The sequence below is a fragment of the Prionailurus viverrinus genome, chromosome B4 (assembly GCF_022837055.1).
Source record: "Prionailurus viverrinus isolate Anna chromosome B4, UM_Priviv_1.0, whole genome shotgun sequence".
Lineage (NCBI taxonomy): Eukaryota > Metazoa > Chordata > Mammalia > Carnivora > Felidae > Prionailurus > Prionailurus viverrinus.
Genome location: NC_062567.1, coordinates 118454296 through 118512880, shown reverse-complemented (window position 1 = coordinate 118512880; position 58585 = coordinate 118454296). Strand labels below are relative to the sequence as shown.

Sequence of the window (58585 nt, the reverse complement as noted above, 5' to 3'; positions counted from 1 at the left end):
GTGTCTTCTCTTCAAAGGCTTCCCAGCCATCCCAAGCATGGTTGACCAGTCCCTTCTTTATGTTTTATAAGCATTTGTGTATTTAAGTGTTTCTTAGACTGTTTATCTTCCCAAATCAACATGATTTCCATGATGATAGTGTCAATTGATAGTAATACAGGAAGCTCCAGTTTATTAGATGCTTATGATGTAGCAGATACTCCCCTAGCACTTTATAATCTTCATCTCTACTCTTTACAACTGCCTCGCATAGCATATACTATGATCCCCATTTGACAGATGCAAAACAAAGCCTTACTGGTCTTTATAGAACTACAATTAGTACATTTCTGGGCAGAGGCATTCAATAACTGTTGAATTCAAAATATAAGTTAATGACTTCATAATCCTCAATTATTTATCTCTGGAAAAATATTACACTTAAATATGCATAACCCCAACACAGACAGAACCTCAGGTTTATACAGAAATGTCCTATAGCTATAATCTATCTGTGAATTTATTTTCATTGTGTCCTAATTGGTTCTATCTAAACATATTTCATATATTTTTCAGCTTTATCTTTTTTACAGTCTTTGATTTTTTTAATGTTTATTTATATTTGAGAGAGAGAAAGAGAGAGAGACAGTGTACGAGTGGGGGAGGGACAAAGAGAGCTGGAGACAGAATCGGAAGCAGGCTCCAGGCTCTGAGCTGGCAGCACAGAGCCCAACACGGGGCTTGAACTCACAAGCCAAGGGATCATGACCTGAGCTGAAGTCCAACGCTCAACTGACCTCAGTGGATGCTCAGCCACCCAGGCACTCCTGATTTTAAAAACAAATCAAAGAAATTAGGAGCACCTGAGTGGCTCAGTCAGTTAAGCATCTGACTTTGGCTCAGGTCATGATCTCAGGTTCGTGAGTTCCAGCCTAGCATCAAACTCTCTGCTGTCAACGCAGAGCCAGCAGCGGATCCTCTGTCTCCCTCTTTCTCTGACCCTCCCGCAGGCATACGTGCACGCGTGCGCCTGTGCACTTGCTCTCTCTCTTCTCTCAAAAATAAACATTAAAAAAACTTTTTGAAAATCAAAGAAATTGATTTCCAGTCACAATAGTGAAGAGCACATGGAATCTTCCCTTTCCAGCTCAGATACATGAAAATGATAGCTTATATATTTTTACATTTAAACATAGAGTTACAATGAAAAATAAAGTCTCTATGGAACAAGAAAAGGGTCATCTATAGTGGGCAAGACCTGAGGCTACAAGCTTAGCAACTGTTTAGGTGATCCAAACCCATGAAATATAGCCAACAAACCAAACAAGTAAGAAAATGTATACTCAAAAACAAAAAAAAATAGAAATACAGCAATCCTCGAGGGACTTTTAATTATGTCTAAAATCTTGAAAGCGATAAAGGATGGGGGTTATAATCAAGAGCAAAGAATTATGAAAAACTACTAATAAAAAATTCTAAAAAATAAAAAAAGTAGTCATTGACATAAGAAAGTAAAAAAGTTGACTGGATTTAGTTTAAAAAAATCAGTGATTAAAAATGAATACATCATCCAAAATGCAGCACAGAGAGACGAAGTGACAGAAAATGTAAAAGTGAAATAAAGAGGTCTGAAAGAGAAACTGTAAAACTTTGACATAAGTCTGCAGAATAAAAAGATATTTCAAAGGTATGTAAAAATGTGTATCATGGCATATCAAGTAGGATAACCTGTAAAACATTTTTCTACTCTTAAATATCTTGTAAGAGCATAACTGCAGAATATCAAAAAAGAGAAAATTCTTAAAAGCCACTGGAGAAAAACTACAAAGAATGACAATCAGACTAATGCAAAATTTCTAATCAGCAGACATATGCAAGAATAAATGCACCTATGTCTTGAAAGTGCCAAGAAAAACAGTACTGAATCCAGAATTCTATACCCAACTAAAACAACATTTAGCTTGCATTTTGTATCATGGGAAAGCATTCTTTATTCTCAAAGGTAAGTGTAATAAAATTTTTTAAAAGAGAAATGAAATATTTTCAGGCAAAGACTAAACTAGTTTATTTTCCAAAGATCTTCCCTGACAAAACTACTAAAAACAAAAACAAAAACAAAAAAAATAACAAATAAAAACAAGAGAAAAATAAATCCACAAGGCAGATGAGGGATACAATTATTGACTATAAAATAGAAATAGTTATTGGCAGCAAAAATAAAAATAATAATTATCTTTTCTTATTTAGACACGAGATGAACCTAAACTTCTATATAATAACATGAAAAATAATGATGGGTGGGGCTAAGAGAGAAAATAAACACAGCAAATCCCTTGATTTCTTTGAGAGTTGTATATTTGTATGTGCATTCAAATGTTTAATGTAACCATTAAAAGAATGGAACCCAAATGTTCACAGACTGGTAGAAAGCAGAAGGGGGAAAGAGAACAGAAGACAGGAAAGAAGAAAAAAGAAATAGAAGAGAAAGTATGAAATAGAAACTCAGAGTAAAATAGCAGAGATAGTCCAAATACATCAGCAATCCACAATAAATGTAGCTGGATTAAATTCACATAATAAAGAAACTCCTAGATTGACTGGAACAAGCAAAATAAAATATTTGCATATGACACATTTGAGTGAAATCTTTTCATTTCCTCTGAGCTGAGTGTGTTTGTGTGTGTGTGTGTGTGTGTGTGCACACACGCGTGTGCTGTGCACGTGTTCTGTGGGGGGGAGGGGGATGCTAGTTCAGTCTATATTCCCTTTGTAAAAGATTTTGGTGGCACTTAAGTTTTGTGGGCCCAGTAGCACAATTTTAACTTTTGCGTATATTCTTTTACAAGGTGTAATTCAGTTAATTACACCTTTTCACTGAAAGTTCATCTGAAAAGTGCAGATTACTGAATGTGAAGCAGATCATAGTGAGTATTCAAAAAGGTATTATCTATGAGAATGATTAAGAGACACCTCCATGCATCAGCTAGTTTATTCACTGTATGAGAAATAGTTCAACATTACATGTTATTCTAAATACAGCCATTAAAATCCCAAAGAGGGAAAAAAATCACATATTACTGTTATTCATTGGATAATTTTAGCTAGAAGATCATTCTTTCCTGGAGCCTGTATAAATCAATTGTAACAAACTGCAATTATCACTCTTGCAACTGACTGCTTTGTGGCAGATTTAAATTCCATTTTGCAAGAGAGCCAAAAACTCTCCTTTGCCTCCTAAGCTCAAAAGCCAGAAAGCAGCTGAAAGATGGTCACTGCTTTGTTCTTGAATGGAGCTAATTACAGAGACGTCTGCAGCAAGATGGGCGCTCTGCAGTCAGTGTGTAAATAGGGACAATTAAAGCTCATTTCAAGCAGACATCGCTTCTAAAAAAAGAAACAGAATTTCAGATTTTAATTACTCTCATAGGAATTGTTACATTAAACAGAACCTGACCGTTTTTCTTCCTCACAATTTAGTTCAACTAACATGACAATTCTCTGTCATAAGAATGCTCTAATTTTAACATTTCTACAGATGGGTTGGTAAGAATGTGAAGTTTATTCCTCCCTCTTTTCCTCACTAGATTTATTTTAATCCTACATCACAGTCAGTTTAAAATAATTTGCATAGTATTGAAATATGTATTTTGTTCCTATACCATTTTAGAATCATTATTTTTTAATTTTTAAAATTCAGCTATTCAGGGGCACCTTGTTGGCTCAGTTAAGCATTTGACCCTTGCTTTTGACCCAGATCATGATCTTACAGTTCCTGGAATTGTTCCCTGCATCGGGCTCCCTACTGACAGCACAGAGCCTGCTCTCTCTCCTTTTCTCTCTGACCCCCCCCCCCCACCAAAATAAATAAATAAACTTTTAAAAATTCAGCTACTCTACCATTTATTAAATCCTATGTATATTTTCCAAGCATTGCACTCAAAGCTTTGGAAACATTTTCTGGTTTAATCCTCCTATCTACCTGATGAGTGCTAGTCTCATTTTATAGTTGAGGAATTGAGGTGTGGTTACTTGAACAAGGTCACATAGCTGGTAAGTGGTTGAGCTGTGATTTAAATCCAGCTTCCAGGGCCCTTTCCTGACAGTAGAATTTAGAAAGCAGTACCAGTGTCTGCCCCCAGGGAACATGGCTAGGGAGGCATGAGACAGTCCCGGGTAGTTTAGGAACCACCAAGAAATTTTGGTGTCGTGTACAGAGTGTGTGTGTGTGTGTGTGTGTGTGTGTGTGTGTGTCTATCTGTTTGCGTGTCTGTCCTTCTGGAGTATGAAAGGTTATGGGGCCAGGGCTGGAAGGGGGTGGAAGTGACAGATGAGGCAGCCTGTGCTCTTGGCAGTTCTTAGGTTATGGTTCCAATATCTGTTAGGCTTATTGAGAGAGGACTGCTTTGAGATGCTCATTCTTTTTTCTCATTTACTTTTATTCTATGCCCGTGTTCTAAATATGACCTTGCAGTATTATCTCACTGATTTTCTCCTTTCTATTCTAAGAGTATTTGTTATTCACATTACACAAGTTAGTGAATTTTTTTTAGTGATCCATATATATTGTTTTAGACTCTTTTATTTTTTTTCCCAGAGTGACACAACTCTGCTCAGATGGAATCACCTGTCTTCCTTGAATGATTCATTTGGTGGAAACAACAAAACCATGTGCCAGAATCTTTTCTAACCCACAAAATCTCTCTATGAAAAGGAAAAATTTTATCATCTTACTATTGTTCATTGAAAATGAATCAGTGTTTCTTTTTCCTTTTTTATAGCCAGATCCTGTTTAGTCATACCTCAAATTCTGTATAGCATATAGATTTGAGATTTTAAAATAAAATGGGATATAAGGAGGGGTGGGCAGGTGCTAAAGAAAAAAATAGAGGCAGGGGAGTTATATTTGTAATTTAATTGTCCCAGTCTCTCTCTGTCTCTATCTCTGTCTCTCTTTTTCTGGATGGACAGTATTGCAGGTCAAGTTACCCAGGGAAATGCACTCTGAGGTGGAGATTTGCATGCATCATGTTTACTGGGGAGTACTTTCAGGTCAATACCTGTAAGGGAAGGGAAGGAAGCATGATTGGGCAGAAGTAGTAGCTGGGCTGTGATGATATCACAACTGACATCTCAGCCGATCCCACAGGGAGCTCTGGAGCTGGATGGCCCTTCAGAAAGGTCCCAAATTAGGGAAAGAAGGATGAGCCTCTACACCCATGTGTCAATCAGTCATCGACTGCAGGCTGTCCCCATAGATGAAGTGGGTTTATTCAAAGGAAGGCAATTAAGAATTGGTGAACTTCAAAACCCAACTAGGAGTAAGATGGTGAACCTGCCAGCACTCTAGGCAGCTGGAGGAGTGAGTGCCTCAGTCCCGAAACACAGGGGTGAATCTGGGTGACACACCACAGCATCCACAATAGAAGATTTTTTGGTTTTCATAATTATGAAATACTTCAGATATACGAATAGAGAATAATATAATAAACACCCACAAATCCATAGGCCAGTTTAAAGAAATCGAACCTTACAAATTGAGCTGAATTATATCCAGTGTAACTTTACCCAATCCCATTTCCTCGCCTCCATCAAGAGGTAATCACCATTCTAAACTTGACATTTCTCTTTTTCAAGTAAGTGACCAATTGTCTTGGTTTGCCTGGAACTGGGGGGGGGGGGGGGGGGGAGGGGTTCCCAAAATATAAAGCTTTCAGTAATAAAACAGTGAAAGTTCCAGGCAAACCAGGGCAATGGGTCACCCTATCAGACTTTATGCTTTTTTACATATATATCAATTCACAAATAACATATTGCATTAGATTCCATGTTTAAAGTTGATGTAAATGAGATCATGCAACATTATCATTCTACAACTTGCTTTCTTAAAAGCGAGATGTAATATTTGTAAGATTGAGTCATGTGGATAATTAGAACTCAAGTTCATTCATTTTCACAGTTCCAGAAGATTTCACTGTTTGGATGCACCACAATTTATTTACTCATTCTGCTGTTGATAGGACATTTTGGTTGTTTCTAGCTGTTCATTTCAAACAATAATGTTGCAATTGGCATGCATTACTGTATGTATGTTCCATGCAGATATCTGAGAGTTTTTCTACGTAGATGTAGAACTGCTAGAATGTCTTGCATACACATCCTCACCTTTACTAGATAACCAGAAAATTGCTCTCCGAAGTGATTGCACTGATCTTCCTCCCCACTACCATATTTGAGGGTGGCTGTTGCCACACATCTTCACTAAAGTTTGCTATTATCAGATTTTGAAAACGTTGACATCTAAGGGATATAAAATTCTTATTTTCTTTTTAACAAAAAAATCTGGATTGCTCCCTACGTTTTTATGTATGTTAAAATATAAGTATTCATCAGATTTTGATTCTCTAGGATAATGATTTCATTCTCAGTGTGAACTCCTTGAAGGTGTACTCCAGTTCTAATCATTTTTTGAATACCCCAAAACTATCACAATGCTTGTCACATGGCAATCATTCGGTGCATGCTTGTTGACTTAACGAATGACCAAATTCACCAAGTGTTCTATTTCTTGATAATGTTATATTTCTTAAATATCTATAGGGAACCTAATTGTCATTAATTCAACAACTGTTTATCTACCAGTTTCCAACTATGGGAATATAGCAGTGAACAATAAAGGACAAACTCCCTGTCCCTGTGAAACCCGTATTCTGATGAGTGTTATGTATTTAACTCCAAGCTGTAGTAGATAAAGGAAGATCCAGCAGATCTGGTAGGCACAATGTGCTCAGAGTGCATGAAGGTGATGAAGCTTAAGCTAGCCTCGGAGGATGGTGCACTTAAGATAAATCAAGGGAAACTGCAAGGGCACTGAGGTGGAAGGGAGTGGGATTTTGTCTAATATGGAAAGAAGACTGGCAGGTGAGTGGAGGGATTCAAAGTATGGACCATAGAGTAGATCCAACAAAGGGCCATGGAAGGAAATTTTAAAATTCATATTTGAGGAGTAAAAAACACTGACTCAAAGTTTTGGAACAAGGAAGCAACATGGCAAAAGATCTGTTCGAGGAAGATAGGTCTTGTTGTCTCCTGGAACAACAGAATGTGTTTACTGTGAAAAGTCTGGAGACTGAGGATTGAATGGGGTCTGCTACAAAAAGTCAGAAACCTGGGAGCCTTCTAGACTCTCCCTACCATCCTCCTCCCCCCAAAACACACACACCTGTAATCCAGGGAGCAGCCAAGTTTCTTTAATCCTGTCTCTTTAGCAGCTTCTGGAGTCACAATGCTGGAGGATGGTTTCCCTGAAAGGCAAACCCAATCATGTCAATGCTCTGTTTCACATCCATCAACTGCCTCCATACACCTCACTATAAAATCCAGGCTCTAAAACATCGTCCACAAAGCCCAACATGACCTAGTTTTGTGCACCTGTTCCCATGCCCTCAGAGCTCTTGTGTTACAAACTCTTAATGATGATTCACATTTCCATAACACAGCATCCTGCCACTCCTTCTACTCAAAACATGTTTCCCCAAATATTTGGAAACTCTTGCTCTTCCTTTGAGTTCCAGCTACTGTATTAGTTACTTAGAGGAGCCTTCTCAGGACACTCATTCTCAATGAACACCTTCATACACTCATCACATTGTGTTTGCAGTTATAAATTTGTCTTCTTTGCTAAAGAGTGAAATTGTGACAGCACAATCTGTGCCAAAACATGGACCCAGATTACTTTCATTATATGCAACCTCCATGAGGAGTCAACCCATATCTATTTTGTTCACCATTATCCAAAGATGAATACATATAGACAATTAATCGCTTTGTTAAATTCATGGCAGATGGAAAGTACTTAATAAACATTGAATGAATGAGTTGTGTTATGTCATGGGAGGGGAGTTGGACTAAATGTTCCAAACACCTATGGACTCATACTTTTTTACTTACTGCCTGTTGATTAAACATTGTAAAGATAAGGGCATCTGGGTGGCTCAGTCAGTTGAGCAACCGACTTCAGCTCAGGTCATGATCTCACAATTCGCGAGTTTAGGGCCCACATTGGGCTTGCTGCTGTCAGCACAGAACCCACTTTGGATCCTCTGTCCTCCTCTGCCCCTCCCCCACTTGCACTCTCTTTCTTTCAAAAAATAAGCATTAAAAGAAGGAAAAATTTATAAAGCTAGCCATGTTTATAGGCTAGAAACCTAGTTTATACAATAGGATGTCCCTTCTGTGACATGTCTCATGTTGTATGACTCACAACCAGGCATTTATTTGGTGCATATGAGTTGTTGATGTTGGTGATGATAAACTTATCTTCAGTTTGTGCCTAAAGAAATGGAAGTGTCAAGGGACTTTTTAACGTTTTTATTTATTTTTGAGGCATAGAGAGACAGAGCATGAGCCGGGGAGGGGCAGGGAGAGGGAGACACAGAATCCAAAGCAGGTTCCAGGCTCTGAGCTGTCAGCACAGAGCCCAACACGGGGCTCGAACTCCCAGACTGTGAGATCATGACCTGAGCTGAAGTCGGTTGCTTAACTGACTGAGCCACCCAGGTGCCCCTGTAAAGAGGCTTAATAACTAACTCAATTTCTTCCCACCAAAATGCAAAATCTCCCTCTTGCCTTTTTAGTCCACATTTTTTTTTATTCATAGTCCGTCCATATCAGTAGCAAATAAGCTCAAGCCATTTAACTTCAAATAAAGGCAGCCAGAGCCTATGACCATGAGATTTAAATCCACAAGTGAGTACAAAGTGTACCACCATGTTTATGTACTTTGTGGACACCACAGATCTCTTTTCAGACCAAACATCATTACATGGAGTGCGTTCCTACATCTTCAGAAATATTCGAATAGCCTAAAAAACGACTTTGGTTGGCTTCCTTGAAAACCCCAGCACAAGGCCCAGCTCATAGCAGATCCTCACTTGAATGAATGAATGAATGAATGAAGCAATGCTCATTCCTAATTCCTGTTATAAGTAACAAAGATGGCAATCATACAAAATTAGGAAAAAAGCAACTCTACTGTATTTTTAATCTTTATTCTTGGGGATTGTTTCACTTTGTATCTTGATTTTGTTTGAAAAGAGTCCAAGCATGTCCTTCTTGTTTCTGACATTTTTATTGCTATAAACAAATTACATTAACTCTTTCTTTTCCTTTAGTAACTTCCCTTTTTCTTCCCAAATGAAGGCCAAATTCTTGAGCCAGGTCTTAAGGATTTATAGTAGGGACCCTATTCTCCACCGCTCCTCTGAAAGCACCTTACATTGAAGCCCAAGAGAACTCTCTATTTCCATACATGCTCCAGAATTTCCACCTGTGCCTTTGCTCACACAGATGCTCCAGCTGGAATGCCCCTTCATGCTGGCTGTGTCATAGGTAGCAGGATTCATAACTTCAGCTACAGTTCAAGACAGGCTCCACCATTTACCTTTGTATGGCTTTGAGTTACTTGTGCTGATGGTCTGCCTGTGTGTTCTCAGACACACCCCTCTCTCTTCCCCTGCTCCCCTCTGATCCCTACAGGCTGTGTTTCCCAGACCCCAGGGTCAGCCAAAGGAAGGCACCAGTGGGCCACCAGAGGACAGGAAAAGGGAAAAGCTGGAGTGTTTCTTCTCTCTAGCTTCCTTGGGCAGCTTCTCTGGCAGTAGCTGCATTGCCTCCTTGGCTCCAGCTACTGCCAGACAGGCCTGCTGTGATTTTAGCTTCCTGGATGGAAAGAGAGGGAAGGAATCCCAAAGATCTCACTTGAGCCCTGCATTCAGCTGTGACTGAGCAGTAGGATGTACCCTCTGCAATTCTCATTTATGTGAGCCAATACATTCCCTTTTAACACTTAAGCCATTTTGGCTTGGGTTTTTCCACTGTAAGCAGCAAATAGTCTTTTTTAATTTAATCCCTCAAGTAAGAAGTAACTTCTCACTTATCAAGTACTTAAGAGAAAAACTATTCTTAAATCACTGTGACACAGGATAGAAAATACTACTTGGTGTAGGAAAGATGTGGGAGTTCAGAAGAGGGAGAGCGACCTCCATCCTGACTGTGGAGGGTAGAGCCAAGGCATCAGGTTGAAATGGAAAGCCAAGGCAGGTTTTTTAAGAGTGGTATGTCATGATTTAAGCTGAGCTGTAGGCAGATTACTATTGGCGCAGTGTGGCCCTGCAGAGCCACTGCGCTGCACAACTCCAGTGGGTACCATTCTCCTAGAATGGGACGCGCTAGAGTTGTATCACATGTGGCCTTGAGCCACGGAGAGAAGCTGAAGGTATGGTCAAAGAGCTTCTGTCCTCCATGAGAGAGGTGCCAGGAACTTGGGCAGTAGTAGAAGGCAGGGGATGGATTTAAGACACGTTCTAGGGGCGCCTGGGTGGCGCAGTCGGTTAAGCTCCGATTTCAGCCAGGTCACAATCTCGTGCTCTGTGAGTTCGAGCCCCGCGTCAGGCTCTGGGCTGATGGCTCGGAGCCTGGAGCCTGTTTCCAGTTCTGTGTCTCCCTCTCTCTCTGCCCCTCCCCCGTTCATGCTCTGTCTCTCTCTGTCCCAAAATAAATAAAAAACGTTGAAAAAAAATTAAAAAAAAAAAGACACGTTCTAAAATCATTTGAAAATTTCGATGTGGGGAAAGGAAGGGGTATCAACAGAAATAGGGTAGCTGAGAGGAAGAGTAGATTTGGTAGAGATAGAAAGTTCCTTTTTAGACAAGAGATTTTTAAGGTTGTAATGGGAGGAGGCTGATGGCTGCTGACAATAGACCTGGGGCTCAGGGAAATAGGGTCGAACATACAGATCTGGAAATCATTTGCATGGAGATGGTACTGGAAAGCACAGTTTGGAAGAAATTGCCAAGAGAGAAAGTATGTGTTAGAAGAGGGCCAAGGAATGTTTCTTAGGGACTGGCTACATGGAAAGAGCAGCGAAGGAGCATGAGTCAGAAAACTGGACTAGGGAGTGAGGAATCAGGGAATCATGAGAAAACTCAGAACCATTTCAGGAGGACCAAGGAGGAGTTTCAGAAAGGAGGGGCTGGCCATTCCCACACTCCCTCCGTAGTAATTGCTGAAGTTTTTGTCAAGATGAAGCTTCCAGCAGCCTGGGTCCCTGAGCAACCATGAGCAGCAGAGCTCCAGATGACCCAGATGGACATGTAGCATGAGTGAGAAGTAACTTTTGTTGCTAAAAGCCAAGAAGAGTGTTTTTTTTGTTTGTTTGTTTGTTTCTGCAGCAAAGCCCAGCCCATTCTGACCCAAACATGGTGGCCACTGGGGATGAGAGAATGGGGAGAAAAGCATAATCAGAGACCTTAGCATATTTGTAGGATTAGGAGAAAAACTGGTAAAAGAAACTGAAGATGTAAGAGAGGGTATAGTTGGATGGTCTTGGCTCTAAGGGAGGGTCAAGGGCTGTGTTACTTCTGTGCATACCAGCATACCACAGACCAGCCATGCTGGATATGTGGCCAACACACCAGGTCTTCCCAGGATGCCTATGGGTCCCTTGGAGCTATAGGCCAGCCAGGAAGATGCTGCAAAGGCCCTGAATGTGTCATTCTGTGATTCACAGCAATGTATTTTACAGAACAAGTTTCCTTTGTTGTCTGCTAGGGCAAGGCACTGAGATGTCCAATCACAGGAAGAATCTCCTCAAAACTGTGCTCCTTGAACATGACTGAAGTGGCTGGTGGGAGGCCAGCCTTCTCACATGCAGCTACTTTGAGAGCTCGTCTCTGTTCTGTGGCACACTTAAGACTGAGGTGGAGCTTAGTGGAGGCAATAGGAAGGAATCAATTCCTAGTACCACAGAAAATACTCTACAGAGTAATAGAAACTTCTTTGTGTGAGAGATGTGTGTTTCTTGATTTTAAGTAATGGCTTACCCAGAAAAAGCTCAGGTTCCTTTCTGTTTCCAACCCTGTGTTTAGGACTTGACTCTTACTGCTCTATTATCTGAGTAACAGTTGACGGTAAATGTCCCTTGTTCTTGAGGCTCAGATACAAATACCAGTGCTCTGGGGCACCTGGGTGGCTCAGTCAGTTAAACATCTGACTTCGGGTCAGGTCATGATCTCACAGCTTGTGGGTTCGAGCCCCATGTCGGGCTCTGTGCTAACAGCTCGGAGCCTGGAGCCTGCTTCGGATTCTGTCTCCCTCTCTCTCTGTTCCTCCCCCACTTGCACTCTGTCTCTCTCTCTCTCTAAAATAAAGATTAAAAAAAATACAAATACCCATTTTCCATTTTCTTTTATAGGCTCCTGATCTGAAGCAATATGAGAAGACAAGCTGTTCTTATCAAGGTATTTTATCCCATGGGTAAAATAAATCACAAGGAAAAAATTGAGCGGGCTATGGTCAGAAAGAACATCATATTTAAAAAAAAAAAAACACTTGAACAAAGATTGTCATCTCCTGGAGAGCAGTGAGTGGTCTTGTCACTGTGTCCCTAGCATACAGGTTAGTACCTGGCACAGAGTAGACACTCAGAAAAATTGTCTGCCAGAGGAGTAAATGAATGAACTGGTGTTTTACTGAATTGTGGTTGTATAGATTGCTTTAGAACCAATACGATTACAAGTAATACAAGGAATCTGCTGGGTTGGATCCAATGCATTTAGGACCCATTGAAGGGGCCATTGAACTGGCATAATTCATAGACCCAAGGGACACCCAGCTAACATTTTGACTTCACTCTGCTGCTCAGTGGTTGGCTTTAATTCTGCAGCTAATAGGCTCTACCAATAAACTCTCTGACCTGAGTTTTCTCATCTGTTCAATGTGAGAAGTGAATTAGTTCGCAGCAAGATCTTTATTAATCTATGTGACACTCTGGAGTATTCTCTCATATCCCTGAAAATACATATTTTTAAAGAAAAACCTAGATAGTAAGTTGGGAAGTTTCTAACACTTTTCTTCTGTGAAACTGCAGCTCTGTTATTAATGTAAGTAAGAAATCCATAACTTCAAGGCCTCTCTTACTACTGCCCTCTTCCCCCCTCCTCTCCACAAATAAGCAGGTCATGTCTGCAGACTTCTTCACACCCTACTCTGATGTATTCTCTGGAAAAAATCTACTTCACAGTAGGTAGGTCAACAACATTAAGCTAGAGGTTCCCTTACACATACTGATGCTTATTGCCTTCAGTTAAGGGGGATTTCCTTCCCTCCCTCTTTCCTTCCATAAACATTAAATACAGGCACCGAATGCAGGAGATGCAACTATGAACAAGTGAGACATGGAGTTCTCATCCTAGGTTTGGTCAGGGATTTAGACAAATGGAAAATTCATGTTTGGTGCAATGTATTGACAGGAAAGATAGAAGCTGGGAAGAAAGTACACTGGAGGAATCCAACCCAGGCTTGGAGGGTCTGAGTTTCTGGGTGAGTGATGTTTACACTGTGACATGAAGGTTAACTGTGAGCCATGTGAAGGATGGGGGTGAGGGAAGGAATGGGTAGTCAAAAGAATAGTGGCTCCAATCTCCTGCTGAACTAGCCTCTGGAGACACGGAACTATGCTCCCTTCTTAACTTGCCCTCTGAGCTTCTCTGATTTCAAAGGCTATAATTTTCAACAGTGTGGACTTTTTTTTTTTTTTTTAACTTCGAAGGAGACCTGAGACTTCATGAACTTCAAAAATGTTCTTGCTGATGCTTGAGGCAAACGGAAACTACTGCAAATTGCTGTTTAAGGGCACTTACCTTCCAAGGATGTGGAGAAATAGGAACACTCGTGCCCTGTTGGTGGGAATGCAAACTGGTGAAGCCACTGTGGAAAACAGTATGAAGGTTCCTCAAAAAGTTAAAAATAGAACTACCCTATGATCCAGTAATCACACTAGTGGGTATTTGCCCAAAGAATATGAAAGAAAACATGCATTCAAAGGGACACGTGCACTCCTATGTTTACTGCAGCATTATTTACAATATCCAAATTATGAAGTAGCCCAAGTGTCTATCGATAGATGAATGGATAAATAAGATGTGGTGTATATATACAATGGAGTATTATCCAGCCATAAAAAAGAATGAAATCTTGCCATTTGCAAAGACATGGATGGACCTAGAGGGTATTATGCTAAGTGAAATAAGCCAGTCAGAGAAAGACAAATGCCATATTATTTCCCTCATATGTGGAATTTAAGGAACAAGAGAAACAAGCAAAGGAGAAAGAGAGACAAACCAAGAAGCAGACTCTTAACTATGGAGAACAAACTGATGGTTACTAGAGGGGAGGTGAGTAGGGGGATGGGTGTAATATGTGAAGGAGATTAAGAGCACATTCATCATGATGAACACTAAGTAATGTGTAGAATTGGTGAATCACTATATTGTACATTTGAAATGAAGATAAAATTGTATGTTAATTACACTGAAATAAAAATAAAAATAAATAAATAAGGCACTTGCCTTCATCTTACCTCAGTGCTTGGGATTAAAATTTAAAATGTCACATTCCACTCCTCTTTTCAATAAACACCACAGGTTGGCCTGTTCTTTCACAGCTATTTATTGCATTCCAGAGCACCCAGTACAGTGCAATGAATCACTGAAGAGATCTACATACACAACTTTGTATCACATTTTCAGGGCTGTGTAAGAGAGATCTATTTATTCCTTTTGGAAGAAGCGTATGAACCCTGCTCATTCAGAGGACAATCACTTATTCTTAAATGTTGTTGGGTTTTCTTTTGATTTCTTAATGAAGTTGCTAAAGCCATCTACAATGTAGTATCTTCTACCAATATCTACTTGCATTGCACTGCCAGGAAACTGATTTTAATTGCTAATTTTAGTATTTTGTGCTAGATTTAACTTATTTTTCTTTTATTCATTCATTCAGCAACATTACAGAGCACCTCAACTTCATCACATTGTCCTACATCCAGTGCTTTGAACATAGTTAAGAACTTTATAAATATTAAACTAAAAACATACTAATCTTTAAACCTATTCAAGCTTAGAATACTTGAAGAGTAATTCAAAAAGCACTAAACCAAGACTTTTCTCAGAAGAAATAAAAAAGCAGGACGTGGATCTTTAAAAAGATGCCATTTAAGTCCTACTTTCTTTATCACATTAACATAAAGAACAAATCAAATTTGGGGAAAAGTGTAAATAGGCAAAAATAAATTTATCCTTCAAATAATATTCAGTTAATCAATCCTAGTAGGTATTTTTATATTTACTGTCAATTTTCTTGAGGCTTAGCATCCTCCACTACAAAAAGAGGATTCATTAATTAATTTATTAACAAATATGTCTCTGACCTCAGCCGTAGCAATCTCTTACTCGACACATCCCCAAAGGCAAGGGAATTAAAAGCAAAAGTGAATTACTGGGACCTTATGAAGATAAAAAGCTTCTGCACAGCAAAGGAAACAACCAACAAAACTAAAAGGCAACCAACGGAATGGGAAAAGATATTCGCAAATGACATATCGGACAAAGGGCTAGTATCCAAAATCTATAAAGAGCTCACCAAACTCCACACCCGAGAAACAAATAACCCAGTGAAGAAATGGGCAGAAAACATGAATAGACACTTCTCTAACGAAGACATCCGGATGGCCAACAGGCACATGAAAAGATGTTCAGCGTCGCTCCTTATCAGGGAAATACAAATCAAAACCACACTCAGGTATCACCTCACGCCAGTCAGAGTGGCCAAAATGAACAAATCAGGAGACTATAGATGCTGGAGAGGATGTGGAGAAACGGGAACCCTCTTGCACTGTTGGTGGGAATGCAAATTGGTGCAGCCGCTCTGGAAAGCAGTGTGGAGGTTCCTCAGAAAATTAAAAATAGACCTACCCTATGACCCAGCAATAGCACTGCTAGGAATTTATCCAAGGGATACAGGAGTACTGATGCATAGGGCCACTTGTACCCCAATGTTCATAGCAGCACTCTCAACAATAGCCAAATTGTGGAAAGAGCCTAAATGTCCATCAACTGATGAATGGATAAAGAAATTGTGGTTTATATACACAATGGAATATTACGTGGCAGTGAGAAAAAATGAAATATGGCCTTTTGTAGCAACGTGGATGGAACTGGAGAGTGTGATGCTAAGTGAAATAAGCCATACAGAGAAAGACAGATACCATATGGTTTCACTCTTATGTGGATCCTGAGAAACTTAACAGGAACCCATGGGGGAGGGGAAGGAAAAAAAAAAAAAAGAGGTTAGAATGGGAGAGAGCCAAAGCATAAGAGACTGTTAAAAACTGAGAACAAACTGAGGGTTGATGGTGGGTGGGAGGGAGGAGAGGGTGGGTGATGGGTATTGAGGAGGGCACCTTTTGGGATGAGCACTGGGTGTTGTATGGAAACCAATTTGTCAATAAATTTCATTAAAAACAAAAACAAAAACAAAAACAAATATGTACTGAATGCCTATTATATGCCAGGTGCTGGTTTAGGTTTTGGGAATATAGTGGTAAACAAAACGTGCAATTCCTGTGTTTATGGTGCTAATATTCTCATGCAGATAATAATACTAATCTCATAGGATTATTCAAAAGATTGGCCATTAATGTAATTAACTGTTTTGTGACTTGCAAAGTGCTTTGTAAATCCAAGACTCTTGAATGTGATAACTGCCTTATTCCTTCTTTCTAGCTCCACAACTCAATAGGTGTTTGAGTGGATACAAGTGTAGCAACACTATCACATTTGACCACTAGAGGTCCTCCACAGACATATCCAACATTAATCCATTCTATTTATTATATTCACTCATTCCAGTATGATAATTTACCAAAAGTCATTTAAGAAAGTTGGCCATATTAAACAAAATTTATTATATGAAACACGAAGAGACTATCCACAAGAGGTTAATGATATTAACCCAGGTATCACACCATGCAGTAAGAACTGTGCTGTCCCTGGCTGAATGCTGCAAATTAAGAAAAACTATATATTGTTTTATCACAGCAGTCTTGCAAAAAACAAGCCAGTTCATCACCATATATACTTCTTCTAAGACAAAGCAATGTCAACCTCATTTTTAATGACTATATGGTATTCTATTTTATGGCTATACCAATATTAGCATGTGCTATAGTTAACAACCTTATTGCTAAATCCATGCATGTATTATTTCTTCAAGATCAAGTATTGTGTTTTTTTGCCAGAACAAAACAGTGTATTTATAGGAAAACAACTATAAAATATCAGTTTACAATCTCAGATTTACTGGTAATTGTTTTTTAATGTTTTCCTAATATTCCCCCAAATTTCATAATCTCATGACTTTAAAATTGTACACACAGGTTTTCCTTACAAATAGTTAGGGAGATATAAGAATTTTGCCTAAGTGGATTTTTTTTTTTTGTTTTCTTTTTAGGAACATCACAAGAAATACGTATTGAACACATATTGAACTACTTTTTATAATTGTTCTGATCATGAATATACAAAAACATGAGTATTTCAAGGCTATTCTCACTGTGTCTGAGTGTGTAATTAAAACAGAATTCCAGGAACTGGAAATTCCTCCTATCAGTAGCCTTCCATTAACACAATACTTGTGTAATCTACAGAACTGTGCTTTAATAAACAATAAATTATTTCTATTATCTCAGTTATCATTAAATATGAGTTTAGACTTTACTGAGTCAAACTTCTAGGAGATACAGCAACTTAGGGAACAAAAATACTGCTATTTAACAGCAGAATCTTATAATCTCATGGGAGTACTGAAATGAATTTCATATGTGTAAAAAGGACAGTTTAAGTAGCAATAAAATCAAAACTATTCTCAAATTATGAGTGCTTAATATATGTGATTATGAGTGCTTAATATATGTGATTTCTCACATGAACCAAGTGATCAGAATGTATTCACAACACACAAAAAAGCAAATGGAGAACTCGTTTACGTTTAAATTTTAATACTTGAGAAAATAGAAGTTAAAATCTGATACAAACACTGCTGCACAAGAAAATGTGCACAAATTTGGATTCAAATGGAGTCATATGCGAATCTGGATGTACAAATGTATAATAACCACTTATCATTTAGGGCTTTAAGACTAATAGATTTTAAAATCAGGTAGAGATAAATAGATTACAGAAGGAAGAGCAATTTTTTCTCAAAAATTTCCCTTATCCATTAAGAATTGTAAACTCAATATGGAAAGGAAAGTTAGAGGTCACTTAATTTATCAAGGTATTTTGAAGACATAAATCTTAAACAACTGCTGTAAGCCCAAACAATCTAAAAATGATCAGCATTTCATTTTCCTCTGAAGATCAGTTTGATGTATCAGTCATGTTAACAAATTATAGCAAAGAAAAACAAAAACTCATTCCATCCTTTTTTGAAAACACATGCTATTTCTTCTGCCAGGTGCTTTAACAATTTAAGCTTAATACTCATTTTATTAAATACGAAATATGAAAAATCTTTTAAAACCTTGTATTATGAGTAAGAAGAAATGAAAACTTTCCACCTTCGGTATTGTATTTTAAAAACTGTGAAAATGATTAGAAACACCAGTTCTTTAAAAGCATTTCAAAATATATTTGAAGAAAGTATCTTTCAGCTGTTGCTTATTTTGAAAAATCTTTATGTTGGAAGGGTAAGCTATATATAAATAAAAATTCATTCAACATGAACATAACTGGAAAAATTACCTACTGATGACAAACAGGGCCATTTATAAATTAACTTCCAATTTAACAACAACAACAAAATTCTTGGAATTTGTGCCAAATGCCTGTGGGATGCTTTTATTCCTGATTACTCTCAACACAAAAGTTACTGTTTACATACTGTAAAATTTACTTGGATTCACAGTGTGGTTGTAATATATTTTTTTTAAGTTCTAGAAGTTACTGATAGAGAAGAATTCTTTGATCTTATGAGGAAATAAACTCCTTCTTGAAGGTAAAATTCTTCCTCGTTGACAGATACATTAAATATTTCTGATCACTAAAAATGTAAAGCTTCCAGCACTTCTTGAACGTGATTTCACGTTCCAAAGACGTAAATATTCCCTCTCAAGGCCCAGAGCAACAGAACGAAACCAAATATTTGGTGACTGTCTCTTGTAAGAAGAGAAACATCAATTATTCCTAAAACGAGCCGGCATATATCTCTGATTGTAACTATATTCCTCAGACAAAAGGTCACTTCATTTTATACAATTTATACATTTTCTTGCTTTATAATCTGTAGAATGTTAGTAGTCAACTTAAGATGCTTATCTTATAATTGCACCTTTGTATAAACCATTATTTTTCTTTAGACAACACATTCTAGCTTAAAATAGGGAAATACAAACCACAATTTTGAAAACAATAACCTATGATAACTGATAACACTATAAAGTTCATAAGCACACCCCCCAAACTTCTGAAAGTACATTAATACTTTTTTAAATAGTCACAATCCCTTGAAAAATTATTTACATTTATCTTAGATCAATGGAACCTATGCGGTCATTACATGATGTGGATATGTTCCTTGGAGAATCTGCTTACAGAGCCCAAAATGCCGCATATGTACTGTCCACTTGCCATTGAAAAACTGAAAGCAGCATGACATTATTAAAAAAAATAATAATAATGTAATTGAAAGGATCTACTTAAAATTGGCATTGTGCTATCTAAAGAAAAATAACAATCACATGAGAGAATTTTTATATAGCACCACCATAAGATTCTTTAATAACACCTTAATTTTAAGGCTGTTAAAACATAATTCTGATGTTAAAACATTATGTTAAAGTAAAAATTCGTATCTGCACTCATAGGAAACTATAATAAAAATATTTTTAATATGCTAAAAGTTACTAAATCAGTTTCCCCTTTCACATTGCACAACACCCATCTAAAAGAGGTGTACATTTTATAATGTCTTGGTTTTTTTTACCAAATTTCAGTTTATATTTCAATATTTTGTGTTTTTTTACCAAAAATATTACAAATTTTTTACCAAAAATATAATAAAATATTACCAATATTAAAATAAGCCAGTCAAAAATCAGTTCCTTCTGATTTGGAAAGCTTGAAAAATTTTAAGTAATAGGATTCTACCAACCCTAGAGTAACGTCCAGCTAATCAACAGCAGCAGCCACTGGTACTTAGTATTGTTCAATCAGGCAATCCTGATCAAACAATTAAATTAGGTGCCTTTTGTAAGAAAAATGCCAAACCGTTGCTAATTTTAAGATGCAATAATTAATATTTAGAGCACCACTGTTGCCATTAGCCAGTATGTAACCTCCATATTTAATACACATTAAAAAATATAGCAACTATAATTATAACTCTAGTAGTGTTATTTAACTCTACATTTCCCTTAAAGGGCAGACATTAACAAAGATGCTATGAATTGAAAATCATATAAATGTCTATTATTAATAAGAACCTTATAGCAATTTTACAACTGTCCGCCTCAAAAGGGTACCTTCTGGTGAATTCAGAAATGTGAATTCTGATGCACCTTCCACCTCCATCCCCAACCTCCAACCCCCATCTTACTGTGCCTAATGTCTGAACCTATTTGGACAAACAGGAGAAATTTTTAAGATGTGATGCTAATACATTCACTCTTTGACTTTCCTGTTTTCTTAAAATGATACATTTGTGTTTACTTTCTAGGTTTCTTACTTCCAGTCATAACAAAATAATGGTCATCATCTTCCTTTTTCTTTGCAGTATGTTTTTTATCGCCGCCAACTGCTTCCTTGCCAGATGAGGGTGGTTTCCTGGTTGAGGCTGGGGCTTTGGCACTTTTTGGAAGCCCTTTAGCTAAATACTGGCTCTTAGTGGCAGTCTGTGCTGACTTTGGCACAGTCTGTGTCTTGACTGAGGACTGGGGAAGACTCACGATGGACAGCGGGGTACGGCCAGGGGACTTCGAGGAGCTGGGTCCTATCTTCTGGGATGTACTTTTATTTTGAGGCTGCTTTTTGGCAACTGAAACCATATTCTTATCTTTCGATTCCTGTGCAGCTTTTGCAGGCACAACTGAGGATACCGAGAGTGGCTGCTTTAAATTCAAGGCTGACTTAAGTTTCTGTGTTGGCATTGCTCTTGCTTGTGGGGCTCCATCAGATGGCTGACACCCTGTTCCTAGACCTGCGGTTGTAGTTTTGGAACTAGATTTTGTAACTTTTGTAGGGGAATGGAATGAAGGGGAAGGTTTAGGCCTTACATGGATATTTGCTTTAGGGAGCTTTGGACCCTTTGATGATGAATCTGAATGTGCAGCTGAGTGAGATACTGCATTATCCTTGGAAGATACGTGAGTGTGTTTCAAATGCTTTGGTTCAGTTTTTCCAGAAGATTTATTTGGCAAAAGTGCAGACTCAGGCACATCTCTGGGCTTCTGGGCCATAGTAAGCTTGACCTTAGGAGTACTGGGTGATGAGATGCATTTAGGTGCAGTTCTGGATAAAGCTGGTGAAGAAGTACTTTTACCTACTGGATTTAAAGAAGGAAGTGAAGACGATGCATTGTTTGAAGGCACTGGTGGTTTCTTTACTATGCCTTTTGAAGATTTGAGCTTAAGATGAGAAGACACTGCTGGAGAATTTGGCAATTTAGGACGGACTGACACGGAGCCCAGATTCCCTCCTTTTGGGGAAGATGCTGGCAGCAGCTCAGCCGGTGGACATGTCTGCTTTTCTTTGCTCCTTGAAATACCAACTGGTGTGCCAGGTTTTGATTTTTGTTTCTGAAACATGCTAACTGCTGACAAAGGATTCATTTCAGGAAGCTGAGGTGTTCTGGCAGATGAATCAGGTATACTTTCATTAGCAACTCCTTTTTGAAATGCTAGAATTTTTTGTTCTAGTGTAGCAAACTGCAATATGCGACAGGGATCATATTTAAGCAAAAATCCTTGAAGAGTATCCCAGCCTCCACCAACACGGACCATGACGTGTTTTCCATGAAGCATCTTTCCCCCAAAAGAAAGTAAAAAGTAAAGCTGTAAAACTGAAACGTTCAGTTACAATTCATTAGCAGTCACAATTTGTGACATCTGTGATCTATGAAATTCAGAGTACTTGCCAACAGCTTCACTATAAATTGACAGTCTATTCCTTACAATATTAAAATAATCAATTTAATTCATACTGAATCATGCAACAATATATGTCTTCTAATTTGTAAGAAAAATATTTGCACATAACTTGCATCCAAAAATCCAAATTACAAATATACACAAGTGCAAGGGCAATATTATTCAATAAAGAATGAAATATTGAAGGAAGAAAAGAGAGAAGAAAGATGGAGGGATTGGAAGAGAAGTGAGGACTTACAGAAAGTAAGCATCATAAGAAAGAAAAAATAATTATGGGAGAAAGATAAACATGACTAAAACTTGTACTTCAATTTTTTAATGTTTATTTTTGAGAGAGAGAGAGAGAGAGAGAAGGGGAGAGGGGGAGGGAGAGAGAGGGAAAGGGAGAGAGGGAGAGAGGGAGAGAGGGAGAGGGAGAGGGAGGGAGGGAGGGAGGGAGGGAGGGAGGGAGGGAGAGAGAGAGAGAGAGAGAGAGAATGAGCAGGGGAGGGACAGAGAGAGAGAGACACAGAATCCAAAGCAGGCTCCAGGCTCTGAGCTGTCAGCACAGAGCCCGACACAGGAATCGAACTCACAAACCGTGAGATCATGACCTGAGCCAAAGTTGGATGCCTAACCAAATGAGCCACCCAGGTGCCCCATGTAGTTTACAATTTAAATAAATTACTTTCATGTACATTTTAGCAATTTAATATTTCAAAAACTTTGATATAATTTATCATTTATAAATATATTTATATTGTATATTATATTACATAATATATATTATATATTATATCATTTATAAATATATTTATCATTTCTTCTTTGTATACAAGAAAATTTTGGCTCTGAGAGATTGAGAAAATAGTCTCAAATCACACAGCCTGGCCTGGTCTCAAACATACCAGGCTGCCCAACCCAAATGGTGTTTTTGTGTGGACAAGATGCATCCTGGGTCTGCCAGCACAGCCCCAGCTGATTTTCAGGCCCCTATCCATTCAGCAGGCAAATATTCTCAATTATTTGAGATTTCCCTGCAAATTTTAACTTAAATACCATGCTCTGTGCACCATCACTGTATCAGACTGCCTTAAAAAAAATAAAGCTAATTAAAAAGTAGAAAATTCTTGGATGTGTTTCTATGTGAGTTGGGTGGGTTGTGGGTAATGATAACATATGAAATAACAGAAAATATGGATGGTGAAATTATCTTTTAAAAACTTTTATATTATACTCCTAAATTGGGAATAAAAGAGGTCTAGTATCAGAAGTAGACAGAATGCTCAACAGGTGAAACTTCTCTTTACCAATAAAGGGGATGGCCAATCACCTGTGGGTTGCAGATGGGGCGAAGGAAGGGAATGAAGATGCATATCAGGATGGTGGTATATGCACTGATGCAGTGTCAATGCAAAAAGGTTTTACACTTAAGACCCAATCTATACAGTATTATAAGCTTCAGTGTTCCTACTTCCTTTTCTTATGACTGATATTGAAACTTACTAGATGTATTGTTTTGCTTTTTCTTCTCATGATGGAAAATTATGCCTTTTTAGAAAATATCAAAAATGGAATAAATTACCTAAAGTATACAAATATTTTCCCCCCAAAATTATATTCAATGTCTGAGTAGTCTTAGCTATCTTGTAGTTAGGAGTTTGTTGTGTTCAAGGTATCTACCCAAACTCATTATACGCTCATGAAAGCAAGGATTCCGTATTTTTCCTGTAGAGTAAAATTCTTCCATTAATAACACCCTCTATTCCAATTTTTTAAAAATTAAAAGAGAAGCAAAAGGAATTTGGTAAAGCAATAAATCCAATTTCAAAACAAGATCTGTATGTAAATAGAGTGTAAATGGTGGACTTACTCTTATAAAGAGTATCTTATCCCCAAGTCGGTACCGTCCTTCAGATAGGTACTCAATAGAAAATCGGTGGGAACAACTACAAGGAGGGTCTTCAGCAATATGTTTAACCTAAGATTAAAAATAAACAAAATTTAGTGCTTGTGACAAAAAATATTTTATTTAAGATTAAAATGCAAGGTTATTTGATAAGAAAATCAAACTCAAAGATAAGAATTTAAAGACAGTTGAGCCATTTATCTCTCCTTTACCTGTTGACATATATTGGGATATGTTTGTTTGTTTGTTTTTTAAGTAGCCTCTATACCCAACCTGAGGCTTGAACTCATGATACCAAGATCAAGAGTCACATGGTCTACCAACTGGGCCAGCCAGGCACCCTGACAACTGTTGAGATTAGACATTAACTAATCTAATAAAAGCTGGCAGTGACAGTCTTTTTTTTTTTAAAGTAGACTCCACACCCAACGTGGGGCTCGAACTTAGGACCCTGAAATCAAGAGTCACATATTCTACTGACTGAGCCACCCCAAGCTGCCCCAGTGATGAAGTCCTGAGTCTCTCTCTTCCCCTCCCACCCTACTTCTTTCCCTCCCCCTCACTCTCTCTCTGCCCAAGTGCAGTCAGGATCCTAGTGCTTTCACTGACCACTGGAGAAGTTCTAAAAATGTGTACAACAGTGAAGTCAATTCAAAACACATTACAACACATTAGGAAATACATGAACTCATTTTTAAGCTTGAATTGTTTTATGCCCTTGATTAATATATCTTTGTCAAATCAAAGACAGGCCACTCAGATAAAGCTTGAGTAGGAATTCTCCCTTGTTCCTTAACACCATGCTAACAGTGGAGGGAAATATCTAGATTCTTCCAAAGTTACTGTTTGAAATAAGTAGAGGCATATTTATATCTATTCACCCAAACAGGGTGAAATTCTAAAGAATTCAATTCAAGAGGCATTTTTTCTAAAAGTGCTCACTTTGTTTCAATAGTCTGCTAAGGAGATGAGAGTTGGAAAGAAATCCCTACCTCTATCCCTCAAGGAGCTTACAGATTTTTACCTGCAGTAAACATCTAAAAAATTACAAAAACTGGAATATAAAAAGAAATTCAGGAATTTTATATTTAAAACGTGGACATTGTAATAAATTGATTAAAAATTAAAATATTTGTTAAGATATGTTTGATTGAAAAAAAGTTGCATATCAGCCACCATGGAAAATACTTTGTTTTCCTAAAATTACATTTTTGAAAAAGCAAGGCCATGAATATTTTTCTCAATTACTTGTCACACACAGCATATCTAAACAAACTCATTTAATTGAACTTAGGCATGACGTTAAACCAAAATCTCTTCAGATATGCCCAATTTAGCTGAGCACTAATAGAAATGTATGATTGTCTTCATTATCCACCCAACGTGAATAGCCACAGGTGGATTCACCAGGGCCTGATCAGAAGGGTCCAGAATTTATCTCCCTACATAATTCATTTAACAAAATAATATGATCATAAATAGAACTTATTTTCATAAGCCATTCAATTAAGTTTATCTTGTTCATAGCCTGGTATATGTGCACATGTGCACACACATAGTACATGCATAAGATGGCTAAAAATAAAGTAAGTATGGGTAAAGAATTTACCATTATTAGAACCATTACACATTAGTTAACCAAAGTAATCTAAAAGGAGGTATTTTTTTAGTCACTACTTTCTATCCATAAATGTTTCATAGGCATACAGAATTATAGTTGAATACAGCACTCTAAATAATGAATCAGATGATAATTGTTCCTTATTTTAAACCTGACCCCAAGATTTCTATAGACCCCATATGTATAGGTGGACACTGAATGTATTCACGTAGCACATATATATTTGGAGAAATGTGTTCCTTTTTAGTTTTCACAAGAATGTGAACATGAAAAGTCACTACTTTCTTGAAAATATCCAAATACCACTTACATTCAGCAGTAAAGATTAGCGTTGATCCACAATCTAAATAAAGGGGTAAGCTTAAAAGAAATGAGCTATGGGTAAGAAGTGTTCTCTTCTGATTTCATCTATTGCATAATTAACATTAAAACGCTAAAGGACGGGGCGCCTGGGTGGCTCCATCGGTTAATGTCCAACTTCGGCTCAGGTCATGCTCTCACGGTTTATGAGTTCGAGCCCCGCGTTGGGCTCTGTGCTAAGAGCTCAGAGCCTGGAGCCTGCTTCAGATTCTATGTCTCCCCCTTCTCTGCCTCTCCCTCGCTCGTGCTCTGTCTCTGTCTCTCAACAATAAACAAACGTTAAAAAAAATTTTTTAAGTAAAATAAAAAAATAAACCACTAAAGGAAACAGCTAATGAAATCAAAATAATTTAAAAAGGTACTACTCTACTATCGATTATGTACTTTTCACAAATATTTTTCTTATTGCTATATAGTCTTCCAAAGGATCACATACAATGATTATTCTGTTAAGATAATGATTCTAATTCACCTACCCATTGACCTATTTGAGAATATTTACATTGCTTCCAATTTCTCACCATTATAAATAAACACAATAAATACTTTCATGCATTCTACTTTTTTATTCCCCTTCAATTACAACAAAAAGGAAAGAGAAGCACTTTTGTGGTTCTTGATATCCATTTGTCAACTTGTTTTTCAAAAGTTTACATCATTTTCCATCACAAGTAGCAATCCCTAAGTATAGTTTTACCAGAATTTACCAGCACCAGATTTCATAATTTTAAAAAATTTTACTAATGAGGCAAATTGTGTGTCTTAATTCCTTGATTATCAGCAAGTTTCAACACTGTATTTTTCTCTTGTGTGAACAACAATCTTTGCCCATTTACCTTCTGGAAATGTTTTTCTTATCAAACTGTGCATGATCTTTATATAATAGGGAAATTAACACAATGTACTTCCTATTTAGTAAAAAAATATTTTGGGGCACCTGGGTGGCTCAGTTGGTTAAGCATCCAATTCTTGGTTTCGGCTCAGGTCATAATCTCACAATTTGTGAGATCAAGCCCTGCATTTGGCTCAGTGCTAACAGCACCAGAGCCTGCTTGGGATTCTGTCTGTCTGTCTCTCTTTCTCATTCTCTCTCTCAAAATAAATAAACATTTTTTAAAACTTTACCAATGTTTTCTTCTTTATCATTATTTTAAATTATATGAAATGGAAAATGTTTTACTTTTTACCTACTATATTATCACTGTGTAACATACTGACATTGGCAGTCATCAGATAAATCAATAATATCATGTAGGTAAATATATTTTGGCCTGGTAAAGAGTATTCAGGTTGACATTTTCTTAATCTGTCTTGCAAGGATATCCAAATGTCTTACTATAGACTTTTATTACATTAAACAAAACAATCAAAGCAACACTTTCTAAATGTTTATTAGTAATGACTTATTCATTATTTCTTTTTAAAAAAAATTTTTTAATGTTTATGTATTTTTGAGAGAGACAGAGTGTGAACGGGGGTGGGGCAGAGAGAGGCGGAGACACAGAATCCAAAGCAGGCTCCAGGCTCTGAGCTGCCAGCACAGACCCAGATATGGGGCTCAAACTCACAAACTGTGAGATCATGACCTGAGCTGAAGTCAGATGCTTAACCGACTGAGCCACCCAGGCGCCCCTTATGCGTTATTTCTTAAATAATTGTGTACATTAAGCACTTTCATAAATACTACAGTCTGAAAAAGACCATAATTCTAAGCAACAGTGGAAGCAGAAAGAAATGTTTGCTACTCAGTTCACCTCCATCATTTACTAGACTACAGTCATTGCAGAAGACCCAGCCTGAGCAACTGCAACTCTAACTTCTACATGATGACGAACAGGTCAAGTTAAAAGGCTTTCCAGTTGAGACCCCTTATCTAAAAGTCTGTATATATTCTGTCAGGACAACGTTCACAAAAACCCCATCAATTTGCTCCCACAGCTTTTCCTCCTATATTCTTCAAGTATCAGTATACCATTTACATAGAAACCTTGGAAATCACCCTAGATTTTCTCCCTCATCAGAATTAGGATTCCTTCAATTCTACCTCTAAATATGTCCTATAATTGTTCATTCTGCTTCACCTTCACTACTGCTGCTTGAGTTTAGGTTCTCATCATCTTACATCTGGATTATTACAATAAAACCAATATAATCTCTACATGACCATGAGAGTAATCCTCATAATTTGCAAATCATATTATAATAGTAACATGTTTTAAACAAGAATTAATACATTCTTTGCCCTATAGCACCCTTCATGGTGGATTCCAGCCTATTTGCCTCTCCACTTCTCAACTACACATCCATCCCTTATCTTAAACAAGAAACAACAAATTACCTTTAACAGATAGTGCCCTAAACTCACCAGGGAATGGAAATTAGTACTGGTGTATGTTCTGAATAAGAAACATTTTCTTTTAAATGGAACATCACCTGTGGCAAACTATGAGACTTTGACATATCATAGTTGAGAGAGAAAATAGAGTGATTACTTACAGCTTCATGCAGTTCTTCATGCTGACAGCATGATTTCGGAATGCTCATGGAATCTTCAGGCCCAGAAGTATTAAGTAAGGTCTCTTCCAGTTCAATTTCTTTCTCAAGTTTTACTAATACTGGCGGCTCAATCCCGTATCTGGAAACCAATTAGGAGATCTCATTATTCAAGAAAAGTCTGACCCAAACACTTCCCTGCATATCATGATAGGTTATGTTTTATTTTTAAAGTGAAGTCCTTATGATTCTCTTCTACCAGTTGTTTCACTGGAACATCTGGAAATGCTTTTTAATGTCACATGGACTGCCAAAAATTTAAGATATAATCACATCATACTATATATTTGTACTACTGGATGCTCCCAAATTTCAACTGGGATCCCAAAAGTCAGTCACCTTTAAAGTCAGCTCGAGAGTTAGGGTGACTGGGTGGCTCAGTCGGTTAAAGTCAGCTTGAGAGTAAAGATGGGGCTGAGCCAGGTATGGAGGACACCAAGCCTCCACCTTCTTATCAGACCCTCTTTGTGTCCAGAGGATTTGCCTTGCCTTGAAGTGCTAAGAGTTTTACATGCTCTTACCCTATTCTTAGTCTAAAAACTTTAAGTAACTACTTTTACAGTTTAATATTAAATGAAGGTAAAGTATATGGGTGAGCAGATGTTGACACATGACACAGCTCACACAAATAGAACAAAGTTAATATAAAAAAAAAGGAAGAAGAAGAATAAATAAGAGATTAAGTTATTTCAATCAAAAATTCTTTTCTTTTAGGGATGTCTGGTGGTTCAGTCAGTTAAGCATCCAACTCTTGATTTGGGCTCGGGTCATGATCTCACAGCTCAGGAGTTCGAGCCCCACATTGAGCTATGTGCTGACAGCATGGAGCCTTCTTGGGATTCTCTCTTTCCTTCGCTCTCTGCTCTTTCCCCACTCTTTCTCTCTCTTTCAAGATAAATAAATAAACATTTTTTTAAAAAAGTATTTTCTTTTATTTATAGAAAATAGTGTTCTATCTAAAATAAAGTAGTTTTTAAAAAGTTTGTAACATTGAAGTTCTGAAATAATGTGAATGCATACCTTGACACAATTCGACCAATTTCTAGAAGACAAAGATACACCTGTCTTGGGTCTTTGTGCAAAACTGTGAGAAAATAAGACCACATATTTTAAAGGGCAAAATTAAATAGGGAAATGTATTTCTGGCATGGAAGAAGTAAAAGAAAAGAATAATGAAGACACTAGGTTTACTTGTATGGAGACTTAGAAAAGACATTTTTATTGTCTCTACATATTATCATCTTCCATAAATTTTTAAAAAAGTGGCTAACAAGAAGATGAAAACTTACCATGTACCCAAATTTGTAGCATTTTAGGTCTAAACACCTAAGATCTTAGTAACATTAAATTATTATATTTCAGATCTCTCAATAAGAGATATTAAGAGATATATCACTTCAATTTTATTCTAAACTCTCTTTAGCTTAGGACTATGTGTTAATGACCTTCTCAAACTTTTTCAAAAACAGAAAAGAAGGAGCACTTCCTAACTCATTCTATGAGGTCAATATTACCCTGATACCAAAGTCAAATATATCACAAGAAAACTAAAGACCAGTATCTTTTACGAATATAGATACAAAAATCTTCAATGCAATCCTGACAAACTAAATCCTGGAGCAAGTAGGATTTATCCCAAGAATGCAAAGTTGGTTGAACATATGAAAATCAACCAATATAATGCACCATATTAATAAAATAAAAGAAACACACAATTATCTCAGTAGTCACAGAAAAAGAATTTGACAAAACCCAATACCCTTTACTTGAGAAGAATTAGAAGAAGGAGGAGGAGGAGAAGAAAAGACTCAACAAACTAGGAATAGAAGGAAACTTTATAAATCTGAAAATGTACATCTTTGAAAAATCCATAGTTAACATCATTCTTAATGGTAAAAGACTTAGAATCTTCCTCCTAAGAATAGGGAGAAGATGAGGATGTCCACACTCTCCTCTTCTATTTGGAATTGTACTGGAGGTTCTAGGCAGGGCATGTAGGCAAGAAAAACAAATAAAAGGCATCCATATGGGAAAGGAAGAAGAAAAACTATCTCTATTCACAGATGACATTGTCCTTTGCATCTAAAATCCCTAAGGAATTTATTAAAAAAAAAAAAAAAGGCAAACAAGCAAGTTCAGCAAAGTTGCAGGATACAAGATGAGTATACAAAAATCATTTCACTTTATATACTAGAAATAAACAATCTGAAAATGTAATTTAAAAATAATTCAGTTTGCAATGCTTCAAGAAGAATAAAGTACTTAGGAATAAACTTAATCAAAGAATTGTATGACTTGTTTACTGAAAAGTACAAAACATTGTTGAAAGAAGATACAAATAAATGGAAAGACATCCTGTGTTCATGGATTGGAAGACATAATACTGTTAAGATGACAATACTCTCCAAAACTGACCTACAGATTCAATGCAATCCCTATCAAAATTCCAATAGCCTTTTTTAAAGAAATGGATAAACTGATAAAATTCACATAGAATTGTAAGACAGAATAGCCAAAATAAAAACAAAGTTGGAAGACTCACATTTCCCAATTTCAAAACTTACTACAAAGCTACAGTTAAGCAAGACAATGTGTTACTGGCATAAGGATAGACATATAGACCAGTGGAATGGAACTGAGTGTCCAGAAATAAATCCAGACATTTATGTTCAATTGATTTTCAAAAACAGTGGCAAGACAACACAATAAGGAAAAGAACAGTTTTTTCAACAAATGGTGCTAGCACAACTGGATGTCTACATGCAAAAGAATGAATTTAGACCCTTACTTCACAACATATACAAAAGATAACTCAAAATGGATCAAAGACCTAAAGATAAAGGCTAAAACTATAAAACTCTTAGAAGGAATAAGAGGTGAAAATCTGTGTGGCCCTGGATTAGGCCATAGTATTTTAAATATGACACCAAAAGCACAAGTAATCAAAGAAAAGATAAACTGAACTTAATCAAAATAAAAACTTTCATGAATCAAAGGACACTATCAAGACAGTGAAAGGCAACCCAAAGACTGGGTGAAAATATTTGCAAATCATGTATTTGATAAGGGCCTATTATTCAGAATAAATAAAGAACTCTTACAAGGCAACCAAAAAAGATAAAAGACCCCCCCCAAAAATGAGCAAAAGATTTGAATAAATATTTCTCCAAAGAAGACAAATAAAAGGTCAATAAGCCATGAAAAGATGGCCAATATCATTGGTCATTAAGGAAATGCGAATCAGAACCATAATAAGCCGCCGCTTCACATCTCCACTAGGATAGTCATAAAAAACAAATAAATAACAAGATATGAAGGTGTGTTTCACCAGTGGGAATGTAAAATGGTGCAGTCACTGTGAAAAGTTTGGTAATTCCTCAAAAAGATAAACATAGAATTACTACGTGATTCAACAATTCCACTTTTGGTATATCCCTGAGAGAATTAAAAACATACATTCACTCAAAAACTTGCATACAAATGTACATAGCAGCATTATTCATAATGACCAAAAAGAAAAAACAATCAAAATGTCTATCAGATGATAATGTATTTTAAACAATGCAGTATATCCACACATAGAATATCATTCAGCCACAAAAAGGAATGAAGTACTGTTGAATGCTACAACATAAATGAAACATGTTAAATGAAAAAAAGCCAGACACAAAAAGCCACATATGTATGGTTCTATTTATACAAAATGTCCACAATATGCAAATCGATAGAGAAAGAAAGTAGATCAGTGGTTGCCAGAAGATGAAGGTAGGCAGTAATTGGGACTACTTGTTAATAGCTATGAGTTTTCTTTTGTGAATGATGGAAATGTTCTGGAATTAATTAGTGGTGAGTGTTGCATCACACAGTGAATGTACTAAAAACCAGTTAAGTGTACATTTTGAAATGAAGAACTTTATGTTACATGAAGTACATATCAATTTTTTTAAATGCTATCAATAAAACCTATTATGCTTAAAATGGTTAAGATGCTAAGTTTTGTTCTGTATACTTTAGCACATTAGAAAATTTTGTTTGATTTTTTTTTTAAAGGAACCCAAATGTTAACCTAATGGTTCAAAGATCCTTAATGAAAAACAAAGTCAGAGAAACAAAAACCCTGACCATTAGAACTCAGCTAAATGCACCAATACGGTAGTTGTGGATCATCTACCTTTCTTTTCTTGTCCTTAGAGTTAAAAACATTAGGAAACTTCTGAACCCTAACAGAATAATGGTATATGTGATGAATAATATGCATACTGACTTCCCCAATGGAAATGGCAATTGTTCTTGGATTTATGAATATTATCTATTATATAACCAAAGCACAAAGTATACTCTTCCAAAGCAATAGCAAGGCCTTATTTTAATTTAAAATTCATACCAAAAGGAATTTGTCCTGCAATTTTTATTAAACTTGTTTCTCTAAACACTTAAAAGTACCTTAAAATAGCATGTTTGCTTTTTTAATTGTTTTCCCTAGCAAAATGTAAAAAATTAAGAGTCTTATCTCTGAAACTTTTAAAAAGTAAAAACATTAGGTCATCAGTTCAATGCCTAGAAATGAATTAATGTTACTGGCAGTGCTTTATTTAGTCTTATACTGACCTTCAGGACAGTCAGAAGATGCCATCTACTTAGAATGAGAAACATACAATTTTATATCCTTTCAGAAACAAAAATTAGAAAGTAGAGACTTCAAAGCATGTCCTCTTCCCCTTGATCTCTACAAGCTGTATAGGACATTAAATCAACCTCATTGTCAATAACAATCAGCACACCTGGATTAAAGCAGGGTGAAAATGGGGGTAAAATAGTAACCCATTACATTTTTAATTGTACAGTGAATAGGAATATCCAGAGACATATCAAATGGGTAGCAGTGGGAGCAGCCTACCCTATGTGCAGGCAACAAGGGCGTGCACAGTGAGAGAATTTATTTTGTTCTTTTTTTAGTTTATTTTCTCAGTTTATGTTTGATATGAAACTATGAACAGATGGTTACCTAATAGCCTGAGTCTTTGCTTAAGGTAGTGGAACTAGTTACTCCTTTTTTTTTAAGTTCAGAGAATTTTAAAACAATAATAAAACCGTCTAAAAATTGGTTTGTTTTTTATTATCACCATGAACCAGCAATTCTAAACAATGTCAGCGATAAAATACTTGTCTCTACCAGGGCACATTACTACTCCCATGACCCCTGCCAACCCGTGGTACACTACTGTTCCTATCAAAACATTATCAATTCTATATGTGTATGTATATACATATACAAATGCTTTGAGGAAATATATACATATAGTAATCTAAAACTTAGGTATCTAAGATACCTAACACTTTAGTCCACACAAATGCTTCTACTAACTTAAAGTACATGAGACAATATGTCAGTAATTCTTCAGTAGAACATGACTTTTTAAAATGAATTGTCAAAAACATGAATCCACTTAATCAATTTGTCAGCTACTGTGTATAAGGTAAATCTAAATACCACCATGAGCATAAACTATTTGGCCTTCTGTTATTTCTATAATTATTCAGTTAAAAAGAAATTACTAATAATTTAGACTTTGTAGAATAATTCTGAATGAAAAGATTCATTAGTAAAGGATTAGTCCAAAACCTTCCCTTGACCAACTCATTTAGGAAGTAAAATATTTCTACAGCATTCTAAATATATGAGATCTTTAACTATAAATGAAAAGCCTAATATATATGGTTTAGAATCTGATTCTCCAATTGTTTTACATATATTTAAAGTATAAATTTTTCTAAGAAAACGAGATATGGAATTTGAGTCCTTATTTGGGGAAAAAAAAATTAGATGTGAGGCATATAAAATTACCCTAATAAACATTAAACACAATGATAACAACAACACTTACCTAAACCTTCAGATTCAAAGAGGTAAGTCTCATCAACCCCAATGTGCCTACACCAGTGAAGGAAGTTTGCAGTATTGTCTCTAGCAAAGAATGAACCTGAGACAGCATCTTTCTTACAGGGCACTTTTCTCATTGGAAAATTCTGGAAAAGGTGAAAGAATAATTTCAAAAATGCAGATCAAAAGTATTTTTATTAGATATCCATTATGATATTACTAAGTAAATGTTTGATGTATTGAATGTCACTTAAAAGTACACATTAGGAAGAAAAGATATTTTCAAAAATTATTTTATTTTACTTTAAATATATTTCAGAAGATGATTCCTAGAAAATCAATCTAGTCAAAACTAGCAGCAGGATTAAGCATCTCTAACCTCTTTCTTCTTAAAATGACACAACAGTCTTAATTAAAATAAAAAAATGACAGTCTAATAATTCCAAAGCACATCTAAATGTCTCTCCATATGCAGGTAAATACAAACACAAAATTATTGCTATGTTAAAGGTTAATGTTATGTTAACTCAGTTTTGCTCATTTCCTTATTTGCGGAGTCATAAATATGGTTCTGAGTTTCTTGGAGAAACTGTCAAATAAGGAAGTAGTAACCCATTCTTAATTCAAGTTCTTTGAAAACTGATGGTCTAAGTTTTATAGAATCCTAATTCTTTGACTATCTGGACCAAGAATAGTTAGATAATCTTGCTAAGGCGGAGTGGTTTTAGTTCTGTTTTAAATTTTTACTTGAAAAAGCAATTTATGCATAAGATTTTTTAAAATGCAATAGGCACAATAGGGTATAAGTCTTTCTCCCACTTCTATCATTCAGTTCCTCTCTTTATCTAGAGATAACCACTATTACCAGTTCCTTATATACCCTTCCTGTTGCTGTATTTTCCAGAATTAAAACAGTCTTGTGAGTTTTTGTAATTGTCAACTGAAGTCTTCTCACTCACATGTTAACAAGCATCGCTACGCACAGAGTATACATATCTACACCGACAGAATGCTACATAAACATGCTAGGCTGCAATATGATTTGTGTATGTGCACATACACACTTAACAGTAGGCTGTAGGCATCTTTTGGGGTGAAAAATAACAGATTAAAATAGTCATTTCTAAAGAATGGATAATACATTCCACTCTGTTTAGGTACCATAATTAATTTTTAACAATTTATTGATAAGCATTTAAGCTGCTCTTAACTTTTTTGCACACTCATTTGTGTGAATTTGTGGTTATTTTCCTAGAATAAATTCCTGGGAGAATTACGTTATGTATCAAAAGATGTGCTTTATTTTCAGTGTGCTGTCTATCACCCACTGTCTCCCAGCAAGATGATACCAATTTATATTTCTGCCAACACTGTGTGAGGGTCCGGACCCCACATTCACAGACCTCAGATCTCATCAGTGACCAATGTCTGATGAAAAGAAGAAACCTCCTCTACTTCAAATCATGAATTTAGGGTCAATGGAAGAAAAATGTCTAAAAAAATTATTATTCATTCAACCAAATTATAGAATTTACCATCAAGACGATATATATGGAGAATATGATGATGCTGATGATAATGATGATGATGGTAATAGTAATGGTAATAATAATAATAATAATAATAGCCCCAAACTGTGTGCCAGGGACCAACACAAGCTTTTTTCTCACTTAACTCTCACAAGTGAGAATATTGTTCTCAGGAACAGCTAACTAGTTACTGGATATTAACTTACACTAAATGCTAGTGTAATACTAGATATTACTGGATATTAACTTACACTAAATGCTAAGCTAAATACCATCCATACGTTACCTCATTTAATTTCACCAAACCTTCACAAATAAATCTAACAAGGTAAATGTCAATGCCTCCATTTTGCAAGTGAGAATATTTTTTTTCAGATGCTCAAAAAGATTAGGTAAATTATCTAACGTCTTGTAGATACTTGGGTGGAAGTTCACAACCTTTCAGACATGATAAGAAATGTACATAAACAAACTAATATGTACACAGGTATAAAGTCACTACTGTCAAACATGTTCTTACCCCAGGATCTTCAGAGTTGCATGTTTTCACCATGTTTTGAAGAACATCAATCAGTTGGCATAGTAGTACTCCATTATCAAGTTCTTCCAATAATCGTTCTGCCTTAACTTCAATACCTAAAAACATATTTTAAAGTTAAGATCTACTAGAAACAGTAAATTCAAACAATATGGTTAAAATTTAATTAAATGTAATTAGATTATAGCTGAAACACAAAACAAATTTAGATCAGACCAAATATTCACTCTTAGAAATTACAGTTAAAATAGGTAATGCCAAACTACATGAAAGACAACTGAAACAAAAATATCTGTGATATAGAAGGAAAAATAAAATGACCATTTATTTCATTTTTTAAAAACTAGAGTGTTTTATTTTTCAATATTAACTGTTAATGTTAAGTTTTGATTCACTGCACGTTACTGCTTACACAAGAAAAATATTCTCTTTATATAAGATAGACATTGTTACGATTTTAAAATTATAGGTAATAACATAACAAACACCCAGGGAATACCATCTTTTCACCTCTCAAACCTTTCTTTAGAACCATTATTATTACATAATAAACTTTAAAAAAAATTACCAAATCATCAGGCTGATAAAAACTGTGCAGTTTTTTTTAATTATCTTGAGAAGGCCATAGATAAGCTTTATATATTCCTTTTCACAAAAACTTTGGAGTGCTACATGAAATTTTGCGTTTAAAAAGAGAGCTTTTGGGGGCATGTGGGTGGCTCAGTCGGTTAAGCATCAGACTCTTGATTTCAGCTCAGGTCATGATCTCATGGTTCATGGGATGGAGTCCTATGTCAGGCTCTAAGCTGACTACACAGAGCCTGCTTAGGATTCTCTTTCTCTGTTTCTCTCTCTCTGCCCCTCCCCACTCATGCTTGTTCTCTTTATCTCTCTCTCTCAAAACAAATAAACATTTAAAAAGAGAGAGAGAGAGCTTTTTTTCTGGAGAGAAAGTTCAGAGCACTTCTCAATTCTAATTGAGTAAAGAAATATGATCACTTCCTCCTAGGGTTTACATGCCTCTACTCCTCAATGCCTCAGAAATAGCAATCATTTTAACTACAGTATATATTCTACTCAGAATTTCATTCCTTATATAAGATTAAGGTGGGGGAGGTCAGTAATATAGACCCCAATATCAGACCTATATACTTTAAAAAAAGATTTTAACATTAACAACTGAAATGTTAATTATTCAAAGATCACTACTGACCCCTTCTGTTAAGCCTCAAACTTCCTTACTATCCAAGTCCTAAGGTTCAGGGTGAATTGGAATATTTCCCCAACTAGAATGTAAGCTTGTTGAGAACAAGAATATCATATATTTCCTTCACTAAATTATCCCCAGGCTCTGGAACAATCACTCCTCAACAAAGAGTAAGATTCTCAATAAATATTTACTAAATAAAAAATACAATTTTGAGTATCTTTTCAGGCCTTACCTAACAAACCAGATAGCCATATTGACAGATCTTCTTGCATGGGCAACAGGGTGGCTTCATGCCTCACAGCTATCCACTCATCATACTGACAAACATCAGCCAAACCTGGCCCATGTCTGGGGGTCAGAGGACTCCGCGGACTTAGAGGCAGGTCTTCTCCAAACCACACCTAGAGAAAAACACCAACCTTTTTAAAAGTCAGCATAACTCATATCTATATTTAAATGATGAATTATAGACCATATATTATATACACATATACTAAACTGCAGCAATTCACAGAAATTTATAAACTAGAAGCAAACTATTAATCTAGACACTTGAGATATTTTCAGTATTCAGTACTGTGGTAAATATAAGTAAATCCCTAATCAATGAATCGATATCAACCAACAGGATAAAGGCCAACAAATACTATTTTTCCTTCACCTGCTAGCTAAGTTTAATAAGTTACTTGATCAGGGGCGTCTGGGTGGCTGTTAAGTGTCCGACTGGTTCAGGTCATGATCTCGCGGTGTTTCCTTCTCTTTCTGTTCCTCCCCTGCTCATGCTCTCTCTCTCTCTCTCAAAAATAAATAAACATTTAAAAAAATAATAAGTTACCTGATAAGACCTCAGCCTCTCAGCTCTAAAATGGGTTAAGATACATCTTTGTAGTGTCTAGCATTGGGCCTAGCAGTATTTGTTATACAATGGATAAATGAATGAATAAATGCATAAATGACATTTTATAAACTTCTGGTCATTATATAAGCATTATCTAAAAAAAAATCTAAATAATCTGATTTTTGCATGGCCCACAATCTACATTTTTTTTCTAAGTTTACTTTTGAGAGAGAAAGAGCAAGCTGGGGAAGGGCAAAGAGAGAGGGAGAGAAAGTGAATCCCAAGCAGGCTCCATACTTGAATTCCAAGTCAGCATAGAGTCCGATGCAGAGCTTGAACTCACGAACCATGAGATCATGACCTGAACTGAAATCAAGAGTTGGACGCTTAACTGACTGAGCCACCAAGGCACCCTGATTTTTACATTTTAAAATGGCTGTTATATAAGTACCTACATAATAGCCTCCATTTTGCCTATTGGCTCATAAAGCCAAAAATATTTACTAGCTGGCCAATTCCTGGTTAAGAATAAAGACTGACAGAAACATACTGTCAATCCGACACTCACAAAAATTTGAAATACAATTAGATATACTTTAATATAATATTATTTAGAGAAAAGACTATCATCTCTCAACTCAGGGAGGGGTATTTGAGCCCAAGTGAAGTGATGAGGGGTTCTCACAGGAGGGAATCTTGAAATGGAGGATTAGGCCTTGAGTGAGATAAGAGAGTGTCCACACCTGGGAAAAGCCCTGTGCACAGTATCAGAACCTGAGTAGGATGAGGGTGTCCACAGGGGAAGATGAGGGAACAGCCCAGTGCAGGGTGTCAGAGCCCAAGTGAGCTGAGAAAGCCATCAATACAAGGAGCAACAATGGGAGACTGGTTACATTCACAGGGATTTATCAAATGGGAGCCAGTTTTCTCACTGCCAAAGAAGAGAGGTATAACTCTTCTACGGAATGAGAGAAAACTAGAATGAATCCTATGATGACAGGAGTATCTTTTACCAGAAAGCAAAGAAGGGCTCAAAGAATGATCGGGACATACCAAAATGACATAGACGTTAGCGTAAAGGGACTTCTACTGGCTAAATCAAGAGCAATTTGAGCATCAAACAATGATATAAATGGATTATAACACATTGAGTAAAATAAAAAAACTATTCTTTCATATAGATAAAAATATATGAATAAACTTGGATTTTGATGAGGAATTAGATTTTTATATAGTTTCAAAGTACTTCCCCACAAAATGCTTATTACAAAGAGAAGAAAGAATAATTTTACAGTAGAGAAACCTGACAGATAGCAACTTAACCAAGTAACAAAGGTAAATATCATCAATAATGGGACAAATCAAAATCACATTCTACCTGAAAGGATGCAATGAGAAAACACAATATCCCTCTGTGATATTCCTGCCAAAGATGCATAACCTGAATCTAATCATGAGAACAGGCAAATCCAAACTGAGGGACATTCTACAAAATAATTGGTCTATAATATTCAAAAGTGTCAAGGTCATTAAAGAAAGCAAAACGTGAGATACTGTTCTAGACTGAGACTAAGGGACATGGCAGCTAAATGTAGCTTGTGATTCTAAACTAGACATTATGGGGACTACTGGCAATACTTGAATATGGTCTGAATATTGATTGGATGGTAGTACTGTACTAATGTTAATATCCTGGCTCCAATTATTTTATTGCAGTTCTGATAGGAAGATGTCTTTATTTGTGAGAAATACACACTAAAGAATTCAGAGGTAGTGGGTCATTAGATTGGCAACTTATTCTCAAATGGTTCAGCAAACAAATACCTCTGTTCTACATTTAAAGCTACTTTTCAGGCTTTAACGTGATTACTTTAAAATAAAGGGGTTTTTTTATGTTTAAAAAAAGAGGTATGAGTATAGGTAATACCAAGTGAATCTAGTCCTTTCTTGATTTTTAAATGTAGATCATTTTCCTGCTAAAATATATTAAACTTATTGAGGTTTATTTAAGGCAAGTCTTACTACACCAAATCAAAATCCACACCACCATTGTTAATCCAGACAAACTTTGGAGGAAATAAAAGAAAGAAAGAAAGAGCTGCTTTCAATCTCCTATGATGAGAAACAAACACATTAAAAAAAAAAAAAAAAAAACCCAAAGGCAAAGAAAGAAAATGAACACAAGAGGAAAACAGGAGTAGTGAAACTCAATTAAAATATCCAAAGACAAACAAACAAACAAACAAACAAACAACCCATAACTTATTTCAGGGCTGTTATTTCAGGAACTAAGGGTAGAGACTGGAGAATGAACTCCTAAATATATGAAGACCCTATAAAGTTTTAGGAAAAAGACAAGATGTCCTTTTTGTTTCTCTGAATTCTCTTACAATTATTTCAAAGGGAGTATAGCAAAGATTTACTACCTAAATCTTCCTTTCATAAGCATGTCTTATTTCTGTTTATAATCCCAGAACTCAGTAGAAGACATAGCACATGGTACTAAGTCATTTGTTGACTAATTGAGGATATTAGCAAATGACTCTGTGTACCATCAAAATCAAGATGCATCTCACATTAGAGGGTATTTCATAGTCAACAGAATGTTATTTGTCTTTTAACCATTTGGCTGAGCTGGAAAAAAGGCACAGCATTTGCAAATGTTTGTCAAGGAAAGATGTGCATTAGTTAGAAAGGTGGTTTTGAAAAAAATCATCTGTGAAAATGGAGAAGTTAATATTAACAAAAGTCATTCTAATTTCTTGCCACATTAGAGAGAAGAATACTTGGATTCTCCTACTATTGCCATAGAAGATTCTATAATAACCTAGGCTGGTCAGTACCATATTAATGTTGTTAAAAGTTAGATGTAAATAGCAGAAACTGTCTGTGTAAAGGTTGTTCTCAAACATGCGAAAGCTGTCATATTGCAAAGATTCTTAATCCATAGGTAGTCTGTAGATGAACTTGAGTACATATATAAACAACTTACATTTAGGCAAAATTTTATGCCTACATACAAACGGGCCTTTTCTCAGTTCATAGCTTTTTGTCAAATTCTCAAAGGGGACTATGACACAAAAGAGATTAGGAACTATTGTTCATTTGTAGACTGTATGACTATTCACTAATCAGAATGAAGGATATAAATTAAAAAAGAGGGACAAGGAAGATCTTTTTTTTTTAAGTTTATTTATTTATTTTGAAAGGGAGGGGGTGAAAAGCATAGAGAGGGAGAGAGAGAGTCCCAAGCGGGCTCCACGCTCAATCCCACAAACTGTGAGGTCATAACCTCAAGAGTTGAAATCAAGAACTGGATGCTTAACTGACTGAGCCACCCAGGTGCCCCAAGGGAAGATCTTAATGTATTAAATTAATAAGAAATCAATTGACGGGTGCCTGTGTGGCTCAGTTGGTTAAGCGTCTGACTCCTGATTTGGGCTCAGGTCATGATCTCACAGTTTGTGGGTTTGAGCCCCACATGGGGTCTCTGTGCTGACAAATGTAGAGCCTGGTTGGGACTCTTTCCATCTCCCTCTCTCTCTGCCCTGCCCTGTCTCTCAAAAATAAATAAATTTAAAAAAAAATAAGAAATCAATTAATCAGCTATCTGATGGATGTCTCCTCTCTACAAGGCACTTATGAATATGCAACTGGCTTATATAATTAGCTGAGAAAGAGGTGAAAATCCTACAAAGTTCTCACATTCATCAGAGAGAGAATCAAAAAACATCCATGAGGGATGTCAAGGGTACTCTTATAAAGAATTAATAAAGATGAATCTGTAAAATCTGGATCAGAGAAGATTTCATAGAACTTTAAAACAAAACTCTGAAGAAAATTACCAAGTTAAGAAAATATTAATGGCATTAGAATAGAATGAGAAAAACATGATCAATGTGGCAATGATATAAAGCACACCATAAGGAATCAAGAAAAAACTCATGACATTTCTGAGACTTGGGTAAAGAGGTGAAAAGAGGACAAATAGAAATAATCAGATTAAAAAATGGTATTAAAAATGGTTTTGAGTAATGAAGGAGTTTTGAGCATCCTCAGTGTGGGTTTGAGAGGACTCAGAGGGCAAGAACAAGACCTTTTGGAACACTGCCATGGACTTCCAAGTCCCAAAAGGAAAAAAGTATAATAGAACTCTTTATTAACAGAGTGGAGGATACAGCTGCATAGTACACACAGGAGGGAGTATAAGCAGGATCATGTTCAGAGTTGCTAACATTTGATAAATAAATCATCTTCTCTAGGCTTCACTCACTGCCATCTTTCTAAGAATGAAAGAAAGAAAGAGAGAGAGAGATAAAAGAAAGAAAGAAAGAAAGAAAGAAAGAAAGAAAGAAGAGAGAAAGAGACAGAAGGAAAGAGAGAGAGAGGGAAAGAGAGGAAGGGAGAAAGAAAGAAAGAAAGAAAGAAAGAAAGAAGAAAAGAGAAAAGAAAAAAAATACTTTCAAGACACAAGTTTAATCTCCAGTTTTATATCTGGAGAATTTTGTTGTACCAATGATGCAACCAAATTTTGGAAGTGTCTACTATGCAACGTATATTCTAGTAGGCACTTTGCTCATGTTCTCTCATTGATTCCATTGATTTCCTCACAACGACCCTGAAACATAAGTGCTATTATCTTTACCTTGGAGGTAAGGAAGCAGAGACTCTTAGAGGCAAAATAAGTTGCCAGAATCTCACAACCAAGAGTGGCAGACCCAGAATGAGAAATGATTGATTTTAAAGTTCTCACTCTGCAAGGCAAATTTTATTAATAGCTGCTTGCATCTTTATTGGTAGAATTTCAATGTGATTTTTATCTTTAGGATTCAAGCATGTTCTATTTATATCAAAAGAAAACATTCAAAAGAATATAGAAACAATATAGCAAATACCAACTCTGGACATCATTCAAATTTAAGATTATTCTGGTTTGTCTGTTTATCTTGCCTCCCCTGACCAAAAAGCAAACAAAAAACCACTAAATTTTAAGTTTTAATGCCTGGTCATTTACAGTCATAACAGGGCACAGAGACAACTGTATAAAATAAATAATTTATAATTGTTTTCATTGATAGCTCTTTTAATTACAAACACATAATAAATTGTAAGGAGAGGGAAACTACAAAATATTCCAATTCTATTCCCTCGGTAGTATAAGTAAGATGGACCCACAAATTCGAAGAAACTTTTGAGTCTTACAAATATTTAGTAAAAAAGTTAAAATTAAAATCTTTTCAGAAATAGAAAGTTAAAATATATTAATTCCCGTAACTAAAATTTGATACTTAAGAAACTAGTTCCTTAAACACATTTTGTGATAATTTTAATATTTTACTAATTATCATAAATTTATTATAATCTCATAATTTAAATACATATTTTTCCAAGAAAAACACTTACTTGAATTGCAGGTTGCATGGCCATCTATGTTGAAATGAAAATGCTTTTCTGAAAATAGAACAAAACATTAATATGCAAATAGTGGTAGCTTTCCTACTCCCCCACCTCCAAATTACAAGGAATCTGCTTTAATCTTCCATTTGACTGAAAACCTAAAACTTTTTCTTCTATTTGGAATAGTTTGACTGTAGGAGAATTCAATTATCACCCCTAGCTTCTCACTTACGAAAGTATTCCTCATTTAAAAGAGGAAAACCTGAAACACATTTAATATGTAGTTTCTGGCATTGATATCAAAGTAATTCTTGAAGCATCTGGCGAGTAAAATAAAACTGACAATAAAACTTAGCACATATAAAAGTCTCCCAAAAATTTCCCCTGTAAACATAATGTAAACTGTAATGCAAACATAAATATCACAACTGATACCGAAGTCAAGATAAAGAGATCGTATAAGTTGATCTGGACTTTGTATAAAGTCACAGGCTTAACCATTATCTTCTTATGCCAGACAACAAGGTAATAAAGACAGACAGCAATTTTAACTATGAAACAATACTCAGGGACTTTCTATAATAATTCTTCATAAGCTATTTTATCCATAAGGTGCTAAAGACAAAAAAAAAAAAGAAAGAAACAAAAAACAGCAATTTTAACTCCAAAGTACTATTTTTGAAATGTATAAGAAAAAACTACAATTTAATTAATTAAGTTAGGTTAATAAAATTCTTTAATGTATTTTTAGAAAGGAAAAAAGGTGAAGAGTTTAAAAACACTCACAATAACATAGACAATAACATATAAAATTTAGGAATATTGATTGCTTATACGAGCATAATATACTAGTCTATTTTTTATTAAAAGTAAACCACCATTAAAACATTCTAATAAAAAATATAAAATGGTTTATAAAGCTATAATGCTATCAATTTCCAAGGAAAGTTATTTTCTCCTCTAAGTTATACCAAACATACCACTTTTCTTTCAGGAATATTTCTGCTGGTACCAAAGTTGAACTTGAGCTAAATCTAACAAAAGTCTAATATTACATCACGTTTTCTTTGCGGGAAGGCAAAGGACAGCAGAATGTCCTTTTTGATGTCATTTTTCCTTCTCTCTACCATAGCAAAAGGCCAAAGTACAATTGAGCATTACTAATAAGCTTGTTATGCTTCCCACGAGCTAATTCAGTGGGGAATACATTTTCCTTTAGCATAAATAATCCTTTGTCCTCAACAAAGATCCACAGTAAGAAGCTTCCGAGACCATTTTTTAAAAATGCAGCAAAGAAGCTGCTCCCATTAAAATAAGGAGTCCCACATAATCAGACAAGAGCTTTAACAGTTGGAACTGCCAACCCAAAACAAAAGAAGGCCTAAATTATAAGGCGTGTGCAAATCAAGAACAGTGACACATTCACAAAGAAGCTATCACAAGAATGTTTAGTAGTTGCACTTTTTATGCAAAAATCCAACAGAATTCGTTTTATGAAAGAAATCAAGAATTTGTGAACAACCTTCAGTCACTTGAACTTTAGCAGAAGAGTCTTTTGTATATATATTTTCAAAACATTCTTCTTGTATAATGCAAAGAACTACTTTTAAGATGACAAAATATGACCATCTAAATTACCTTTAAAAAGAGATTCTTTACTAAAATCGTACTCAGATAAGCTATAATGTATCTTCACATAGGAAAAATTATCACATATGCAAATATATACTTTTATTGAGAAATTTTTATAAACTGAGATTGTATCAGTAAACCATCAGTTAATTAATGAGTAGTCACCATGTCCCAGGTACTAAGAGCCAGTTGTAGATATTTTCTAGTCACTTACTATTATCTTTCTAAACCATTTTTGTGTCTCAGGCTTTTAATCCCAAGAGTAGCATCTATTCTATAGTTGGCCCTGACCCCAGTCTGCATCATAATTATGATTCTTGTTTCTCACTCATTTGATTACCTATTCTCCTCTTTTCTTTCCCTAAAAGTCTCAGTCTCTATTTTTCTCATATAAACCCATTATGCTGAGTCAGCAGCATTTCTTTTTTTTTCTTTTTTTTCTTTTTTTTTTTTTTTCTTTTCTTTGGGTGGGGAGCTGCATCTTAATTAGGAAATTATTGCCTTTGTTTTGTTTTGTTTTTGTCTTTCTTCCTTTTGGGGGGAGTCTATTTCTATTCTTTGCCAACTTGAGGAAGTCCTTTCCCTTAGATTTGGGCAAAAAGACCTCTCATGTGACCAAGTCCAAACTATACTGTAACACTGCTGGGAATCATTCACAAGACCAGGAGCTTATCCAGAGATCATAAGGGAAGAGTACTATACTTAACCCTTAAAATCTGGGGAAAACAAAACACAGAAGGCACTCACCTACCTGAAACTTGAATAGGATTTGTACCTAACCGACTTACTCATCTTAGAAACAAGATCAGTCATGATGTCCTTAAGATCATTTATGGTAAGCCTCTTCATACCAATTTGGCTTCAGATCATGATTGGCAAAAATGCCAACCTGTTGAACTGATCCTTTGTCCCATAGCTGTAGGCTCTGAAACTGAGTACATTTTTATTCCTCACCCATGTTACAAGATATGGCGGGAGAGCATAAAGTGGCAAAGCTCATTCCTGGTACAAATCAGGGGGCCAATTTAAAAAAGAATGGCAAAAAAGCAAAGAAATAAGGTAAGTTTTTTTCAGAAAAATAATGATATTAACTGCACCGTACCACATATCGTACTCAGACACCAGATTATTGCCAAGATACATAAGCTGCAGGGATATGATAAATTCCAAAGTTGGGATAGTGGGATAATGTTTACTGCTGAGGAGAGGGAGGAAGATGAGATTGAGGAGAAATGGCTTTCAACTCTACTGGTAAGATTTTATTTCAAGATAAGTGGTGAGAACACAGGTGTTATACTAGTCTGTACACCTTTCTGTATGTCAAAAACCATGTCATCATTTTTCAAGGCTTCATTTAGAAAAATAGTTGTAAAAGATATCCTCTCTGATTTGTTCAGGGGGAAAAAATTTCTTAGCTTTAAAATTTTGAGTTAAATATTTTCTAATTGCCTACTAGGGAAAATAGAAATGTTATAGTCATACAAAACATATTTCACTTTTTTAATGTGTTCTAAAACAACTCACCATAGAGACACCAGCTATAGTAGTAAAAAATAGCAGACACATCTGGTTTGAATTCCAGGTCTAGCATATTAACTATATGACCTTGGGATTCTTAATTTCTCTGATTCTCAGTGTTCTCATCTGTAAAATGAGATACCACCACCTCCTTCATATGGTTATTATAAAGATTAAGTGAGATGATACATATAAAGGACCTGACAGATAACTAGCACTTAACAAATTAGTTGGTATAATTAATACTGTGATGAGACATAATTATAGTTTATTTAACATAACTTATCAAATTAAAAAGAGATAAGGCTAATAACACTCAGAAATCATTAAACATAATATGGATAACTTATTTTACTAACATAAATAAATATAGTTATAAGTGAAAGTAAAAGCTATAAAATGTCCATGTCATAATTGGGAGGATACTCACATATTAATTTATGACTCACAATTCTGTTGGCTAGAATAAAAGTCTTTAGGAATTTATCTAACATAGGCCCTTTGCTCCATTCAGCCTATCTCCTCATTGTTCTCCCTCAGTTTCGTTCGTTTCTGTGGCTATACTGCGGTTCAGGCTGTATGCTTTTCCATGTGGTGTATATTCATTCATTTATTCAACAAGCATTTACTCTTCCTCTGCAGTGAACTAGCACCATAGGCAAGAGACACAGTAATGAATGTAACAGACGTGTGACTGCCCTTACGGAATGAATACACCAGTGGGAAGGTTAAAAAAAAAAAAAGCAACCACACAAATGAATACACAGTGTTAAATCATGATAACTGCTTTGAAGAAAAGAACAGGGAAGGAAACAGCTACTTTAGACTTAGATTGAATGATTAGAAACGGTTTTGCTGGACGGAAAACATGAATTTGAAGAATGATAGGATTTAGCCAGAGAAAGAGAGGAAGAGTTCTAAGTATAGAGAATAATTTTTGTAAAGACTTTGAAGAGAGAATGTGGCACATACCTAGAACTGAAAGAAGCAGTTATGGCTGAAGCATGGAGAATGTGTGGCTTAGGATGGGGTTGAAACATTAAGCAGCAGCCCCATCACAAAGACCATGTTGAGGAAATTAGATTTCATTTTAGGAGCAGTGAGAAACCATGGAAGAGCTTTAACCAAGGGAGAGACGATCTAACTCATAGTTTCAAAAGAACTCTCTGAGGGGGAGAGAGGAGTATGGGAGTGCAATAGTAATGGGTTTAAGAGAGAAAGTGGGAAGCAAACTGAAAGGGGAATGGGTAGAGATGGGAAAAAGAACCAGGGGAATCAATGAAAGAAGGAGACAAAGACAGGGGTAGAAACAGTGAGACCATATAGGAAATGGGAGCATACAGGAAATGAGGTGGAGAGGTGCCTAGCAGAGGAAGGGTTAGGAATCTACTGCAGTACTGCAGTAGTTTGGTGACAAATGATGGTGACTGAACTACAATGTGGATAGTGTCTCTACTCAAGAGAAGTGGATGGATTTGATATCCACTTCAGTTAGAACCAAGACTTGATAATGGTTAGAAATGGAGAGGTGGATAGGAGGGATGTTAAGGACAGAGTGAACTATTAAGAATGACTCCCAGGTTTCTGGCTTAAGCAACTGAGCAAATAGTTAGTGGGAGATGAGGATGGTGGGAGTCTGAATAGATCAAAGCAGGGAACAGAGTACTAACAGGTCAAAAGTGCTGTGCTTTGGTCATGTTTAATTTGAGAAGCCTTTAAAGACAGCCAAGTGGGAGTGTCGATCTAGCAGCTGGAAATACTATTCTAGAGCTAAGAAAAAAGTTCAAGGAGGTAGAAATTGTCAGCAAATACTTGGGAGGTAAAGCCACTGAAAAGAATGAGATCATCTAAGAAAGACATGGAGAAAACAGTGATAAAGGCCTAAGAACAAGTCCTGACAAAATCCAACATTTAGACATGAGAGGAGTTAGCAAAGGACATAGAGAAAGAAGAGTTGAAAAGATCCCTCATCTAAGATCATCTCAGCTAACTGGGCTTATAATTTATTACCTCCTCCCAGTAGCCTTCCTGACTGGTCTGAATTACTTCTGATTTTATCTTTAACTCTTGAATTCACATAGCGTTTCTCAATTACGTCCTTTACACTGCTTCATACCATTTTGTATTATTTCTGTACATTGCTTCACCAACTATAAGTTCCTGGACTGCTGTTGGAAACAGTATTGAAAAAAGTATTCAAGCCTAAAGTTTAGGAAACATTTTTGGTAGGAAAAATTTCAAAATCTCTGGGGAAAACTGGGTTTTCTCCCTTCTCCACACTGCTTTTGTTGTAGAACAAAATGTGACAGTAGGTTAGAAGCAGCTACATAGTAGACAAGTATCTACTGGGAGACCATTTTTGGTATTCTTTATTATTTTCATTTATTATGTAACCTAAATTGATAAATGATTTTGCCTTTCACCCAGCATGTCCAAAGTGAAATATGTATAGTGGTTACTGGTTAAGGTACCAGCAGGTCAAGTGAGAAGCCTTAGAATCATTAAGAAAAAGAAAACGACTAAAAATGGCATATAGGCAGAGTATCCAAGTGAAAAGGACAGAATAGCCGTGCCAAGGGGCAAGGATTCTGGAAGCAATGCGCTACTCAGGAATTTGTATGCCTCAGTGGACAGTACATTTTTATTACATCTTAAATAAACTCCATTTGTGGTAGACAGAATAATGACTCCCCAAAATGTCTACATCCTAATCCCCAGAATCTGTGTGTGAGCAAGATGTGCTTTACAGATTAAGTAAATTAAAGACTTTGGGATAACAGATGATCTTGGTGAGTTCAATGTAATCACAAGATTCTTTATAAGAAGGATGCAGAGGCCAAAATCACCGATAAACATAGATGCAAAAATCCTCAACAAAATATTAGCAAACTGAATTCAACAATACATTAAAAGGATCATACACCATGATCAAGTGGGATTTATTCAAGGAATGCAAGGATGGTTCAATATGCACAAATCAATCAACATAGTATATACCATGTTAACAAACTAAAAAATAAAAATCATATAATCATTCAATAGATATAGAAATAGCATTCTAACAAAACTCAACATCAATTTATAAGACAAACTCTCAACAGACTGGGTATAAAGGGAACACTACATATCAAAGGTCATATATATCAAGCCCATAGCCAACATCATATGGTCAAAAACTGAATGCCTTTCCTCTAAAATCAAAAACAAGACATGGATCCCTACTCTCTCTACTTTTATGCAACATAGTATTTGGCAGTCATAGCCAAACCAATTAGGCAAGAAAAAATAAAAATATCTAAACTAGAAAGAAATAAAACTCACTATTTGTACATTACATGATATTACATATAAAACACTTGTAAAGATCACCAAAAAATTCTTAGAACTAATAAATGAATTCAACATTTAGACAAGAATCAATACATAAAAATCTGTTGTTTTGCTCCATGTCAGGCTCTGAACTGATGGTGCAGAGCCTGCTTGGGATTCTGTCTCTCCTTCTCTCTGTCCCTCCCCTGCTCATGTTCTCTCTCTCTCTCTCTCTCTCTCTCTCTCTCTCTCAAAACAAATAAACTTTTTTAAAAAATCTATTGTTTCTATACACTAATAATAAATTATCAGCAAGAGAAATTAAGTAAATAATCCCATTTACAGTGGCATCATAAAGAATAAAATACCTGGGGATAAATTTAACCAAGGAGGTAAAAGATGTGTACAAACTGAAAATTGTAAAACATTGATGAAAGAAATTAAAGACACAAATATATGAAAAGATATTTCTCTTAAACTAGAAGAATTAATGTTTTTAAAAGGTCCGTATTACCCAAAGCAATCTACAGATTCATTGCAATCCCTTCCAAGATTCGAATGGCATTTTTCACAGAAACAGAACAAACAATCCTAAAATTTGTATGTAACCACAAAAGGCTCCAAATAACTAAAGCAATCTTAAGAAAGAAAAACAAAGCTAGAGACATCACTCTCCCTGTTTTCAAAACTATATTACAAAGCTGCAATAATCAAAACAGTATGGGTAGCTACACTTGCGATAAGTACAGAATAATGGATAGATTTGTGGAATCACTATGTTGTACACTTGAAGCTAAAGTAACAATGTGTGTTACATTACACTTCAATAACAACAACAACAAAAACAGTATGGTACTGGCATGAAAACAGACATACAGATCAATAGAACAGATTAGAGAACCCCAAAATAAACCCATGTTTGTGGTCAATTTTTAACAAAGGAGCCTAAAATATGTTATAGGGAATGAACAGTCTCTTTAATAAATGATGTTGGGCAGGGGCACCTGCGTGGCTCAGTCAGTTAAGCATTCAACTTCGGCTCAGGTCTGATCTCATGGTTTGTGAGTTCAAGCCCAGTCAGGCTCTGTGCTGACAGCTTGGAGCCTGGAGCCTGGAGCCTGCTTCAGATTCTGTGTCTCCATCTCTCTCTGCCCCTCCCCCCACTCGCACTTTCTCTGTCTGTCCCTCAAAAATAAATAAACATTAAAAAAAATTTTTTTAATGATGTTGGGAAAACTGGACAACCACATGCAAAAAAATGAAACTGGACCACTATCTTACACCATTCACAAAAATTAACTCAAATGGATTAAAGGCTTGAATTTGAATGTAAGACCTAAAACCATAAAACTCCTAGAAGAAAACATTGGCAGTAAGATCCTTGACATCAGTCTTGGAGATGATTTTTTGGATCTTACTCCCAAGGCAAAGGCAACAAAAGCAAAAATAAGCAAGTGGGACTACATCAAACTAAAAAGCTGACACACAGCAAGAAAACCAACAACAAAATGAAAAGGCAACCTATGGAATGGGAGAAAGTATTTGCAAATCATATATCTGATAAGGGCTTAATATCCAATTCAACTCAATAGCAAAAAAAAAAAAAAAAAAAGGAAAAGAAAAAGAGAAAGAGAAAGAAAAATCTGATTAAATAATGGTCAGAGGACCTTACCTTTACAGACATTTTCCAAAGAAGACATACAGATGGGCAGGCAGCAAGACATCATGAAAAGACAACATCACTAATCATTAGGGAAATGCAAATCAAAACTACAATGAGATATCATCTCACACCTGTCAGAATGGCTATCATCAAAAAGATGAGAAATAACAAGTGTTGGTGAGAATGTGGAGAAAAGGAAAACTCATGCACTGTTGGTGGGAATGTAAATTGATATAGCCACTATGAAAAACAGTATGGAGTTTCCTAAAAAAAAAAAAAATGAAAATGAAAATGAAACTACCACATGATCCAACAATTCCATTTCTGGGTATTTAATCAAAGAAAATGAAAGCAGTGATTCAAAAAAAATATATGCACCTCCATGTTCACTACAGCATTGTTTACAATAGCCAAGATACATAAACAATGTAAGTGTCAACTGATGGATGAATGGATAAAGATGTAGTATACAAATACAATGGAATATTATTCAGCCATAAAAAAAGAATGAAATCTTGCCATTTGTGACAACATAGATGGACCTGAAGAACATTATGCTAAGTGAAATAAGTCAGAGAAAAACAAATGCTGTATGATCTCATTTATAGGTGGAATCTAAACAAACAAACCAAGCTTACAGATAAAGAGAACAGATGGGTAATTGCCAGAGGTGAGGACTAGGGGGTGGGCAAAATGAGTAAAGGGGGTCAAAGGATACAACCTACAGTTATAAAATAAGTAAGTCATGGGGATGTAATTATAGCATGGTGACTGACTATAGTTAATATTTTATTGCATATTTGGAAGCTGGTAAGAAAGTAGACTTAAAGGTCCTCATCACAAGAAAAACAATTATAACCATGTATGGGGATGGATGCTAGCTAGATTTACTGTGGTGACCATTTTACAAGATATACAGATATCAAATCATGTATATTGTACATCTGAAACTAATATAACATGATATGTCAATTGTGCCTCAATAAAAAGAAATACATTTTATTTTTAAAAAGGATGCAGAAAAGTCAGAGAAGGCAAAGTGAGAAGCAGAGAGAAAAGGAGATATCATGATGGAAAAGAGGCAGAGAGGGAGACAGATTTGGGTTGTGCCACTGAGGGCTGTGACGATGGAGGAAGGAGTCAGGGAATACAGGCATCCTCTCAAAGCTGGAAAAGGGAAAGAAATGGACTTTCCCCTGGAGCCTCCAGAAAGAAGGAAGCCCTGACAATATCTTTTTTTTCTTTTTTTAGCTCATTTCTGATTTGTGACCTCTCAAACCATAAGATCATACATTTGTGTTGTTTTAAACCACTAAGTTTGTGGTAATGTGTTCTAGTAGTAATAGGAAAGTAATACACATCTTAAGTGGAGAATGGAAACTGCACCCAGAGGGTCAAGACATTTGGCCTGAAGAAAGTGATACACATCCAGAACATGATTAGAACATATAGCGAGCCCATCATGTTTGAAGCAATGAGGAAAATGGCACCAGTTGTAAATAGTATGCTAAAATATAAACCAAACCAACCAAACAAAAAAACATGCAAAATTTATAGGTGAAACCCATTGTGCTATGCATTGTCTACCGTCATCATCATCACCATCATCATCACCACCAAAGGGCCCTGCCTCTGTGTAACTGAGATCATTTATTCATTTACTCACTCATTTAAACATTTACAAAAGCTTCCTGTGTTTACTACAGGGAACAGCACCAACATTCGCCAAGTTAAACAGGTCATCCATGATTCCTTCCTCTCCCACGCCTCCACCGCCTCCTTGAATCCCTCAGTCAAAACAGTCTGTGACCATATCTTATTGCTTGTACCTCTAAGTTTTCTCTTCAATATCTATGGCCACCCCTCTAGTTCAAGCCACCATCACCTCTCTCTAGCTTTACTGAAACAGCTTCCAATCAGTCACCTTTTCTCCAGCCTTGCAAGTCTCCAACCTGCTCTTCACGTACTACAGCCAGACAGATCCTTCACAAACACTCATCTGAGGACACCTTACTACTCCCCTGCTTAAAACCCTTAATGACCCTCCAATGCCTTCAGGATAAAGCCCCAACTCCCCAACAAAGCTAACAAAGCTTTATAGGTTCCCGCTAGCCTCTTCTCTTGACCCTCACACTCCAGCTACACTGAACTTCTTTCAGACCCTTTGAGCATGCTCTCTCATCTCTGGGACTTTGACATGATGATCTATCTACATGCAACAATCTTTCTCCTCCTTTCCTCAAGACTCCCTCCTACCTATTTTCAGATTCAATTCCTCTAAGAAAAAAAAAAAAACACAAAAAAAAACCTCATGAACTCCCTCCCCACTTTAGGGTACACAGCAATCAATACATGCTTCTATTTTACTCTATACTTTATAAAATAAGAATCTTGGGGGGGGGGGGGTAACATTCTCCATTTTTCTACTACAATATAGAAATTAGTGCTAAAATTAGTACCAGACTTACTCCTAAATACAATAAATGTTGCATTTATCGCTAAAGGGAACATGAAACAATAATGAAGTAAATCTGTGGTATGTGCATTTAAGGAAAAAGCAGCTTCCAAAACAGATGAAGACTCAAGAGAAAGAAATAAGATTCTTAGAGCTTCATAAACAATCACGTTATTTGCAAAATTATAAAGACTGTCCATTGGTTGGGAGTCTTTGCTTTTCTATTTGAAATTTTTCTCTTGCAATGTTTCATAGAGATTCCACCTGAATAACTTAATTTTATGTTTGATAGAACTATTCATTTATCATAAAAATTTTTAAACAACTTACAATCAGTTAGCCTTTATATATGATAAACTAAAAGACTCTATGGAAAACATACACATACACAAACACTAATATAAAGAAATGTAAAAAAAACATAAAGCATCTATTAACAAGAAGGTGCTCAAATAAGTTGCAGTACATTATTCAGCCACTTGGAAAAGGAAAAGCTATAGCTACTGCTATGAAACAATGTCTACTATACATTATGTGACCAAAAGCAATCTGCAGAGCAGTATGTATGTTATTAGGATCACAATGTTTTCCAAATTGGGGGAGGGAAGGTGTGAAAAAGAAAAACTCCTGCACAAACAAGTTTTTCAACAGCCAATTTTATTTTTAGAATAAAAAATAGTAACAAGCCATCCATCAAGAAAAAATAAGTCATTATGTTTAAAACTCTATGTAAAAGGAGTTCTTCACCATAGCTAATATTATACTATTACAGAAAAATGTATGGTGTGTGATAGTAGGCAGAAGTCTCTATTAGTCAGCACTTCAGCAATATCTATCACATGACTGATGGTCTTTGTACTATAAATTCCTAAAAGCTTTCAACATCAAAGATGAAATTAACATTTAGTGCATTCGCTACATTTTTTTACATTCTAGTTCTTTGGAAATTAGTGATTTATAAAATACATGGTAACTCTGTTAAAACAAACTACTCTGTAGCAAAGTAATAGCATGAGAAAACTTTTTAGAATGAGAAACACTGAAGAAATACAATTGTAATTACTGCCTTATCTTGTAAGCATGGCTTCTGAGGCATTTCTCTGTGGCAGTTAAATTTCAATTAAAAATGGGGAAACTGGCAGTGGGACAAACTTACTGACAGACTCAAGCTTCCTACTCTCTCAAATTCCATGTATATCACATGGTTCATTAGGTATGTAAAGGTGTACCTGATATCAAAGTATAGAAAGCAATAGGTAACAAGAAAGCAAAACACATGCACACATTCACGCAGACATACACAGACATGTTACTGTAAGAAAGTAAAATCTAACAATACATATTAACCTTAATCCCTTACTTTCCTCATCAACAGTAGGCTTGGAAATATTATTGAAATAACTGAACTTTCTTCTCTTATCTCCAAACTTGAGATTTACAGGGGGGAAAAAAAACAATAGAGGAGTGCTGCATAGTAAAAATATAGTGAATACACAAAAGCTAAATGGAAAAATACAAATTGGGAAACATTATTTCTAAATTGGCAAATTCTCCAAACACCACTGGACTCATTTAGTGTTTTAGTAATAACACATTTGTTACTGACTTTATTCTCTTATCACACACTTTGATCTACCATCACAAATTATTTCATTATTTTTTTTTTAATTAAAGAAGTGTTCAAAATAAACCTATGCCCGTGGCAGAAATGAACCTGGGCCACACAAACAACTCTGTGCAGAGAAGTTACATAGTGCTGGGAATATAAATGAAGGGCGGTGTGACACAAAGAAAACCGTGGACTGAATTCCAGGAGGACTTAGTAGGTTATTTGCTTTCTCTGAGCTTCAGTTTCCTCATCTATTACAGGGAGGATTACTTACAGGTTTAACAATAATGTAAGTTAAGCACCTAAAACACATACCTGCACATCCTAGGTAATAATGAGTCTGATAAATAGTAACAGTATTTAGTATGTGCCAGATACTATTTTTAATGCTTTACAGGCATTAAATTAATCAATGAATGAGAACTCATCGCTGCCTCTGGCACTGCCTTTACCTTCTGCTCTCTCAGCCCTTTGGGTGTAGCTCGAAACTTTCAAAACAAATTAAACAGCACAGAAATAATAATAGCTGTGTGCTGGGCACTGTACTAAACCATTTACATGGATTATTTCATTTAATCCTCATAACAACCTTTCCATCAATAAGGTAGGGAACTAATATTAACCTTCTTTCACAGATTAGGAAATTTAGCCTTAGAAAGATTAAACAACTTGCCTAAGGTCACACACATGGTAAAACCTGATTTCAGAGCCTGAATGTTTAGCAACTCTGCTATGCTGAAAAGAAATATTACTTTTTTTTTAATTTTTTTTTCAACATTTATTTATTTTTGGGACAGAGAGAGACAGAGCATGAACGGGGGAGGGGCAGAGAGAGGGGGGGACACAGAATCGGAAACAGGCTCCAGGCTCTGAGCCGTCAGCCCAGAGCCTGACGCGGGGCTTGAACTCACGGACCGCGAGATGGTGACCTGGCTGAAGTCGGACGCTCAACCGACTGCGCCACCCAGGCGCCCCAAGAAATATTACTTTTAATTCAGTAATGTCAAAATAGCAGAGGCATCTACTATCCAAAGTCGGTTGGCTTTTAACGAGCTTTTGAAACAGATGAGTCAGACAACTTGTATCAGAATCTACGCGAGAAAATTCTCATCGGTTTCCACTTTTTCATTCAAATCCATTCCAATCTCCTCCCAAAGAAAATCTGAGGTGGTGAGAATTCCAATTCTTAACAATTTAAGCGCCAAGAGAGGTGATCAAACAGCAGTTCACTAACTGCTTATCTTCTGAGAAAGTAGTTGTTAGCGCGCTTCATCCGAGCAAAACAAAACCCAAAGCGTGACTGGGACTGGGCCTGCAAAAAAAACACCCCCATCTCTTCACTTACAGACTGGATCAGCAACTCCACCGTGCGTCCCGTAAAGCACTCTTAAATCCATAAAATTCAATCCCTGGGTTTGAAAAGATTACTTAGGAACCAGCAGTGACTCCATGAGGAAGCAAGCTCTCCAAGTTCTCCCTGGATTTCCAGAGCAATCTACACGTCTTCCCTTTCTTCTGCAATCCTCCCCCAAGGCAGCCCTCCAAGCTGAGGGGTGCAGGTGGGAAAGCAGAGCCCTGCCCGGACCAGAGAGAACAAGTAGGGAAGAAGCTGTCAACTCTGCCGGCAGGCAAAAAGGAAGGTCTGTGTCATTCTCTCCCCAAGGTCAGTAACTTCATTCATTCTTCCAAAGGGTGGTGTTGAGGAATCAAGTGACCCTTATCTGTGCTACGCGCTTGGGGATAAGGGTGCCCCCGGAGACCCTCAACTAAACTGCAGGCTCTGATCCCTCTCTAGATTCCAAAGCAGAGCGGTAAAGGCGGATACCTCTTTCCCCACCTACTGTGTCTGCACCTGCCGTCCCCCCCGCCCCTGCACACCTGTTGCCCCTCACGCCACACACCAAGGGTGGGCAGGAGAGGGCCGGGGAGGGCAGGCAAAACTTCACCTTGACAGCCCCAGGGACCAATCAGACGACGCGAACTCTGCGGCGGGCCAATCGCAGAACGTCTTGGATCCCGCAGCCCCAAACAAACCACCGCTTGGACTCCGCTGAGCGCGAGAAGGGGGGTGGGGGTGGGGGGGTCCCTCGCCCGGCACCTGAGGGGCAGCAGCCCCTAGAAGGCGAGGGAAGGCTCGCGAGTTAAAAAGAAGGCAAACGGGGAAGTACTCACTCGCCCCGGCGCGGGATGGTCACTTCTTCCTGCGGGGTGACATCTCAATTCAATCTGTGCGGAGCCGGCACGCCCCTGACCAACCGCCGCCGCCTCCGCCTAAGCCTCCGGGGCTCGCAGCGGTTCGCCGCCTGTTTCGAAAGGACCAATCAGAAGGCGGAGGGAGGGCGTGGCTGGAGGCCCCGCCCCGACCGCCGGGAGCACGCGACCGGCGCGCGCGTCTCAGTCAGCCCAGGGTGCCCCGCCTTCCTCCTCTTGGCGTCTCCCAACTCTGGTGGCCAAACCCCGCTTTTCAACCGAAAGGCAAAGTGGCTCGGTCACGGAGCGAGTCCGCGCATCTGGCCCCTACGCGACCTCAGCAGCCCCGATATTTGTGCCGATAGGCATAAGAGGT

The 58585-nt window shown here is 36.5% G+C and overlaps 1 protein-coding gene across 3 annotated transcripts; it reads right to left on the bottom strand.

Moving 5' to 3' along the window:
- Positions 1-17852: 17852 nt before the first annotated feature.
- On the bottom strand, positions 17853-58321 carry GAS2L3 (growth arrest specific 2 like 3). Of its 3 annotated transcripts, none has more exons than XM_047868245.1 (9): positions 58192-58321; positions 43840-43887; positions 37831-37999; positions 36371-36486; positions 34326-34467; positions 29461-29482; positions 28384-28522; positions 23871-23978; positions 17853-21892 (listed from the first exon to the last, which is right to left on the bottom strand). In XM_047868245.1, exons 2-9 carry the CDS (start codon positions 43861-43863, stop codon positions 20579-20581), a joined length of 2034 nt encoding a protein of 677 aa, XP_047724201.1. In that variant the 5' UTR covers positions 43864-43887; positions 58192-58321; the 3' UTR covers positions 17853-20578. The 3 variants fall into 3 exon arrangements, with proteins under 3 accessions (XP_047724201.1, XP_047724199.1, XP_047724200.1); XM_047868243.1 differs by having other exon boundaries at positions 29461-29524; positions 58192-58320; XM_047868244.1 differs by lacking the exon at positions 58192-58321 and adding an exon at positions 57365-57387 and having other exon boundaries at positions 29461-29524.
- Positions 58322-58585: the final 264 nt, after the last annotated feature.

Excerpts from the sequence above, each read along its gene's own strand:
- GAS2L3 (XM_047868243.1), bottom strand. The coding sequence starts at position 43,863 with ATGGCCATGCAACCTGCAATTCAA. Across the intron at positions 36,487-37,830 it reads ATGGCTATCTGGTTTGTTAG|GTATTGAAGTTAAGGCAGAA; the intron begins GTAAGGCCTGAA and ends ATATGTTTTTAG. Across the intron at positions 29,525-34,325 it reads CTTTGAATCTGAAGGTTTAG|TTTTGCACAAAGACCCAAGA; the intron begins GTAAGTGTTGTT and ends ATTTTCTCACAG.